General features: G+C 38.0%; 3 protein-coding genes and 1 long non-coding RNA gene across 4 annotated transcripts; all 4 read right to left on the reverse strand.

Moving 5' to 3' along the window:
* Positions 1–4,299: 4,299 nt before the first annotated feature.
* On the reverse strand, positions 4,300–8,373 carry LOC126698244 (uncharacterized). Its single transcript, XR_007646417.1, has 3 exons — positions 8,110–8,373; positions 4,973–5,022; positions 4,300–4,888 (listed from the first exon to the last, which is right to left on the reverse strand). It is a non-coding gene; the product is annotated as an uncharacterized LOC126698244 (long non-coding RNA).
* A 1,064-nt stretch (positions 8,374–9,437) lies between these two features.
* Positions 9,438–17,375, reverse strand: LOC126698245 (uncharacterized). The gene is made up of 6 exons (XM_050395348.1): positions 17,006–17,375; positions 16,857–16,893; positions 11,610–12,026; positions 11,413–11,499; positions 11,155–11,247; positions 9,438–9,862 (listed from the first exon to the last, which is right to left on the reverse strand). The coding sequence occupies exons 1-6, from the start codon at positions 17,209–17,211 to the stop codon at positions 9,839–9,841; spliced, it is 864 nt and encodes a 287-aa protein (XP_050251305.1). The 5' UTR covers positions 17,212–17,375; the 3' UTR covers positions 9,438–9,838.
* A 6,128-nt stretch (positions 17,376–23,503) lies between these two features.
* Positions 23,504–24,513, reverse strand: LOC126701012 (uncharacterized). Its single transcript, XM_050399160.1, has 2 exons — positions 24,099–24,513; positions 23,504–24,057 (listed from the first exon to the last, which is right to left on the reverse strand). The coding sequence occupies exons 1-2, from the start codon at positions 24,511–24,513 to the stop codon at positions 23,504–23,506; spliced, it is 969 nt and encodes a 322-aa protein (XP_050255117.1).
* A 3,002-nt stretch (positions 24,514–27,515) lies between these two features.
* On the reverse strand, positions 27,516–34,767 carry LOC126698247 (transmembrane emp24 domain-containing protein p24delta5-like). Its single transcript, XM_050395349.1, has 4 exons — positions 34,398–34,767; positions 28,749–28,961; positions 28,559–28,635; positions 27,516–27,962 (listed from the first exon to the last, which is right to left on the reverse strand). The coding sequence occupies exons 1-4, from the start codon at positions 34,632–34,634 to the stop codon at positions 27,818–27,820; spliced, it is 672 nt and encodes a 223-aa protein (XP_050251306.1). The 5' UTR covers positions 34,635–34,767; the 3' UTR covers positions 27,516–27,817.
* Between the last annotated feature and the right edge of the window lie 37,322 nt (positions 34,768–72,089).

Consider the following 72,089-nt stretch of genomic DNA (forward strand, 5'->3'; position numbering starts at 1 on the left):
AAGAACTATCAAATGTGATATTGGAATTGCATAATGTGAGGTTGGAACCATCAAATGTGAGAAAAAAGTAACTTGATGCAGTAGGTTACATACTAGTGGGTATCGTACCCCCCTTTTTTTGGGGGGGTACCATAGAATTACTTTGGCTTAAATATACTACTCTTAGACCTAGTTGGCATAGCATGAATGTTAGTGGCTGAAGGAATCTGAGAAAGAATAGAAGGGAAGGATTTGGTGTAGGGGAGTGTTGTGGCTAAGTTTGAGGTATTGGAGTAAGGATTGATTAAGTAGTAGAAGGAGAAGTTGAAATGAGCTGTGGATTAGAAGTAAAAAGTGAAGAGGGAGAAGAACTTTAGACTGAAGGTAAAGGGAAAGAATAAAGGTATTGGAGTAAGGATTGATTGAGTAGTACGGCTTAATGTGACGATGGTTCCCTTATTTTTTTACTCACATTTGACAATTCCATCATCATATTGGGCAATATCAACAACACTTGTGATTGTACTTTTGTCACATTCAATAGTTCCCTTATTTTTTTCTCACACTAAATGGGTCCTTTATCACATTAAGTAATATCAACATCACACATGACAGTACTTTTGCCACGTTCGGTTGTACTCGTATTTCTTTTTTTTGATATTTGATGGTACAATCTTCAAATTGTGCAGTACCAAAATCACATGTGACTGTACTTTTGTCATGTTTGGTAGTTCAATTTTTCTTTTCTCGAAAATGATGGTTCTATTATTACATTAGACAGTACCAACATCACATTTGATCGAACTTTTCTCACATTTGGTTGTATTTTATTTTTTTCCTTAACATTTGACGGTGCCGTACTCACATTGTGCAGTACTAAAATAACCACGAAACCTTAAATATGACCAAAATACCCTTAGAAAAGAAAATGACCGTAATGGGCCATATACGTAGAGAATATCTATAAATACCCTTAGAAACTTGATAAATACCGAGATACCCTTAGTTAGGGGTGTGCATAGGTTGAGTTGAGAAGTTTTTTCAACCCAACCAATCCCATCATGGTGGGTTAAAAAAAATCCAACCCAACCCAACTCAACCCATCATAAGGGTTCAACCCAACCCAACCCACGTGGATCCGGTTGGGTCGGTTTGACCCATGGGTTGGACAATTTTTTTTTCATTATTATTAAATTGAGCATTAGAACAACACCACTACAAATAAGAGCAAATTTATAACCAAATAACCATGAGCATAACACAAAACAAACACAAACTATATAAGAGAAACTTAAGGTTTGGGTTTTTTATTTTGGAAGAGGGGCAAAAAAATAAATATCAAAATTATATAATATATATCTTTTAAATTTAAAATATATTAAATATAGGTGAGCCGGGTTGAGTGAAGCGAGTTTGTAAATCTTATGACCCAAACCTAACCTAACTCATTGTTAAAAAATAATAAAAATAAATAAAATCATGACCCAATCCAACCCACCATCTCCTAAAAATTGACCCAACTCAGTGGGTTGGGTTGTGTCAAGTCGGTTTTAGCGGGTTCACTACACATCCCTATCCTTAATACCTAAAAAATGACCGAAACAACCTCAAAAACCTTAGAAAGGACCGAAATTCCCTCAAAACCTAAAAAATGACCACCCCCCCCCCCCCCCCCAATTCCCTCTAAATTTTTTTTTTTTTGAAAAAAAAACCATTAGAACCTATAAAATGACCAAAGTACCATTAGAACAAAGAAAATGACTGTAATGCCCTTGAAAGCTAAGAATGACTAAAATAGTCCTGAAAAGCTAATTGCATCAATCGTGCCATACACAGGTTGAGCCAATTGCATCAACCATGCCATACATGATTGCAAGGTTTCATCTTAATATATCACTCATAATATTTGAGCTTATACTTGTCTTGTGCCTTGTCTTATGTGCCACTTGGTGAACAATCCTTACAGTAGTAACCATGAGCGTGACTGTCCAGGGACTGGATCATTCTATGGGAATATGGACCCTCGGGGGGAATGTGGCGTGTTGGCGGAGACTATGTTTTATGTCCCTGCTGAGAACAGAGCCAAATTCTAGTACAGGAATATCATTTCAAACTTGTTGTGCTTTCCATTCACCTATATGTCTGTGTTTTTATATGAAAAAGTAGATTGCTAAGTGATTGACATTCACCTATAGTTGTGTATTTATATGTTTTATTAATATTGAACTAGTACAATCTCCCCATCTGTGGCCTACAATAGGACTTAATTTATAGATGTGTAAGAAACTGGTGTAAACAATATTATTTTCATTTTCCTGGTACTCTACTGATTATGGCATGTTCCACTTCTGCATAGCTGACACTCAACATGACTGGAGGGAAGGAACCGAGCAATACAAGTTCATTAAGCATTGCTTGGCATCACTCAATAGGCAAAAGCAACCATGGCTAATTTTTCTTGCACATCGAGTACTTGGTTATTCATCTGGAATTAGCTATGCAGTTGAAGGATCATTCGAGGAAACAATGGGGAGGGAGAGCCTGCAAAACTATCAAAATTGGTGATTTTCTTGGAACTGAAGAAGAAGTACTTGTGGTGAGGACTTTTGCTTCAGAATACAGCAGTCTTAGAAAGGATGGTTATATCTTGGTTTAAATAATCTCAGGGCAAGGTCAAAAGAAAAAGGTAGTTAATGATCATTTACTAACACTTCCGAAAGGGTCACTGAATGATCACTGGGTATCAGTGACTTCTGGAAGTGAGGACTATTGTCTTAAACAAATGCGTAGAAATCAGTATGAAGAAAGTCTATTCAGATGTGAAGATGATAGGTAAAAGACTTGATAGAAGCCTTCATCAGATGTGAATTTTCTTGCTAATGTTAATATTTAATTTAATAAGGTTTTTTGTGTGTTTCTTTATATCTTCATTTGACTTTTATGGCGCTTACATGTTTTTCTAGTTGATTAGGAGTTTAAAGATAGGTTTTGAGATCTAATGTAGTTCTTTTATGGCGCTTACTGATTATTCCATTTTCTTTTTAATACATTATCAGCTATTGGCAATTATGAGATTGTTTTTTACCTCTCTAGAGTGGAGCCTGATAATTCTTTTTTTTTTTTTTTTTTTGTTCCAACTTTGGCATATAACAATTTACAGCTAGAATACAAACACAAACAAAGATTGTTCATGAAAAGAACTTCCTGGACACAAACATAAGTCCAAACTTCATTATGATTGGTACGTAAGAACCTTTAGACAACGGTAGCTTTGACATGGAGAAGCTTCATTGTTTCTTTAGGACATAACTCTTGCATATAATATTCAAGCTTTACAACTGAGGCTTTATATATATGCTTATATTGCAGTATAAATATTAAGTATAATAATTCCTCTAGTGTTATATACAAAATGGATTGAATTTAATAATGTGACTATATTCGCTTAATAATGTGATTATACAAAGTTTCACCATTGATTGAGTAATACAGTTTTACTGTCTTGAGTAACACAATTTCAAGGGAACAAATGAAATGCGACCACTATCATACATTGCAGAGTACAAGGTATTAACCATGCTATGGACCGAACTCAGTAAACCAACCAACTCCAAGGAATCACAGTGTTGGTAAAAGCGCAAAGCGCCAAAGCTCCAACGCTTGTAGTCTCTAAAGCTAGGTGTATTTAAAGAAGCACACTTTAGGCATGCTTTTTTTGTACTTCTTTATTTTTCAAAAAAATAAACCAAAACTTAATTGTAGCCGTAGTATCTTAACACCATTGATATAAATCATTAATTTGGTATATAAAATTCAATGCTAAGGTGTGCTACTATATAAGACCAATTTGGGACCACAATCACTCCATTCCACCATTCATCTTATATTAGCTAATTCTTATAGATTTATACTTATTAAGTGATTAAATTATTAACTAAGATATGTAATTAGTCATTGCTCATTATAGTTACCTAAGATTTAAGAAAGGATATTGACAAAAGTACTCATTTAGCTTATCCAAAAAACAAAAATGACTTAACTTGCATTATTTGTGGTAAAATTGCAAAATGATGGGCTTCTATAACTTTCATATGAATTAAAAAATTTATTTTATATCCATTTACATGATTATTTGATCTCTTAATTGTTGTATTTTCCATTAATAATTATTTTCAAATTCATCAAACTATTTTTTTTTTTAAACGTGTGCTTCACATCAATCTAGTGCACACTTGTACCGTGCCTAGGCTCCAATAGGTGTTTTCACTTAATTGTGCCCTGCACTTTACCAACACGAAGGAGTTAATAATAGATTTCAAGTTGTAAGAGTTCAAGCCATCGAATTTTACTTAAATATCAATTACATTTTTGCATTCACCCAAAAACAATATCGAGCATAAAAAATTACAACGTGTCTATCAATACAATAAACAAACAAATAGAAGGGAGCACATGTTAGCTTGTCTAAGTAGATTGCCCTATGTTACCACAGTTAATATCTTCAACTCATCGTGTCTCGATCCCAACATAAAACAAGGCTATTACTAAAATGTCTGCAATTCATCCATTTCATAACATATTAGACCAAAATCTTGACCGGCCCATCATGTTTAACTTCTCTCTCAATTCATCTCTAAAATCTTGAGCACAAATGCAAGTAGGTTTTATACTTGTATATATAGAACCAAAGTTGCATTTATAATTCAACATCCATACGTAGTAGAAGAAGTTAAGTCATCTAGTGGGTCCAAAAGAGTACATGTGAACAAAACGTGCCAGTTGCCTATGCAGCATCATTTGTAGCATTCTTCGTCCATAGAAATATTTTTTCCTACCTAGCTCTGACATTGACAACTGCTCCACAAATTACATCTCCATGATCAAATTGTTATCCAATCATAGCTAGCAACTAATTCCAGCACATTCAGAAAATTAGATACCACATAAAAGTGTTAATTCAAAGTTTAAATCACTAGGGTGGTCTAAAACATACTGTATATAGCCAACAGGTATCAGATTTCCCACCAAGATCCAAACACTAATCTGCAGAAAATACAACCAAATCACTTACACTTATTACTCAAGACACAATCTTTAATAAAATATACCTGAAATTCCAAGACTCACTAATATAAGGACCAGTACCAAGAAAGTGAGCATAACTGGGAAATTAATATGGGGAACATGAAGAGAAAAGGTCTAATTAATAGCAATACTGTATTCGAAATTTTACTTGGGGACCTAAACAGTTGGAAGAATACTCATTTGTTCACTTTTGTTTGATAGCTATTGTCATTCAGCATTCTTTCTTTCTTTTTTTCCTTTTTTAAGTCATAAGCATTTTATTAGAAAGAAAATAGAGAAACCCTCTAATTTCTAAAGATTTTTTTGGTAGAAATTACACACACATCTAGAAGGGAAGTGGCAATAATCTAAAGAATTGCAAGCTAAAATGTAAACAAGTTTCCATGTAAATAATTTTCCAAGTCTACAAAAGAGAAGGGACTGTAACTTTGCCAATACCAGTAGTCCACTCATAAAAAGACAACAATCATAAATACTTTAGTTGAAGAGTAAACATTAAACAACTCAAAGCAATTAAATATGTGATTATTTAGCATTCAATTTAAATTCTTTTAACAACTAATGAGTTTCTGTAATTGAGACTGAAAGGTGCTGGACTCACGTAATGTCGTAGTTTTCATATATGATATATCTAATAAGAGAGGATACTAACAATATGCCAACCATATAGAAAAAATAATTTCAAAAAGGTATACAATAGAAGTTTGAACACTTTCATTTCATTTTTTTATTATTATAAAAAATCAAAATCCTCATTGCAAGTAAGAATTCAATGAAATTTTTATATTCTCTACCAAAAAAATATTTCTCTCTTTCTTCCTCCTCCCAACTATCTCTCCAACAAAAGATAGACAAAAAACCTGGTTGCCCCTCCCCCTCAATAGGTAAAGCTAAATTGTAAGGGAGAAGTATCTTTGGATATTTGAAAAGGAAAAAAAAAAAAGAAATATATAAGGCTTAGAAAAATATATGAATCCAAGAAGTTTAAGTTGCAAATAACATAGATGCCAATGAGCTTTAGCTCCAACTCAAATTTAACAACTCAACAAAGGAAAAAAAAATTATAGAATAAAAAAAATGTGAAGGACTGAACTGTTGACATAGAAGTAATATTCAGAATTGTTTGACAAACTCCATAAATTAGCAAAGCAACTATCAACTAAGGCTTCCTAAGTCATATTCAGTTGCCATGGGAGTAAACCCAAGCAACAAAACCAACAAACTAACTAAAAACTGTAGATCGAAAAAAAATTGTGATGAAAATATAAAATATATATATATATATATATATATAGAATATCTAATTTGCAGTTGTTACAAAACATTGCAATGACTAGCATTTGGAAGTGCCACAGAAAAATCATTTTTTGAAAGAAATGAACAAGATAAAAATAAAAGATAACATCATTGCTAACATAGAGAAGACAATCAAAAGGTTGGAAGAGGAGAACAATGCAGCAAAAAGATCTATAATTCCAAATACATATATATCAGCCCACTCATATATATAACATTATGTTATGCTTCCCTAACTATCTGTCAGCCCACTCATCCATCAAGATATTGAAATATAATAGGCTCATCAGTGAATCAACTTACTCTAATTCCCAATATTGGCAAACTTGACCAAACATGAGATTCCTAGAATGGATCGCCTATCTTTTGTGTACTCCAAGAATTAACAGAAGCATATTACTACAACTATGAGTGCTCCCCACTATATCTGTCATCCGCTCACCTAGGAAACCCCATTTTCAAACCAATAATATGCCTCCAAAGATCTTTCCTCCCCAAATACTACGATCATTTGCCAGAGAAGCTTGGTTATAGGTACTTAGCTTCCTTATTCTAAACACTTCAACTTAGAAGGACAACAAGCAAGTTCCCAATCCACCAACTGAAATTTGAACTTCTCATCTATAGCACCACGTAAGTCCACTGTAATTTTTCTAGCTATTTATCCACATGCAAAGGATTTGTAAAAAAACCAAAGAAAGGAAAAAAATAGATAAATTGGATGTCTGACAGGGGCATGACTTTCTATCTCTTTTTCTTCCTTCCATGTAAAGAACTGACTACAATCAGTCACTAAATTTCAATTTAGCTATTTTTGAGTAGCTACAGTACCAATTGACAATATTTTGAAAATTCAAGCTACAGTACCATGTTAAAAAATGCCATGGATAGAAAGAACTTAGCTGAGAAAGGACTTACGGGGACATAATGCTATAACAATCTCTTAACCTTTTTATTTTAATTTAATTAAAATAGCAGTATTTGTATTAAGGAACAAGACTAGTAGTTCTTGTTGTGCAAATGTTTGAAGAAGTTAGCGCCTTCCCCTAGCCAGACATGAAACTCATTTACTCTACCAGCCCAGTCTACCAACTGAGTTGCCACTCTATTACATTTTGTTACAAGCATAGTTGACAGACCCTCCCATTACAGCAAATTTTATTTTTTATTATTATGCTTTTTTATATTATTTATTTAGTGGTGGTGGTGGTCCTGGTGGGGGAGAATTATGGTAAAGCAATCATGGGTATTGAAATTTTGTTTCTCACACACACACATGCAAAGCTAATAAACTCAACGTAGTTACAATCCTTATCCCCATGACCAATGCACCCGCAATAATAACAAAATAATGGCAATCTCTCATATTTCATTCTCACCCATACTAATGGTAAATCTTTGATACATACTAACTCAACACACTAGCGTTAATGGCTTTATCAGATCTAATAAGACTCGAATGTGTAGGCATTTGCCTTACCCAATACTATCTTTTTCTATATCAACCTTGATTTGCGTCTCTAAGGAGGAAATTCAAAATCAACTTTCGAAACAAAGTTAACAAACAACACCCAAATCTCCTATCAAAATAATAAAAATAAAAACCCAAATCAATTAATAGCATTAGGGATTACTAACAATGAATAAAACTAAAGACAAATCATGCATTGATAGTCAAAGAAACTTTAATAATCTGTATATTAGTAGTAAAATCGACTTTGTTTGAGAGAGAGAAAGAGAAAGACAAACCTATTTCAAATATCATCACCAGGCAAAGAACGGCCGATACTGTTTCTTCTTTGGGTTTTGTTTAGTTGCCCTGGGTTCTTGTGGTTGATTAGTAAGAGAAGAAGCTAATACAGAAGAAGCCGAATTCTAGGTTCTTTAGATAAACCGAATCGGAAGCGTGATATAGAGTCCGAAGCATGATAAAGAGAAAGAAGCGTGACATAGAGAATTTTGTTTTTGAGAAGGAGAAGCGCATAGTGAATACTGGGTTCTTTTTGTTTATTTACTTATAATAAAACTTGTTTGACTGGTAACCAATATTCACTCTAAATTACTCCAAATTAAATGAACGGTCTGGATCAATTTTTTATTCAATTAATTGTTTAGATTTAGGTGGATACCATACCATTAAAAAACGAGGGGAGTATGGTAGCATGACCCATTTAAGCCAAAGCAATGCCTTATATCTCACATTGATTACACTTTAATGGAACTACTTTCATTTAAGATTTCCTTTTCAGTATCCACAGTGGTGCCAAGCCATGTCAGATGATTACTCAGCTGTACAAAGACAACATACATGAACTCTTGTACTTTCACTAGTCAATAGAAAATATTGTGGTATAAAAATGGGTCTATAAGCTTAAACATAATAGTGATGGTAATAGTGATGGATCCATAGCTAGGTACAAAGCCAGTTTGATAGCGAAGGGATTCTATGAACAAGAAGGCATAGACTTTGAAGACAATCAATCCAATTGTTAAACCCCCAACAATTCGACAAATTCTACCTTGGCAGTTTAATTCATTGGCCTATCAAACAATTGTATGTTATTAATGCTGTCCTAAATGGATTGGTTTGAGAAGATGTTTACATTGCATAACGTCCAACTTATGTTGATCCTTAATTCCCTCACCATGTCTACAAGTTACAAAATTAATCTATGACCTTAAACAGGCCCACGGCAGAGCCTAGTTTGAAAGGCTTACGCTTGTTAAGCTAGCTCTCATGCAAAACAGCATGCAGCTCAACTCAAATGTTGTTTTCTATCAGGATCACACATGGCACGTTGTATTGTCAAAAGCCTCTGTACAACAAGTCATGGCCCTAGCACTGCAATATACAATTAGTGAAACAGTGTGTTTTGAAGATAAGTTGGTGGATTCAATTAGAGCAGTTTATTAGTAGAATTACTTATGCAATGGCTAGCAGTTGCAATAGCCTATTACTCTTCTGAGTCTGCTCTGCTATAAAAGAAACATAGCTTGTTTTATTATATAATATATGATATAATATTGATTAATATATCAAAGCAAGCCAAATCTAGGGGCAGAAAGCACCACCATCATACAACAAAAGGGCAGCGTTGTTTTTGTGAGCTTTGATTTCGATAGTCCCTGAACAGTCGGTGGATCCAAGCAGAAGAATCTTACAAACAAACTTTTTATCTGCATCATTTTCTCTGTGAAGCAGTCAAATTAATAAAAAAATAAAAAGGAATTCTTTCTACACTAATAAACAGTGACCCTACAACTGCAAAAACAATTGGTAGCCACTATTGACCAAAAAGTTTGCTGCTGATAGTCATAATGCTAAACGATGCTTCCCTTGTTACTACCAAAAAAGTGATTCTCCATTGAACTATACATGGCCATAGCTTGGAGGACCCTAAAGCTTTCTAACATCAATCAACTACTGGCACCTAATTCCTGGGAAGAGTTGTTTTCTGCAGTTTCATCCTCACTGAAGCTAGAAGGCATCTCCATGACAGATCTGGACGATATAAAATGCAGTCAAAATAATAATTAGCTGTGTAGAGCCCCAAAGAAGAAAAGAAAAAAAAAGAAGTAAATGTGACAAAAAATGGTGATGATAAGTTAACATATATACAGGAACAGGATTTTTTTTTTTTTTTTTTTTTGGTTTTGGGGTGGTGGAGATAGGTATACAGCATAGAAAGGTGATACAGTGAGCCCTTCGTCCTCCAAAAGGACAATGGAAAAATTCAACCAAAACAAATAGAAAGAAAGCAATTGAAGAAAAAATGCGAATAATTTATGATTGGAAGGTCAGTTTACTAGAATTTCCATAGCTGTTCATTTCTAAATTCTCAGTCATTTTGTAATGGGAAAACTCCCATTAAATGGCAAGTCATAATCCTAATCATAGTTACACCCTTCCCCTTAAGACGCCAAGCCACCAACATACATTTTCATCATTCCACTCTCACTGAAACAAATAAGCATGATATGCAATAATACCAGGAGATGCCTCTTAAAATGCAAGAAAATGTCAGAGCCAGTGAGGAATGAGTAGAGTGTTTAGAGTAATGTTACAGTCACAAACTATTGATGTGGCCAACTTCTTATTGGTTTTCATCTAGACCCGTCATTAACATCACTTTTTCATTTACCAATACTCACTTACCACATCAGCAGCTTGTAAAATTTGTTGTAAAAAAATTGTATCTCTAGCATTACTCGAGTGTTTATGTCAAATGTTACAATAGCTGTCATATTGGATTTTTATACTCCTACTGCCCAGTGTTGAAATTTATTAATTGAAGGACTAGAGTTTGGACATTTAGAGCTTCACTAAAATCAAGTTAATTATTATACTTTTTTGAGATACTTCAACAGTAGATTTAGATTCCACAATCAACCTCTCCCCATTGAGGGATAGAAACAACATGGCACCCACACTTCCAAAAATTTCAATTTTTACTATTATATTTCAGTTAAATTTTCCAGAATGCAGTCCCTCCCCCCCCCCCCCCCCCCCTTTTAAATAAGTGTGCTTATTCCCTTTATGCCCCCCTTAAGTTTGGTTACTTTTCATTCTAATTATCACTTTGTCCACCCAATCTTGAATTCAGTCCACTCCTGCATATGCCACTTGGGCTTTGGCTCAGAAAGAAAGGGATTGGTTTGGAATAGGTCTTGTTCAAGTCATATCAGGGAAAATGAAAGGGGCATTGATGCACAAGCAAACACATATACAGGTGAAGACACATGCATGCTGGTGAAATGGAAGAGATAACAACCACAAGAAGATTTAATACCGACCCTTTGCTCAAATTTCCGTGTTTGCATTTCAGTGAATGGTGCTTTTGTCACATAGTCTTGCTGCAGAAGATCATGTCTGACTCGTTTTGGAATCTTCAATATAAAACTGGAGCATCAACAGAAATGCAAAAATTGCACGTACACATGCATGCATATACTTATGTGCGCGCGTGTGTATATATATATATTTTTCTATTATGTGTGTTTATATATAAGTATCACAATGTCATATAAAAATTGGTCAAAGCTCAAACTCACTTTAATTTCATTTGTTGAATGCATCTTTAATTTAACTTGGTTGCCATGTTCTTTTATACCCTTCCATTTTCGATTAACTTTCTCCTCCTGCACACATGCACATAAATACCAGAATCTCAAGCAAAGCACTTTCAATTAAAATGAGAGGTGTTTAATAATATAGCAAATCATAGAAAGGTTTAAACCAAAAATTTAACCTTTTTCATCCTTGTAGATAGCCCTCTCTCTTCTGTGTCAAGCGACTCAAAGCGGTTATGTATCAAATTTGGAGACTTAAATTTGAAGTATTCACTCCTTTGGATGACATTGGGGCTGACATTAGCATAATCATGCATCTCACTTTCAATTTTCCCATCATGGTGTCCACGATGGTTAGTGACAGAATCAATCCTCATCCCTTCAACACCATGCTTAGAGCTCATTCTTTGATTCCTCTTGCTATTATAAACAGAGGTTTCTCCAGCAGAATCTTCATAGAGATCCAAGGAAGAGTTCTGCTTAGGGAAAGGTTTGACATGGTTGAGAACAGTTGACTTCTGTTTTAACTGAGATATCATATCCTGGTAATGAGACCCATGCATCCTGCTATTGTTTGCCTCTTCCATATTTAAATCCTGTGAAATCAACTTGGAATTATACGGCTCGTATCCTTGAAAAGGCATGGTGAAGGGGAAATTACACAAGTCACCAAAAGTATTATTCCCTCCGTCTCAATTTATTTGTCCTATTTCAAAAATCCAACTTTTTAAAGAAACATCATTTATTGTATTGTCTGCTATATAAAAATGTATAAGTTTTCAAAACTATCCCTAAATAAATTTATCAAAAATGGTTTTGGAAATAACGTAGGGACATAATAAGAACATTAAGAAATTAATGGTTTTTAATTTTAGAAACAGGACAATATTTTGGGACATCCCAAAATGAAAGAGAATAAATGAATTGGAACGGAGAGAGTATAAAGGAAGACACTTATGCAAACGGCACCAAGAATGCAATTCCTACTAGAATTGATGCAAAGGCTTTACGGATAAGTTTATCGGGCTTCTAGGAATGCTATAGAAATATTATTTGCTGCAGTAAAGCAAAAGTGCAGGAGTGAGCTCTGTTGTTCAGAGCTTTCAGAACTCCACAGTTTAAATAAATATAGATTGCACTTTCACTAGTAATTGCAGGTCAGTTCAAAACCAAAGAATTGAAAAAGACTTGCTCAGCCTAGATTTTATTTATTTATTTAACACCAGGTGGAATCTCTTAAAAGTTGGGGTTCAACTTGGGGAAATATATGTGTTAAGAATATGAAGGTGATGCTGTTGGAAGCACACATGCTGCTGGTACAGCAGTGGTCTGCAGAGGCAGTAGTGGAGGACCAATGGGTGGTAGTAATATGGTAGCAATTGCATTTTTCCCTTTCAGTATTTCTTTAAAGGGTAGGAGAAAATGGTGGTTAGCAAAAAATTATGGTGATACTGCAACAAAAGTAATGGCAGACGTGAAGTAAGGGCAGTGACCACAGTAGTCGTGACAGTGTCAGAAAAGATGGAGGTTGTGATGGTGCTAAAGCAGCAAATGAGCCTTAATTAGTAAATGAATTTCTCCCATTAGATAATTAATTTGGATCTCTAGAAAGCAAGAGTTGAATAGTTCAGAATCCAATCAAAATAACCACAATTTTTACTCAGTTGTGGCATCCATATCCAGTACTGAAAGTACCACTTGAATTCTAGGGGAAACATTACAGCTACACTATGTAACTGCTAACAAGCACTAAAAGTTTAAGAACTTAATTTGTGCCAGCCAAGTACATTGAATCATGACATATGACGAATTTTTTCCTTCTCAAAAAGATGGATTTTGCAGTATTTCATAAACTAAATCAAATTAGCAATTTTAGGTTGGCTCCTTATATACGTGGATCTGACTGGAAACCCCAAATACATAAAAACTGTCAAGTGCCGCAGCAGAGTCGAGTTTGATGTAAGTCATAATATAAGTTTGTGTATATATATATAAATAAAATAAAATAAAACTCAGATGTTCATAATACAGTAAAATGCAGAATGATTTGTAAATATATATTTTGTACAAAGAAGAGTTGCAATAAAGGCATCCCACCCAAAATAACTATGATCTATCTTCTCCCCCTAATCCTTAACATAACATCACAAAATCCTCCAGCACTTACCAAAGATGACAAAATTGCACAATTTTATACATCAAGATATATCACATGGACTTTCAGTCTTGACATAAATTGATCTAGTTCAGCCCTCGTCATGACAATTATATACAGTTAGATTAACATATTTATAAGTTTTTCCCTGTCTTTTTTCAAACTCCATCACAGTCATCCTACATATGTAGTAAAATATAGCTTCTCTTACTAAATTGTCAGTGCTTGATAAAAAAGGATCAGAAACTCCACTTACATTGCTGAGACTAGGTTTCCTTTCCGCTCTAGAGATGTCTGGAGAATTGGGAATAGAAAGATCCTCATCATAGTATGGTTATGCAAAAGCACATATATATGAAACACAAGACTCCAACTTGCTCCAGAAAGAAGTTTTGCCAGGAAATTAAGAAAAAGAGTTGTTTGCTCTATAAAACAAAGGAACCACATACTAAGTAACGCTTATAGATATATACATGTACTAATGTACATATCAATCACTGATAAAAAGAATTCTCAAATAATTTTGAGTGAAAAGTATTTCCACTTATGATAGCATAAACTACTACAGTTTTAGATTGCAAAATAATTTGTAATTTAAATAATAATACTCCCAACCACTCTCTCTCTCTAAACAACTGCCCATTTCAAACTCCTTTCCAGCGTCCATCTCTAAAATCAGATACTTAGAATGCACATTTAGAGCTTCTACACATGTAGCTTTTTCTTCAATCTCCCTCCACTATCCAACTTTTCAAACTTACCATCCAAAGTTTCATTCATGAATGTTACTCTACACAATTCAAACCACTTCAGTGGGTTTGGGATTTCTTCTCCATGTTTTAATAATTCCACTTCTTGCAGTTTGTGCTTGTGATTTTTCCCTTGAAAATGCTGCCTCAGCAAAGTTTCATTCATGCATGTTACTTTACACAATTCATGGTTTGGGATTTCTTCTCCGTGTTTTAATGACTCCACTTCTTGCAGTTTGTACTTGTGCTTTTTTCCTTGAAAATGCTGCTTCAGCAAAGTTTCATTCATGCATACTGCTTTACACAATTCACACCACTTTGGTTGGTTTGGGATTTCTCCTCCATGTTTTAATGATTCCACTTCTTGCAGTTTGTCCTTGTGCTTTTTTCCTTGAAAATGCTGCTTCAGCAAAGTTTCATTCATGCATGTTACTTTACACAATTCACAACACTTCAGTTGGTTTGGGATTTCTTCTCCATGTTGTAACAATTCCCGTTGTTGTTTCTCCTTGTGCTGTTTTCCTTGTAAATGCAGCTTCAATAAAGTTTCAATCATGCATGTTACTTTACACAATTCACAACATTGAAGCTGGTTTGCTTTCTCTCCTCCATATTTCCTATTAAGTTCCAACTCTTCTACCTTCACCTTGTGTGTTCTTCCTTTAAAGTGTTGCTTGAAATTAAAGGCACCTGAGCACTGCACTTGGCAAATCTTGCAAAATAAGTTATCTATCTAATCTTTAAGCATGACACTACCATGAGATAGCCCGGGTCGTTCAAATTGCAGATATTGAAGGCAATTGGTCAGCTCTTTTCGCTTTATCCTTGAAAGATTTGTGCTTGGAACCGGACTTGGCCCTTCCAATGGTCTTGGGCTATGTCTGGGACTTGAAAGTGTAGATAGCACCTGAAAGGGGGGGGGGGGGGGGGGTGGTTGTTGAGTTCCCAATATCACAAACAACTTAGCTGAAGTAGCTGAAGTACCATACCCTAGCAATGCATCTACTGAAGAAACCTATCGTATAAAAATCAAAACTTTGAAGAGACTAGACATCTTCGAGTAATTTACACCATTATATCATAGCAAAATGTGTTTGAAAACGAAATTACTGATAACCAAATCAATTGTATGCACATGAAATTTTCACTAAGCATATTGTATAGCTAGGTTCCAAAACTCAATTTTGACTCTACCACAAAAATTTTATATGCATTTCATAATTTATATTTTCATTGTGAAATATCTCTGCTTCTTATGTGATGGGTGCCATTTTAAAATAGAACAATTACACATTTGGTCATTCTTCAATGATGACTAATAAACATATGACATCTAATAATCCGGGCCATAAGAAACATTATAATTAACAGAGATATTAATTTTTAGTGCCTAATAAACCTTCCTTCGAATTCTCATGCATTCTCTAACAAAGCAGACTAAGAGTCTGTTTGGATATCGATTATTGCTAAAAACTGAAAACACTGTAGCAAAATAATTTTTAAATGTGTGAATAGTACCGTGAGATCTAGTTTTAAAGTTGTTTTCTAAAAAAAATAAATAAATACTTGCGGGTTCTGTAAACAGTGCACAGAACCCACTAAAAAACGCTAGATGTGCAAAACATATCGTACACTAATTAAAATTTCCATGTGGGAGAGAAGGAAAAAGAAAATGTAAGTTGGGTTCTACATCAACTAGATATGGTCAGTATCTTCAAATCCAACTACAGGCCTTGATTTATATGCAAGTCATTTATGCTTTTGAACAAAAGCTGCACTTGAATAAGGAAAAAATATATATTCACAGCAGAGCTTGAAAAGTTTTTATGTATAGCTTTTTAAAACTTCACTTTTTCTTTCATTTTCTCACTTTTTAAAATTTTTTTAAAGTACAAATATAGAACATTTTCAGCCAAAAATTTAAAGTTATATTTAGAACATCTTCAGCCAAAATAAAAAAAACAAAATAAACTGTTCCCAAAAAGTTTTTTCCTTTGGTATATTTTCTATTGACTAGAATATTAATAGTAATGAAAACTATTTTTACCTCACTATTTCCATATTACTCATATTCTCAGCTTTTTACTCTGAATATTTAAGAAAACAGAAAAAATACAAGGAAAAAAAAGTCAAAGAAAAAAACGCATAGTACAAATAGTATGCATAGTTTTTGATTGATACCAGTAGCATGAAACAAAGAACAACAACATATTGCACCTAAAAAAATAAAAAGAACTGCAGCATAGACCACTCGAATAGAGAATTTGGTTCATATTGGTTCAGTGTGTCATAATGGTTGAATAAAAAAAAAAAAAATTTAAAGTGTGCATGTAATGTACACTATTTTTTTTTTTTTTAATGAACGCAAACAATATACACTGTGTCATCTGCATCAAACAAGTAGCTGAAAAAAAGCAATGCAACTAGCAAGATAGAGCATAGAGAGAAGAAAAAAATGCATTGTCATTTTAATTCTTTCACAAATATATATTTTTTTTACTGAATAAAAAAAGACAACTTACTTTGCTAAATCTTTCGAAAACCTTCTGTTCCAAATTCCTGCAAGAGATCTCACTTATTAGAGAATACAAAGAAAGAGGAAGTAGAAGATATGGTTTTAAATAAGAACTTGAAGGCAGAAATAAATATCAATGGCATGAAAAATAAGTACCATTTTGGTGATATAAGCAGTCCAGCCACAGCACGTGGCAGAAGTGCTTGAATACCGCAAGCAAAGCCACAACCAGAATGGTGTCGTTTTCTACGTCTTCTTCTCATGTATTGCCGGTACATATTCACAAATCTAAGTTCATGAAATTGGCAGAGACGAGCAAGCAAGAGAATGGGCGAGATTGATGGAGAAAGAGTCTCAGCCATGGAGCACAGAGATCAAGACTGGCTTGGGAGATGGAAAGGAGAAGATGAGGATTAGGGGAAAGACAGCAAAGGAAAAGGAAAACGAAGGAGAAGGTAAGAGGGGATATAAGAGTTTAGAGGAAAAATACTAAACTATAGTAACTTGGAAAGAGAATAGACAACAGTGCATCTAAATCCATAAGAAATAAAGGCGTGAAAACAGAGGTGAACTCAGTATGTTTCTTTTTTTTTGAGAATTCAGTATGTTTCTTTTTAACCAAAAAAATAAAGAAAAAAGAACTTTGTATTGTTTTAACTTTGGCTAAATTAGAGCATTCAAAGCAGTGGTGCTATATAGCTATATTGCTATATTTTAGCTCCTCAACCTCTAAAATCAGCACCCAACAGTGAAGTTATATCTATTTTTTTTTAGCTCCATTGCTACAATGCACATCTATAAATAGATGTGCAGTGTTCATGAAAGCTAAAAAAAATATATATTATTTTATTAAATTTCTCTCTCCTCTTCCATTCAAAAAACATTTTTTCTTTTTTTCTTTTTCTCTCTCTCTCTCCGACTTCTCTTCTTTCTTCCTCTTTCCTTCTCATTTTTTTTTTCTCTCCCTCATCTTCTCTCTGGTTCGCCGATCTTCATTGAGCTTCTCTCTCTCGTGCCTCTCTGATTAAATCATTGCCGTCTTGCCGCTGATGGGTCACCGTCACACCAAGGATCGCCATTGTGTCACCGCTGGATGGATCCCCGTCACACCGAGGATCACCATTGTGCCGCTGGATGGATCGCCGTCTCGCCGCTGATGGGTCACCGTCATGCCACGATGGATAGAGTCGTGCCGCTGGGTAGATCGCCACCGTGCCGCTAGGTAGATCGCTGCCGTGCCTCCCCTCTTTGGGTGGGTCGTGGTCGTGGGTTGCTAGATTTTGTGGTGGGTTCGGGTGTGGATGAGTTTGTAGTTGGCTTTGTTGGCTTTTGACAGTTTGGATTGGTAATTAGTGGCGGTGTGCTAATTGGTGAAGAACATGGGTTTTGTGGGTTTGTGGTGGTGGATCGTGGCTGGTGGCAGATCGATGGTGGGTTTTGCCATGGATTGGTTGTGAGTTGGTGGCTGGGTTGGCTTGTCACAGCAGTGAGTGGTGGTGGTGCCGTGAGGGTTTGTGGGTTGAAGAGAGGGAAGAGAGGGAGAAGACAGAGATAAAGATGAATAGTGTGGGTTTGTGGGTTTTTGTTTTGTTCTTCTTCATTGGTTTGGCTGTGTTGATCTTTCCTGTGTTTTTGTTTTGTTCTTCACTGGTTTTGATGGGCACGGTGGAGATGTGATTGTACAGTGATTTTTATGGGTTTAGTGGTGGTTGTGATGGTGTGTTTGTGGTTGAATGAAATATTATTTTATTGTAGTGTTTATATTATTTTATTGTGTTAAAATGTAAAATAGCTCCACTGCTGTAGGGTGTGAAAAGGTAAAATAGATAAAGTGACTTTTTGTATAACTAAAAAGCTAAAAATTTAGATTCACTGCTGTGGATGCTCTTATAGTTGGCAACAATAAAGTTTAAGCTAAAACTAAGTTTAAAATATTTCAAAAACAATTAATTTGGTCTCTAAATCATATGTTCTTAGAAATGAATTGCTGTACTTTTAAAATGTCTTAAACTTAATTAGTATTATCTCAAATCTAGGAGTGCTAATTAACTGTATTTTATCCTTAACTTTTTATGTACCAAATACGCTCTCATAGAGTAAATGAAAGTTAACAAGGGTAGGTGTTAAAAAAGTTGAAAAAATAAACATTGGTATTATGTAAATATATAATAGTGTGTTTAAATTCAAATCAATAACTACCTACTGTTTTGAATTTGTTGTGAAAATATTGTACAAATAGTAGCACTATTAAAATATTACATAATTTTTTTATCACCGTTAAAATATTCTTTTTTGAAACACTCAATATATGTCTCAAAATTTATGAATCCGCAAATATTTAATTTTATTTTACATACTTAGTTAGAATTTGTTGTAAATGTGTTACGAAAATATTGTGAATATAATATTTTTCTTGCTTAAAATGTTGTCATTTTAGTATAATAATATAACTTACTTTAAATCTAAATTTCAATAAGAGCATTAGCATCGGGATGCAAAAAGGAAAAAAAAAATTTGTATCCTCAAATACTATTTTATTTATTTTACCAACTTATTTTACAACTCACCCTATATCTCGATTTTTATTTTTACATACAATCCAATAAAATAATATATACTACCTAATAAAATAATAAAAAGTATTATTCTCTCTCTTCACACAACCACTGGATTAAATTTTTTTTTTTACAACCTATGAATAATAAGGTTGTATATATGCAACCTTACCATTCATAGGTTACAAATTTTTTTAAGTTACAAAATTTTTGAAGTATACAAACTTGGATGGAGTGGGTTTTTGCTGTCATAGTTTGTAAAATAGCAACGGGAGAATGTTTACACCACCAATATTAGTGCTCTTACAAGGATGAATGCAAATTTGCAACTTTTTATTAAAGTAATCTCTTACGATCGGTACATAACATAACCACTATTAATGATAAGACAATATGAAAATCATATAATGCCAATCAGAATTTTATCACATTTACAAATTAAATTGTGAAAAATGTTGTGATTAATAGATGATTAAATGTGAAAATTGAACAATGCACACACTATATCATAAATGTGGCTGACATGGGGATTTGAATTGGGTACAATTGCTAGGGTATTGCACCCGCCTAATTACCCATCTTACTCAGAAATATTTTTATTTACAGAACTTTTACTTTTTTTTACTTATTTTCATTTTATTTATTCATTGGTTTTGAATTTTTTTTTTCTAATTTAATTTTAAACTATCGAGAGCTATTTTATATAATTTAAGTTACGATACTCTAAATATTGCACCATATCTGAATCTATTGACAAGCCAAATAAGGTGAAGAAACAAGAATAAAGACCATGGTGGGTTAGTGCTCTAATAGTCGAACCTATGGGGTCTGCTAATGGTCACTCCAGCTCACTTATTTTGTTCATAAAAAAAATAAATAAATAAACAAGAGTAAAAACCAAGGCCCCCACCATACCTCTATTAACACACTCTACAATACTTTCACTTAGGCGCACAACAAAAAAAGGGGGGTTTAATTTAATAAAGCAACCACAAGAAAATCGCCAAAGAATCTTTCCATAGCAGATTGATCGATCAGAGCAGCTTTGCTGACACAACTGAGTAGTCACCACCATGCTCTAGTCACTCTATAATTAAAGTTTTCATTCAAAGTTCAACTCTCAGCTTTGTTGACAAGATTGAGTAGTCACCATCACTCTGTAGTTTGTACTATAAGTCTTTATTTAAGTGTTAATTTTTGGTTATGTTAAGTTATTTTATAATATTTTTAAAAAATATTAATATAACTAATTTCTTGTTGATTTTTATTTAGATTTATTATTAATATTACATTTTCATTTATTAATTATTACCTATCTCATTAACTGTTTGTAGATTTTTTTTTTTATAAAATAGTTTATAATTTAACATTATTTTAATGTTATTTCATAAAAATATTTTTGAAATAGTTTAACATTAGTAAAACTCTTTTTATAATGCTTAAAATGTCATCTTAAATGCTATTAAAAAAATTAAAATAATCACATGAGTACACTCCAATAGAAACAATAATCTAGCCATTCACATAAGTACACTCCAATGGAAACAATAATCAAAAGTATAATAAAGAAAAAAATAACAAAGAGCTCTTATTGGGGAACCTAGCCACCCAAGACAAAAATAATAACGAAAAAAGGTATAAGGCACAACAAAGATGAGCCATCCTAGAAAATATAGTATGCCCCTTACAATCGGTCACATAAATAGTTCCCAAATTTATTTTATTTTTTTTTTTATTTTTTTTTTTTGCAGGAAGGAATGGGGCCACAAATGGTAACTAACATGCACAAACAAATCAAATTAGAGGCAATATTTAAGGCATGTTAACAAGCCAAGCAGAAACATAAAGCCAGTTCTAGTTGAACTTGGTTCCAATTTGACTAGTCCCAACTTCATGAGCAAAGCAATTTCTTTATTAGTCACAACAATTCAAGAAATCAGAGAAAACATTACAACATTATGAGGTACCACGGCTCTAATAACTGGCTTCTCTTCATCATAAGCAATCGGACATCAACATTCTGATTTACCTCCAACTTCTCCCACTCTAAGGCAGTATGTCAAACTAATTGATCTTACCAGGTTTCCTTACACTTATGAATGGAAATATATATGATAATGAGTATGAACTTGGAAGCAACCATGAAGAAGAAAACTTCTGAATGGGCACAAGAATGAGTTCTAATGAATGTTCAGAAAACATAGGAACTATTATTGAGAGTTTTACATTGTCACAAGATACCATCTAGCTTGCTCGTTTTCTTCTCTTGGGATTTGGAAGAATTTGGCTTGCAGTTTATTAACACGTCTCTGCACTTGATCCAAATACTTCTTCATCCTTTCTCTTTTGCACTCATAGTCACCATTTACTTGACTAGTAACTACCTGGGAGTCACAGTATACGAACACACTTGTCACTCCTGTAGCTTTGGCGATGTCTAGTCCTACCACTAAAACTTCATACTTTGCCTTATTGTTTGTTGTGGGGAAGTCGAGTCGAACCATGCATTCAATCTCATCTCCCTTTGGGGAGTGGAGCACTACACCAATTCCGCCAGCATGCTTGTTGGATGACCCATCCATGTGTATGCTCCAGTGAGGAGGCTCTTCTACCCCCTGGCCTTCTATATTGGTGAACTCCGCAATGAAGTCGGCGACCACTTGTCCCTTTATAGCTGTACGTGGGCAATATTGTACGTCAAACTCACTCAGTTCTATTGCCCATAGCGCCATTTGTCCAGCAGCTTTGGGACTACTTATTGCTCGTCGTAGAGGTTTGTCAGTTCGGACAACAATAGTGTGGGCCTGGAAATATGGCTTTAGCTTGCGGGCTGCTATAACCAAAGCGAAGGCAAGCTTCTCTATTGGTGGGTATCTTTCCTCTGTGCCTCTGAGCACTCGACTTGTGTAGTACACGGGCTTCTATACCCTGTCTTCTTCCCTGATTAAGGCTGCGTTGACGGCCGCTTAGGATACTGTTAAGTAGAGGAACAGTTCTTCTCTAGGTTGGGAAGGACTCAACAACTGAAGGGACATAAGGTAGGTCTTCAGGTCCTCGAATGCTTGCTAACACTCGGTCGTCCATTCAAAATATTTCTTCAGCGTGCGGAAGAAAGGTAAACACTTATCCATTTCCCTTGATACGAACTTGTTCAACGCTGCTACTTTGCCATTGAAGTTTTGTACTTCTTTCATGTTCCTTGGGGGTGCCATTTCTATTATGGCCCGAATCTTGTTAGGGTTGGCCGTGATGTCCCTTTGAGACACCATGAATTCTAGGAACTTTCCTTCCGTCACCCCAAAGGCACACTTGCCCGGATTGAGCTTCATATTATAGGAACGAAGGGTGTCAAATGTTTCTCTAAGATCCTCCAAGTGATCTTCCTCTCTTCGACTTTTTACCAGCATGTCGTCTACATAGACCTGGACATTTCTCCCAATCTGCTGTGCGAACATCTTGTTCATGAGCCTCTGATATGTCGCGCCCGCGTTTTTTAGGCCAAATGGCATTACTTTATAGTAGAAGAGGTGTTGGCTAGTGACGAATGAAGTCTTCTCCTGATCTGCTTCGTCCATTCTGATTTGGTTGTAGCCCGAAAAAGCATCTATGAAGCTTAATAACTGGTGCTGAGTCGTAGAGTCAACTAGGATGTTGACTCACAGGAGGGGATAGCTGTCTTTAGGGCATGCCTTGTTCAGGTTGGTGAAGTCTACGCATATACTCCACTTCTCGTTGGCTTTCTTAACCATTACCACATTTGCTAGCCAGTCGAGGTAGTGGACCTCCCTAATGAAGTTCGCTTCCTATAGCTTGTGAACTTCTTCCGCTATAGCTTGGTTCGTTCTAGGGCGAATACCCATTTCTTCTGATGGAAAGGTGGAAAAGAGGGCGACAAGTTCAGTCTGTGCACCATGACTGAAGTGTTTATTCCTAGCATGTTTTCATGGCTCCAGGCAAATACATCCTGGTTATCTTTAAGAAAAGCTGTAAGTGCTTGGTGGATCATCGGGTTGGCGAGGGTACCAATCCTGGTAGTTCGATCAGGCTTGGAGTCGTCAAGAAGTATCTCTTTAAGCCTTTCAACAGGCTTTGCCATCATTCAGTGTTCTTCTATGTTCATGGCTTGGAGGTGGTCGTCCATCTCCATCATAGCTATGTAGCATTGTTGCGTAACCACCTGATTTCCACGTAACTCCCCTACTCCATAATCTGTAGGGAACTTGATCATTAAATGGTAGGTTAAGGTTACGGCCTTCCATGAATTGAAGGTGGGTCGTCTGAGAATGGCATTGTAAGCGGACGAGTAGTCGACCATAAGGAATGTTACGTCCTTAGTGATTTGCTGGGGGTAGTTGCCAATCGTCACAGACAATGTGATTGTGCCCAAAGGGAATACCCTTGTTCCTCCAAAACCAACGAGCGGAGCGTTCATCGGAACCAGTCGCTCTCTGTCAATCCTCATCTGCTGGAATGTTGGGTAGTATAGGATATCAGTTGAGCTACCATTGTCAACTAGAACTCGGTGCGTATTGTAGTCCCCTACTCGTATACTAACGACAAGTGCATCGTTATGCGGGTGATGAAGACGTCGAGCATCATCTTCCGAGAATTCGATAATGGGGTTGTCGATTCGTGCCACCTTTGGCACCAAACCTGTCAACGGACGTTCTAAACCATTTTGAGGTAAGTCTTACGAGCCTTTTTGGATGATCCAATAGATGTTGTGCCCCCTACAATCATTCTTATATCTCCTATGGGCGGCCTAGGACACTCGTTCTTTAGTCGAAGAGCCTGCTCTTGAGGTGGATCCGCTTTCTCCTTACTAACGAACCTTTGCAGCTTTCCTTGCCTGATAAGAGTTTCAATTTGTTGCTTCAAGTTGTAGCAGTTGACTATGTTATGACCATGGTCACGGTAGAAGCAGTAGTACTTGTCTATAGACATCTTATTGGGATCTCCCTTCAGCTTGCCAGGAAATGTCAAAGCTTCTTTGTCTTTGATTTGCATCAAGACTTGGTTGATTGGGGCAGTAAGCGGGGTGAAACTCATGAATTTCCCTGCGGAGGGCTTGGAACGCCTGTCCTCCTGCCGTTCTCCAGTCCTCGCCATCTTTCGCCCCTCTATCCTGCCATACGTCTTCCTATCTTTCCCTCTTCTTAGGCTTCTCTTATTGGGCTAGCAACGCATTTTCCGCGTTCATGTACTTGGTTGCCCTGTACAGCACATCTAACATCGTTTTTGGGTTGTTCTTGTATAGGGAAAACAGGAACTTACCCTTCCGTAGTCTGTTCGTGAAGGCAGCCATAAGTATCTTATCGTTTGCTTCATGGATTGAGAGAGCCTCTTTGTTAAAGCGGGTGATGTAGGACCTTAGCGTCTCGTCCTCCCGCTTCTTAATGTTCATTAGGCATGCAGTGGACTTCTTATACCTGTGTCCCTCCGATGAAGTGTGAGGTGAACTAGGCACTTAACTCCTTAAAGGTACTAATGGAGTTAGGCGTCATCCTGCTGAACCAGATCCTTACGAATCCCTTCAGCGTGGTGGGGAAGGCTCTGCACATGATCTTGTCTGGCACCTTTTGAAGGTGCATTAGGGTCTTGAAAGACTCCAAGTGATCTAAGGGGTCCTTGGATTCGTCGTAATTTTCCACCTACGACATACGAAACTTCAGTGGAACGATGAAGTAACGGACGCTGTGAATGGTGAATCAGTTCAATGGACCAAGTCATCAAGGTCACTAGACACCCGTCCTTTAAGGATATTCATTATAAAGTCCATCCGTTCTTTCATCATCTACATCTCGGTGACTATGTGAGGTGGAACCGTATTGGTGGCAGATGGCCGGCTTGTGTCTTGTCGTTCTAGTCTGCTTGGGGCGTTGCTTCCTTCCGACCCTTCTTGGTTCCTCCTCTCAATGCTGGTGCCTTCTTGATCCTCATCTTGAGTATTAAGGTCTGCATTCTTTTGGCGCAACTGTTCTTCTAGGGCGTGGTTTTGTTTGATGAGGTGCTCCACGGCAGCGGCGAGAGTTTAAACCTGTCTCTCGAGGGCGGTCACACATGGTTCGTCTCCTTGAGTGTCGCTAGTGGTTGCCATCGAGCGAGTGAGCACCATGCAACTATTTGTTCAGGAGGCGATAGTATGGCTTACAAGTCACAGTTTCCCACAGACGGCGCCAACTGATGATGCCAAAAATCGTTAGTAAGCCACATGATACTCACGTGCTCGAGATGATACCTGTTAGACAAAAACAAGGAAAAACCCTAAGAGAGTACCGGTGTGTTATCGGCCAAAGACCTTTCAAAGGTTAAGTCAGAAAACCTTTCACAACTCTAGAGTGTCAGAGTTGGGATAAATTATGCGTACCTTGTTTTTTGAGAGCCTTTGGGTTTTTATAGTGGTATAGAACCAACCTCCGTTTTTTGCGTAGAAAGGTGTTTCCTTATGAAGAAGATCATCATTAATGGGCGCATATTATGGGATCTTTCTTACGTTAGGATTCTATTCATATTGGGACTCTATCGATTAGGGTTCCTTGGAGGTTACTTAAACCATGTGGATGTCACGTGGCCTTGAGATCCGTCCACCTTGCGCCCGTGCATCTTGCATCCGTCCACTGTTAGCCAACTAGTAGCATCGTCAGGTTCATTTAAATGGACCCGTTGTCCCTAATTTTACCCTTTTCAATATATATATATATATATATACACACATTAAATAGTATATACGTTTCAATTTACTGATATCAAAATATTCAGTTCTAATAAAAATAAAAATAAACAGAATTGGCACAAAAAAGGAATTGAAAACAATGGTAAATTGCAAACTAAAATGCTTTTCTTAATTGGTAGTCATAGGCTTGTTACCAAGTAGGGCAATAAAAATGATTTGATTTATATTGGGTTTATCAAGGTGGAGCCTTCAACATTGGCTGAAGACCCTTGCCCATGAATTAATGAACCAAATCTCATCCACCATAGTTGGGTAGCAAAAAAAATTGTTGTCACAAAATTTCAGTTTTTATTATTATTATTGTTTTTTGAAGGGATTGACTTATCTTATGGAAAGAGTTTTTTGGAAAGAGGTGATTGCTGAAGCAACAGAATACCCACATGCACAAGTTATGCTTACTTTCATGTCTAAAATAGTACAAACAAAAAATTTACCATCGAGACACTTTATGTAACTATCACGGCAGTATTATCAGTGTCACCTCCAATGCAGCAAGAAACTTATTTTTATTGACTGTCTCCATCATAAGAATTTCCTCTTCAAGGAAGAAGATAGTTCCTACCAAACAAACTAATTGAAATAATAATAGGATTTAAGAATGGGTGCTATATTGACTGTTTACTATCGAAGTTCAACACTATATTTTTTAAAATCTTTTTTGGGTAAGGGGTTGGCTGTCAAGCTAGCAAGTAACCTCAAGAAGAGGAAATGTAAAGAAGCATAGGGAGGAATTAGAATGAAGAAAAACTTTACATATTTTTTACAGTGAATTTAAAAGCGAGAATATTTAAGGGCATTTGCATCAGCAAATATATAATAAAAAAATATGTAAAATTTACGTAACTTAAGATAAAAATAATCCACATCAATTAATATATAATTTTGTAAATTGAATAATGTTACGGACACAAACTATTTTACAACATTTTTACAAACTACTGTTGTAGCAAGTTCTTACTAGTTCTATTATGGATCACATTTTTATTTGAAATAACTATTTGAAAAATATTAAAGTTACATTTGCAGTTTGTAAAAATGTTGTAAAATAATTTATATCTATAACATTACTCTTGTAAATTTATAAGTTTTCTACAATAATTGTGTAAATTCACTCTATTTATTTTACATTTATTTTTTATATTTTTATATTTTTTTTTACATATCTCAAGGATGAAAGAAATAAGTAAATTGCCATTGTGTGTAAAGAGAGTTAAAAAATTATTAAAAAAATTAATATTTTAATGAAGTGTATAGGTATTTTAAAAATTGAGGATGTAAAATAATATAAATAGATTCTTATGCTAAAATAGACCGAAATTTTTGCAAGAGCTAAAATAAAATGCTCCAACACATCCTTAACCTCCCCTCTATATGGATCTGGAACGAAACATTTATCTGCTTTTGTGTATTGAAACAATCTTACAGTTACAACTGATACTACTACAATTATAAATTCATTTTTCTCCCTAAATCCATATATCGTACTGACTGACAATTCCAATTGCCCGTTACGATATAAGAATCAAACCCCCACCCCCTCTCTGTAACAAAGAAAAATGTGGGAAAAAAAAAAAGCAGATTAAAAAAAAAAAACTAAAAATTAAAACAAGTATATTACAACGAGAACAGATGACTCAAAAGAGCAGTATTTTTGCATCAGAAAATTAATAAAAGATTGATCTATATAAGCTTCTTCTTTCGAAAGTAGGTTTTCAAGTGCCACAACTGCAAAGCTGAAACCACAATGCAGACTCCAAGGGACATTATACTGAGCCATGCAACTTTAGAGTTGGTTGATTCACTGACTTGCCTCATCTCTGCTTCCCTGTGTGATTCCCCAAAAGAAAATGTTAAATGTTTGCATTAAGATCAATAGTTCAAGACCTAAAGTAATTAATTATTTATCATCTCTACAAGCTTCCTAATCTTTTACATTATCTTTTGTTTGACACGGGGAAAACAAAAGAAGAGAAAAATCCAAAATTTTCATCCTTTCAAAAAAAGGTGAGGAATATGCCAGCATTTTCCTCTATAGTAGTCCATCAATAACTTTGTTTTGGAGATAAAGTTAGGTTTTAGGAGGAAAAGATACTAATACTTCATCTTCTTTTGTTTATTTTCTCACCAATCTTTACTAACAAATTGCAAAATGAAAAATTGAGGCTAAAACAATGAAATGAGAAGAACGTCAAAACAAGGGATCTTGAAGCAGAACGTCAATAAATTCAACAGACAAAAAATATTGCCAGTAGCTAAAATATCACTTTGTCCTCTCATAAGCATGGGGTGGCAGGTGAGATTATGGGTTCAAGACCCAATATATAGGTGTGTTAACTTACTAATAAATAAATAAAACCCAAAAGAGAGAGAAAGAGAGAGAGAGAGAGAGAGAGAGAGAGAGAGAGAGAGGGAGGGAGGTACCTGTCCTTCAGGTAGTTGAGATTATCATGGATGGCTTGCACTGCTCCTTCTAGTTTTATCAGCTCAAGTTCAACACCCTGAATTTGACATGTGTCATAAGAAGAATAAGGGAAAGAAAATTGTATAGAGTCTATAGACATCTAAATATATCATTTAAAAATCCAGCAAATACAGCTTCCAAATAAGTTACCTCTACTTTCTGTTTCTTTGCAACTGAATCCCAATCCCGAGCCGCTATTCCAGATCTCCAATCAAGGTTAAGGGTTGCACCTACGCCTTCTTGATGTTCTCCATCAAGCCAGAAACAAGCCAAGTAGCTGCCAGACTCGGTAGTTGTAAATGCAAACTGACCATGGGTAACATTTTCAACGTGGTGAAGATTGTTACCATAAGGAGATGTCACCTGAAGAGAGTGCCAATGTGAGGTGAAAAACTTATGCTTGGCACTACCCGAACTTGTCAAAAATGGAGAAGAGAGTATAATAAATAAACTTCTAGTATTATTGATGTGTATAAGATACATAACTAAGCACTCTTGACTCTTATATATACAAGAGGTAGCCTAAGAAAATATGACAAACAACCAAGAAAACATCACTAACAAACTAACTAATTCCAACTAATTACAAAATCACATGTGAAAATACAAGAGCATATGTGGAAAATATGGAAAATGTGTGAAGAAATTACAATCTACAAAATACAATTGCTAATCTAAAATACAATTTCTAATAGAACTTCAAGGTATGTATTTAAAATACATATTTGGACTTTGGACATTCACATAGGATGAGAGACAGCTAAGTGTTATTCCTCAAACATCAAGCATCAATAATCCTGGGGAAAGTTTGACTTGTTTTCTGTTTGTTTCCACAGCAGTGTTCAAAGGTCTAATAGCTTTAGAAGGAAAACTGATTATTCTCTTATATTAAGCACGAAGATCAATGCCTGGCTCTGTTCCGTCTCCTTGAGCAAGATTGTGTTGATGTTGTTAGTGTTGGGTCTTCTAAAGGTATTGTGAACTCCAAGCAGAAAGGGCTTAGGGAACTCAAAGGTTTGATTTCTTCTATTAATTATGATGGGGTAGCTTCTAAGGGGAGGAACAGAGACTTCTCAATAGGTGCGGGGGCGATTACCAGTTTTAAATGAGTTTGCGACTGCTATCTTGGAATGTTAGGGGATTAAATAATCCTTAGAAGCGAGAGGTATGTAAAAATCTTCTCAAGGAGTGGAAGTGTGATATAGTTTTCTTTCAAGAAACTAATCTGTCTTCTTTAAACTCTTTTGTTGTTCGAAGCCTTTAGGGGTAGTCCATTCCTAGATTGGGTTGTTCTAGATGCAGTCAATACAGCAGGGGGGGTGTTACTGGTTTGGGATAAGAGAGTTTTTGAAAAAGTGGATTGTGTTGTTGGTCTGTTTTCTGTTAATGTGTTACTGAAGGGGGGTTGCAGATGATTTTGTATGGGCTTGTTTAGGAGTGTATGGGCCTAATGAGGATAGTTAGCGGGGTGCTCTGTGGGAAGAACTTTCAAGAATGCACTCTAGGTGGAATACACCTTGGTGTGTTTTTGGGGATTTCAATACCATCCGATATCCGAGGGAGAGATTTGGTTGTGAGGCTTTTAGTCCAGCTATGTTTGCTATTTCAGACTTCATTGAGGCTAATTACCTTGTGGACTTACCCCTTGAAGGGTCTTCATTTACTTGGTTTAGAGATTCGGGGTCAGTTTGTATGTCAAGAATTGATAGAACCTTGACATTGGTGGATTTGGTAGATCACTTTGGAAACGTGTTGCAAAGGGTACTCCCTCGTGCAGTTTCTGATCATTGCCCTCTTTTGGTGGTGGCGGGTAGTGTTAATAAAGGTCGGAGTGCCTTTAAGTTTGAGAATATGTGGCTGAAAGAAAAGGGCTTTGTAGAGAGGGTTTGGCAATGGTGGAATGGGTATTGCTTTTCGGGTTCTCCTAGCTTTATTTTGGCTCGTAAATTAAAAGCTCTTAAAAAGGACTTGAAAAAGTGGAATAAGGAGGAGTTTGGGGATCTGGCCTTTAGGAAGAAATATCTTTTATCTGAATTGTTGGGTTTGGATGCTAGGGAGGATTTGCTTGGTCTTTCTCAGGAGGATCAAACTCGTTGTATTCAGATTAAAGGTGAAATTGCTAATCTTGCCTCTTTGGAGGAGATTTCTTGGAGACAAAAGTCCCGGATTTTATTTGTGAAGGAGGGGAACAATAGTACTCGCTTCTTTCATCGAGTTGCAAACTCTTGTAGAAGAACTAATCATATTTGGGGTATAGAGGTAGATGGTGTCTTCTATGAGGATGAGGATGAGGTGCGGTCTAAGGTGGTCAATTTCTATCAGAAGTTGTACACTGAGTTAGATACTTGGCGCCCTTTGATGGATGGATTAGAGTTTGCTAGAATTGAGGAGGATGAGTGGCTTGATTTAGAGAGGGATTTTTCTAAGGAGGAAGTGGTAAAGGTTCTACATGAGATGGAGAGTGATAAAGCCCTAGGTCCAAATGGTTTCACTATGGTTTTTTTTCAAAAATGCTGGAGTGTAGTGGATTTGGATTTTGTGCTTATTGTTAATGAATGTTTAAACAGTAGACTGAAGTGTTGTACTCCGAGGGTGGTGTGTAAGTTAGACATTGAGAAAGCTTATGATCATGTAAATTGGGATGCTTTGTTTTATCTGTTGGAGAGGATGGGCTTTGGGGATAGATGGAGGAGATGGCTTAAGACTTGTGTCTCTACCGTTCACTTCTCAGTTCTGGTTAATGGATCTCCTGCTAGTTTCTTTGGTAGCTCTAGAGGTCTTAGACAAGGTGATCCTTTGTCTCCCCTTCTCTTTCTTTTGATCATGGAGGTTTTAAGTCATTTCCTGAAGAAAATTGAGGATGGGGGTTTCGTTCAAGGTTTTCATGTGGGTCCCATTAATTCTACTGGTATCCATGTTTCTCACCTTCTATTTGCTGATGATACCATTCTTTTCTGTGATGCCTCTAGAGAGCAGATTCTTTCTATTAGGCTGGTTTTGACTTGTTTTCAAGCTTTTACTGGTTTGAAGGTGAATGTGGGGAAAAGTGAAATTGTCCCTACTAGGGAGGTGCGTAACATTCAGTCTTTGGCTAATATCCTTCAGTGTAGGGTGGGAAGTTTGCCTATGATTTACTTAGGTATGCCTTTGGGTACTTTGTACAAAACACCCTCTATTTGGAATCCGATCCTTGAGAGGATGGATAAGAAACTTTCAGGTTGGAAGCGACTTTATTTGTCAAACGGTGGTAGACTCACCTTGCTGAAGAGTACCCTTTCAAGCCTTCCGACTTATTACCTTTCCCTTTTTACTATCCCTAAAGCTGTGGTGACTAGATTGGAACGCATTCAAAGGAACTTCTTGTGGGGTTCAATAGTTGAGTGTTTCAAATTTCCATTGGTGGCTTGGGAAAAGGTTTGCTTACCGCATGAGTTGGGTGGTTTGGGAGTTCGGAAGTTGGTGCCTTTTAATCAGGCCCTATTAGGGAAATGGCTTTGGAGGTATGGCCATGAAACCTCGTGTCTGTGGCGTAGGGTCATTGCCATGAAATATGGGGAAAGAAAAAGGGCTTGGTGCACTAGAGCTTGTAGTAGGGCTCCTGGTTGTGGGTTATGGCAGAGTATTAGTGAAGGGTGGGAAACTTTTGCTAAGCATTTTTCTTTTGTGGTGGGGGATGGTTCTTGTATTCTTTTTTGGCATGATAAGTGGATTGGGGATGTTCCTCTCAAAATTCTATATCCTCAGTTATTTTTCTGCTCAGCTAATAAGGAGGCTTGTATTTTTGAGGTGTTAAGCCCTCTAGTGGGTGATAATGAAAGAGTGTGGAGTTTAAGATTTCATAGGGAATTCAATGATTGGGAGTTGGCAGCTTCCTACTCCTTTCTTCATTTCATCCAAACCCGAATTCCTAGGGGTGGAGGGTATGATAGACATTGTTGAGATCTTAATTGCAGTGGGAAGTTTGATACTCGGTCTTTTTATCATAAGATTCGAAATGCAGCTCCTTACACTTTACCTTGGAAGGGAATTTGGAAAGTTAAGGTTCCTAAAAGGGTGGATTTTTTTATGTGGACAGCAGCCCATGGTCAGATTCTAACTTTAGATAATCTTATGTTTCGTGGTCGCCCTTTGGCGAATTGTTGTTGTTTGTGCTGTAACAATGCGGAATCTGTGGATCACTTGTTACTTTTCTATCCGATAACTCATTTTTTGTGGATGTATATGATTCGGTTGTTTGGGATGGAATGGTTCATGCCAGGTTCAGTTGTGGACTTATTATTTTGTTGGTATCATTGGCTTGGGAAGCATTGCTCTGATATTTGGGATTTGGTTCAAGGTTGTTTAATGTGGACTATTTGGACTGAACGGAATAGGCAGTCTTTTGAGGATGAGGGAAAAACTGTGGTTCAATTATTAGAGTATTGCCAGCGGACCCTCTTTGATTGGTCTCAATGTTGGGGTTATTCGGATAGTTCTACCCTTTTGCATTTTCTTTCATCTATTAGAATAGATTAGGGGATGCTTCTGTCTTTCTGTTTCTTCTTTTCCTTTGTTCACTACTATGAACTCCTTGTGTTTCTCTTGCTATTCTTTTATCAATAATATTCTCTTTTTACTTATCAAAAAAAAAAAAAATGTTCCTCAGTAAACACAGAAATCATGCACTATTTGCAAGAAGGTATCGTACCAGTTTGAAGAGAACTCAATGCATTCAGATTTCAACAAGCAACAAATTAGAAGTGGGAAATAATATCCTTCCTTTGAATTGTATCAAGAGTACCTAACAGAGGAGCTTAAAATGGTATCCTTGAAGAGATGAGTTTGAAGAGACAAATTTCATGATTTCAGTAAACAAGCTCAGTGCTGGAACTTGTCTCTCCCAGATCCAAATAGTATATAGCTCTAAATACTTTTAAAATGATCCTAATTAACAAAATAGTTTATAAAATAGCATTATTAAGATGAAAAAAGAAAAAGGGGGCCATGTTAGATGAATCTTGAGGTGTTTCAAATTCCAACAGGAACTGAAGGTTGTTATCTGATAAAATCCGGGAATTCATGATGTTTTGGTGCTTGCTAAACATCATTCAGATGGCTTTTATTATTATTATTATTTATTTTTTTAATAATTCAACGGTTATAACGAGGGAAAGGGGATTTGAACACTGGATGTCTCCATTGGAAACATCAAGAGGTGCCAACCTGTTAAGCTACAAGGCTCTTGGCCATTCAATCGGCTTATATTTATAAGTAAAAATTAGGGTTTCACAAATAAAAGGCTACATTGTATCCCTGTTATGCCATAATCCCATAACTCAATTAACTTAAAACACAATCTAATATCAGATCAGATTATAGTCTTGCCCTGAAATTTCAAAACCAAACACTAAAATCTAATTACGATGTACAACCCAAAAAAAAATTATGCCAAAAGACCCAAAACTAAGACAACAAATTGTCATGTCAAATTACAGCCAATTAGTGGTTCATTCATCTAAGGCTATCCATACACTCATTGTGGATACCACTTTGTTCTTGTATCTTCAATCATCAATGATAAGGCAATATCATTCATAACTGATCAAAACCCAATTATTTATTAGACCAATTTCGTTTGCAAATTCAATCACTACTTAAATTGATGGATTTCTCGGTTGTGAATTGTGAATTATGGTCTTAATATTTTACTAAGTCAAAAATTGAAGGCTTTTTTTTTTTTTTTTTTTTTTTTTTGGTTTTTAACACACAGAAAACTAAGATTATTTTCACAACACCAAATCTATAAACACTGACACATACCTTGACAGAAATAGTGGGAGTACGGTATTGTTGAGGCGCTTCGTCTACAACGACATAGTAATCGGCCAAAACGACAACGTGGTTCTGGATTTCCTCGGATACACACTTGGTACCGGAGGTCGGAATTGTTAACCATATCGCTTCTGTTACAGGTACGAGATTTGTCGTTAAGAACAACACCACCACCACCAACACCGAACACACAGCTCGGGCGCGTGAGGTCAAATTCTGGGCCATCAGGGAGAGAAGAGTACGACGTAGAAGCAGAGAGAGAACCGAGGAGGCTTTGGACGCAAAACAAAAATGGGTTTTGAATTCTATTTCTCCGTTGCGTTTTTTTTTTTTTTTTTTTTTTGGGGGAAGAGGTTTTCTTTTTTTGAGTGAGTTGTAATGAAACGAGGTATGATATTACACGCGCGGAGGGGATTGCTGGGGTAACTGTGGGAGCGCGTGGATTGGTACGGTGCGAGTTGGTGTGAAGTGGAGATGATGTTTTTTCATTGCCTTTGACGTGAGTAGAGTTTTACTTCTCCAATCGTAGTTGAGCCTGGTTGTCCACGAAGGACAAAGCAGGAATGAGCTAAGCGCTTAGGTCACGCGCCTTCCTCTCTTTGCAATCTCACTTTCCCAATGCATAAATATTGTTGGTTACGGGTCCAAAAAGACCAGAGACTAGAGACGCGTACTTTTCACAAGTGTCCGTACCGATCCATGTGGGTAAGTAATGTAATTCAGTGTTCTAGTAATGTAGTTTGAATTTTTTGGAAATATGTACGGGTAAAAAGGTGTGAAAATACGTATAATGTTGTTTAAACACTGAAAAATAAAAGAAGCTCGACCATGAAAAGGAGTTGAAACTCGAGACCAAAGGAGTGTACGTTACTTAAGGAAGTGTACTTAACGAGGGGCTGTTGAGTAAAGGAGGGGTCGGTATACTAATAGTTTTCTTTGTCTAAATAATAGTAACAAACAGACCCTCAATTACACTATAACAAATGATGAAGCCAAAGGTTGACCTCGTCAGTATGCTCCTCATCAATGTCGATGGACAATCTTCACGACCTGTTGTCAAGACAAGAAAAGACAAAGGAGTGTTTAGCCAGCATGAGGCTAGTTGAGAATGCTCCGATGCTGAAGTCAGATTACAAGTTCTCAGAATAAACTTCTCACAATTCTTTCTCTCTGGTAATTTTTTTATGCCCTTTACCTAAATTACCTTTACCTTTTTATAGTTTGCTTTGAGTCAGTGTAGTTATGTCTGTTAATGCTGTTCTGAGCATTTTTCTCCTGAGAATAATGGTGCATTGATTGCTAATGATGATTTTGTTAGGACATATGTGATTCACGTGTTAAAAACATATGTCACTATTTTATGTAATTGGATTATCCTTTGACAAAACGCATTTTACTTGTATTTGGGTAGATTTAGGATGTGTTTAAATACTTCAAGAAACCATGTTTCAAGATCAAGTGTTAAAGCCTTCAATTCTGTCCAAGAAAACAAGCTGAAAGTGCAGAGTTACTAAAGCTCGACAGCTAGCATGTGTTGAGGTTTAAGAAGTTGTTTCAGCCTCATGGCTCGACAGCTAGCTTGACAGATGCTCGACAGCTAGCTTGACAGCTTCTATCTGTCGAGGTTTACAAAAACAGAATTTCTGATATGTTTTTCTTGGAATTCGTGAATGTATCCCTGGGCCTTCTTTTCTCCTAACCCTAGATATATAAAAGGATTGTTTTAAGCGCTGTCAAATAGTTCACAAGTTGCACAAGCATTGAACAAACTCTGTTCAAGCAAATTGTGACTGGAGACGAAGTTCTTGCCCTAGTTCATCTCTTTCTCTTGAAGAAGTTGCTGTGTATGTGCACCGTAGGGTTTTATAACCAAGCATCCTCTTGATCTTCATTGTGTGGATGAACTGAAGAACTTTGCAGCCAACAACCTTCTTAGTTGGTGATTGAAGTCGCGTATTGGGATCCGTGCAATTGGTTAGTCACGTACTTGGGAGCCGTGCATCAAAAGGGGAAACTGTCACTACAAAACAAGTCCAATTGGATATTGGGGTAAAGGTTCAACTATAGGTTGGTAAGGTACTTGGGATTCCTTTACTTGTAACTGCTTGTTGTGATAATAGTGGAGTTTCAGGAGTGGTAACCGAAAAATCACCCGGTGGGGTTTTTGCCGTTAGGTTTTCCCCATTCGTAAATAAATTACCGTTTTATTTATTTTCCGTTGCATAATTAGTTTATTGGTAATTTGTTTATACTACCACGCATTTGCATGTTAATTAACTTAATTAATTCACTTAGTTAATTAACTGATTAATTTATCACAAGGGGTCAATTTGTTTTTGGCCTATCAGATTTCGTTTTAAGGTGTAACGGATGACCGTTAAGCTATTACTGCTCTTGTAACCGGTTTGGCACAGTTATTGCATATATGCTAACTTGCTAACATTTATGTGTGCCTTCAATGGGTGCTGATTCGGCTAGCTTCAGAGGCACGACGAATGACGTCGTGCTTTCTCGCTCATTCTTGTCCTCGACTCGAGTGTGGACGAGATAGTCCTTTACCTGGACGATGTTTCTTTGTACTCGTTAGTGATCTTAATTTCATACTCGTCAGTTGCCCCCCCATTCTTGGGTCGTTAGGAAGTTGGACGATCCCAAGGATGTGATCAGTCATGACGTTTCGTTTCTTCTTGATTCTTGGAACTCAACCCTTGTTTTAAATGCGAAACGACTATTTTTCAGGAAGTGAGCATGTGTCGTTTTCCAACATGTAGTTCGTGTGAAAACTTCCTTGATTTTGGCGCTCTTTAATTCCTCATTTTTCCCTCTCCCTCTGTTTTATTTGGTTTGAACTTCTGCGCGCCTGAGAAATCTCCATACTTCCCTGGTAAGGCTTCTTTCTTTCATACTTTAATGGTTGGTTTTGATTTTCTTAGCCAAGAGTGCCCCTGGTCTCTTTTTTCTTTGCTCAATTAAGGGTTTTCTTAGAGTATTCCTTAAGTTGACGTCCCAAAGTAGGTCTATTTGTTCCTCGTTCTTTTGCCTTTAAGCCGGTTTTATTGTTTCTTCACCCTTTAATTCGCGAATCTCTGATAAGGCATCATTCAAAGATGGATACCGTTCAATATAGAGTAGATGATGTTCGGTCCAGTGAATTGGAGACTGGGTTGTCTTCCAACGTCGAGTCTTTGAGTAGGGTGGTAGACACCGCCGTTTCAAAATTGCCCTTGTCTTCTTCTTCTCGCCCATTACATGCGCTTTCTGAATCCCGTTCCTTGAAAGAGAGTCATTTAAAGGGTTTTAGGAAAAGATTTCAGTTTCCCAAAAACACCTTCGTTAGGTTGCCTCTCCTGGGTGAGAAAGCCTGCAACTTTTCTCACGGAGAAGTCTGTTTCTATGAGGCTCACTTTTTGTGTGGCCTTCGATTTCCTGTTCATCCGTTTATCTTGCATCTCCTGAACGAACTTCAAATCGCCCTTGGACAGCTCGTCCCAACACTTGGAGGACAATAATAAGCTGTATGTCAATTTGGGTGTCTGCTTGTGATGGAAAGATGATCACTCTAAACGAATTTTTGTTTTTATATCGTCTAAAGGCTTCTACCCATTATGGGTATTTTGAGCTCTTGCCCTGGGATAGGAAATCCAGGATTGTGAGGGGTTTTCCCTCGTCCTTCTCTCATTGGAAATCACGGTACTTTTTCATTTTTGGATTGGGTTAGGAAACCTTGTCTAACGATTTTTGGGGGGAAATCCCTAGATTGCTACAAAAATGGGAAGTTCCAGCGCTTGGTGCATGTTTCTGTGATCCCCTTTTGTTCTTTTTCCATGCCTTGGTTTCTCATCTAATGAAGTTCTTACTTTGACTCTTTGTAGCTCTTGATTATCCTGACCTCGAGGATCAACATCGCCACCGGGTTCGAGCAGCTCTTGCTTATGCCCGTGAAATTAATGATTTTGACGACTTAGTTGACCCGCGTCGCCTATACGATTGTTGCTTAGGCCCCGAGCCCTCCAAGTACGTTTTGGAAAAAATCCGACGTGAAGAGAAGAGTAAGTCCATCTATCCCTTGCTTCGTCTTTCTTAACTTTGTCCTTTGTCTAAATGGGATTTTTTTTTTTTTTTTTTTTTTAAAGAAATGACTACCAGGTATAGCAAAGATAAGTATGCTCGTATCAGAGACTTGAAAAACGAACCTTTGGCCAAGCTGACGTCCGACTCGAAGAAAAGAAAACTAAGTGAGGAAAAAGTTGATGACGCCGTCCTTCCTCCTATTAACGTAGCCCCTTCTTCTCTAACCCCATCTTTGGAGGTGACTGCTATTACCCCTCCGCTTACTCGCTTAAAGGGAAAAAGCAAAATTGGGATGAGTGTATGGGATGACCTTGCTACTACCTTGGGCCGTGCACACAATGTTATTACCAACAATGAACTAAAGGGTTTATCGTCTATTCCTTCTCATGAACTCGTCAATCGACACATCCATAAATTAGTGCAGGTAAGTAACTCTGTTCTTTCAGCGTCACTTTTAGAATTTGTCTTGTATATGTGTGTAATTTCCCCCTATTTGTTGAAATTAGGTCCTTGGGGAGTCGTTGCGCCTCACCACTGACTATCTGAACGTGGAGGAAAAGGTTGTAGTGGCTACATCAAAAGTGGAATCCGTGGAGGCTGAATGTTCTCAATTGAAGGACTTAATCGCTGTCATGAACGAGAAGAATGACGCGAACCAGAAGATCAAGGAGCTTACAGAAGCCCTATGTGTGGAGAAGGCTTTGGTCATCCAGAAAGATGAAGAAATTTAGGTTGCTTTTCTGAAGACTGACGAAGAAAGGGATAAGGTCGTCCAGAAGTTCAAGTAGTCAAAAGAATTTTTGGACCTTCAATTCATGCAGTACTTCAAGGGATTTGAACTTTTGTGTCGCTGGACTATGAAGCACCATAGCTTAGCTGTAGACTTTTCCAGCTTGGATTTTGAGAAAATTGACACCGAGATTCTTGAAGACGAGGCAAAGGAATTGGAAGCAGCCTAGCTTGGTGCCCCGAAGAAAGATAAGGCAGTTGAAGACAAAGATGTTGACGAATCTCCTGCCCTTCCTTCATAACCTCTCTATCTTCTTTTTGCTCTTTTATTTATTTATTTATATATATATATATATATATATATTATTTGGAGAACAATGGTTGCCCCCTTGTTTTGGGGCTTTTATTTGGACGAACAATGGTTGCTTCCTTGTTTTGAGGCTATTATGCTTGAACAATTCCTTGCTAGAACTTAGTTTCTTTATGCTATGATTTTGTGTTTAAACCTTTTGCCTTTATGATTTTGTCTCCGTTAGCTTTTGTTGATGGGGTTTTAAGGCCCTTTTTTTTCTTAGGTTTTTGGCCTCGTCACTTACACTGTCAAGGTTTTTAACCTCACAATTTAGACTTAGCACTTTTTTCGTGTACTTTGGGCCTTGATCTCGACATTCAATCTTTTTATCCGTGTGATTCAAACTTGTAGTTTTTATCATTTACTTTGGATCTTAATCTCGTCATTAGCGAGATTTTTATCCTTGTGATTTAAACTTATAGTTTCTATCACCTATTTTGGATTTTAATCTCGTCATTTGTTTTAACGAGATTTTTATCCTTGTGATTTAAACTTATAGTTTTTATCACTTATTTTGGATTTTAACCTCGTCATTTGTTTTAACGAGATTTTTATCCTTGTGATTTAAACTTAGAGTTTTTATCACTTTTCTTGGATTTTGATATCATCATTCATCTTAACGAGATTTTTATCCTTGTGATTTAAACTTATAGTTTTTATCACTTATCTTGGATTTTGATCTCGTCATTCATCTTAACGAGATTTTATCTTTGTGATTTCAACTTATAGTTTTTATCACTAGGTGTGGACTTTTAACTTTGTCGTTTGTATCGACAGAGTTTTTAGTTCAAAGATACTCTTTCACCATTTGTTGTTTTACTCATTTGAAAAAGAGTGGCTTTGAAAAAGAATGGCTTTGCAGACGCTTGGCCTGTTTTATTCATCCTTGCTTATAAAGAGTGATTAAAAGGATATAAACTTATGGAAACACAAGAGGTGCTAAAACAAAGTACTGAAAGGGAAATGAAACAATGCATAATGAAATTTGATATCTCGCTTATCTGTGGATGAATCAACGAGATGTTCCAAACCCTGGAACTTATTAAAGGCTTTGCTTCCTTACTGATAATACTTCTTGAGATGTTCTGCATTCCATGGACGAGGCAAAGGTTTCCCCTTTGCGTCTTCTAGGTAGTAGCTTCCCCTTCTTGAATAACGGACGACCTTATATGGGCCTTACCAATTGGGGCCCAGTTTCCCTTCGTTTGGATCTTTGGTGGCTTGTGAGACCTTCTGTAGAACCAAATCTCCAGGATTAAAATGCTTCAGCTTGACCCTTTGGTTGTAATACCTCGTCATCCTTTCCTAGTATAGGGCCATTCTCTAGGCTACATCATCCCTGGCTTCAGGCAAACAATCAAAGGCTAGCTTGAGGCCCTTGTCATTACTTTTCTCGTCATACCATGTCCTCCAAATGCTTGACACGCCAATTTCCACAAGAATCACTACTTCTATCCCAAACGCCATCTTGAAGGATGTTTCACCTGTTGGGGTTCTCACTGTCGTTCGGTAAGCCCATAGCACCCCTGGGAGCTCGTCAGGCCATCCCCCTTTTGCCCCTTCAAGTCGGGTTTTGATCAACTTGAGCAAAGTCTGATTTGTGACTTCTGTTTGGCCATTGGCCTGTGGATGACCTGGTGAAGAATAGTGGTTCCATATCCCCAGCTCCTTGTAGAAATCCTTAAACTTATAACTGTCAAATTGTCATCCATTGTCTGAGATGATGATTAGTGGAATCCTAAATCGGCAAACGAGATTCTTCCACATAAAATGCTGTATCTTGGCCTCCGTTATGACTGCCAAAGGTTCTGCTTCTACCCGCTTCGTAAAATAATCAATAGCGACGACTAAGAATTTTATTTGCTTCTTACCAAAGGGTAGGGGGCCTATTATGTCAATTCCCCATGTGGAGAATGGCCAAGGTGAAGTTATGCTCGTCAAATGCTCCACTAGGACATGTTGCACATTCCCAAATTGCTGGCACTTGTCGCACTTCTGGACGCCCTGAGTTGCATCCTTTTGCATTGTTGGCCAGAAATATCCTGCACGACGACCTGTCCGACGAGTGAACGTGGTCCAGAATGATTTCCATATACCCTTTCGTGGATCTCCTTTAGAACATATTCAGTGTCTTCTAGATCGAGGCATTTCAAGTAGGGTTGAGAGAATCCCCTCTTGCAAAGCTCGTAGTTCAAGATCGTAAACCTGGACAACCTAATCTTGACTTTCCTTGCTTTTGTTGGATCTAACGAGAGATTACCAATTTTGATGTAAGTGACGATTAGGTCCATCCAGCTTTCTCCTGACCGCACATAATTCACGTCAACCCTTTCAATGCTTGGAAGATACTACACTTCCATGAGCAATCCAGGTCATCTTTCACTTGTCTTTAATGATGCCAGTCTAGCAACCTCGTTTGCTTTAGAATTTTCTTCTCGAGGTACTTGGGTAATCTTGACATCATCAAAGTTAGAAATTAATTGTTTACTCAATGCTAAGTACCTCTTCATTCTATCCTCCTTAGCCCCGTACTCATTGTTCATCTGCCCAATCATGAGTTTTGAATCAGAGTTCAACTTCAAGTTTCTCACACCCAGGGCCTTTGCAACTCTCAAGCTTGTCAATACTACTTCATACTCAACTTCATTATTCATTGCTGGGGATTGAAGCTGGACCTCATACTTCAAGACGTCCTTCTCAAGGGAGAAGAGAATCACCCCTACTCCGCCCATGCCTAATGCCATTGAACCGTTTGTATGCATCGTCCAGTAACCTAATTCTGGATCTTGATCTTGATTAACTATGGTGAATTCAACAACAAAGTCTGCCAGCGCCTGGGCTTTGATTGCTGTTCTAGGCTTATAGTCAACGTCGAACTGGCTTAATTTGACTGCCCATTGGACTATTCTCCCTGTTACATCTGGCCTACCCACAGCCTTTCGCAATGGTTGGTCCATCATGACTAGTATCGTGTGTGCTTTGAAGTAGGGACGGAGCTTCTTTGCTGCAACGATCAAAGCAAAAACCAACTTCTCTATCCTTGGGTACCTTGCTTCCACACCCTGGAAAGCCTGGCTTGTGTAGAAAACTGGTCTTTGAATTTGAAGTTCTTCTCAGATCAATGTCAAACTTACAGCTGTTTGAGAGATGACTAAGTACAGAAACAAATCTTCTCCTTCGACAGACGGACTTAGCAATGGGGGTTTGGAAAAGTAATCTTTAAGTGCTTGGAAAGCTGCTTCACACTCATTCGTCCATTGGAAAGCCTGCTTCAGTGTTTTAAAGAATGAAAGGCATTTATCTGTGGCCCTAGACACAAACCTATTCAAGGCTACTATGTGCCCTGTCAGTCTCTGAACTTCCTTCACGCTCCTTGGGGATGTCATGTCCAGTGTTGGTTTAACTTTCTCAAGGTTAGCCTCTATACCTCGCTGTGAGACCATGAACCCTGAAAACTTGCCTGTCGAAACTCTGAACACACACTTCGCTGGATTTAGCCTCATTTGATACTTCCTTAACGTATCGAAAGTCTCTTTGAGATCGTCCAAGTGCAGCTCTACTTTCCTGCTCTTCACGAGCATGTCGTCTACATAAACCTCCATATTCCGTCTGATTTGCCTGCTGAACATCTGGTTTACTAATCTCTGATAAGTGGCTCCTGCATTCTTCAGGCCAAATGGCATGACCCTATAGCAATATAACCCTTGGCTAGTAAAAAACGCAGTCTTTTCCTGGTCCTCTTCGTTCATGCGAATCTGGTTATAACCTGAGAATGCGTCCATAAATGTTAACAGCTCATGGCCGGCCATTGAGTCCACCAACTAGTCAATCTTGGGAAGTGGAAAGCTGTCCTTAGGGCAGGCACGGTTGAGATCTGTAAAGTCTACACACATGTGCCATTTCTCGTTGGACTTCTTGACCATGACGACGTTGGCCAACCACTCAGGGTAATAGACTTCTCTGATAAATCTAGCAACTAAAAGCTTTTCGACCTCTTCCGTAACAGCTTTGTTTCTCTCAAGAGCAAAAACTCGTCGTTTTTGCTAGACGGGCTTCCTGGTGGGGTTGACATTCAACTTATGCTCTATCACTTTATTGTCTATCCCCGGCATGTCTTCATGAGTCCAGGCGAAGACATCCAGATTTTGCTTCAGGAACTCCATGATCTTGCCCTTCAGGATGTGGTCAAGTCCTGTCCCCACTTTTGTCACTTTGGTAATATCCCCTTCTACTAGGTTCACCTCTTCCAGTTCTTGGGACGACTGTTTTGGTTCTTCCTCAACCACCCATGTGTGGTTTTCTTTTGAAGCCAGCACCACTTGATAACATTCCCTGGCCAAAAGCTAATCTCCACATACTTGGCCTACCTCGTTTGGAGTTGGAAACTTCATCTTCAAACAATAAGTCGAAGTTACAGCCTTGAGTCTGTTTAGAGTTGGTCGTCCCAAGATGACGTTGTAAGACGATGGGCAATCAACGATCAAGAAATCGACTCGGATTATTACTTGTGTTGAGTGTGCCCCAGCTGTGACAGACAATGTGATGATCCCTTTTGGGTAAATCTTATCTCCACTAAAACTGACCAGTGGAGAATTGAAGGGTCTAAGTTTCTTAGGATCTACCTTCAACTACTGGTAGGTCGTCATGTACATTATGTCCGTTGAACTTCCATTATCAACTAACACTCTCCTTGTGTTGAATCCTTCTATCCCCAATGTAATGACAAGTGGATCATCATGGGGTTGCTTAATCCCACTTGCATTGCGTTCAGAAAATGTGATGTCGTCATTCTCTGATCGTCGATACTTTGGGGATGGATGCTTGATGTGGACATTATTGATCTACCAGTAATACGTCTTCTTCAAAGACTTGTACGACCCTCCTGATACAGGCCCCCCTGCTATCGTCCGTATTTCTCCTACGGCTTGCTTTGGATGGTCTCGTCCGTCATCCTTGGCGTCATCATGAGTTTTATCCTCAGCCCTTGATCGAGGTTGGTGATCCTTCTTGATAAGCTTTTGAAGTTTTCCTCATTGAATCAACTCTTCTATCTGCTCTTTCAAATCGCGGCATTCATCTGTGTAATGGCCATGTTGCTTATGAAAACGACAGTACTTCTTTAGGTCATGCTTCCTTGAGGATGTGCTTAACGGCTTAGGCCATTTCAACCCCAGTTCATCCTTTATCTGAATCAGGATTTTGTCTACAGGCATAACTAACGGAGTGAAGTTCATCTTTTTCTTTGGGGCGTAAGGACTACTCTTACCGGCCTTAACCTCCAAGTATGATTCCTTACGATCTTTCTTCCTACCATGAGACTCCCCGGTCTCCTCCTTCTTCCGTTTTCCTATTAGTCCCTTAGCTGTAAGGGTGTCCTCCCCATTCATATACTTCTGGGCTTTGAATAGCCGGTCCATCATAGAAGTTGGCGACGTCTTCCCTAACGAAAAGATGAGGTCGGGGTTATTAAGCCCTACCTGGAAGGTCGTCATGATAACCTGATCATTAGCTTCGTCAATCTCCAATACTGCCTTATTGAATCGCTTCACATAATCCATCAAGCTCTCCCCCTTCCTACTGCCTTACTATCAACAAGTAAGAGGTTGGCCTTTTGTGGTGTTGCCCTTCAATGAAATGATGAATGAACGAGTCACTGAATTGTTCGAAATCTGCTATGAAAGATGCTAGCAACTTACTAAACCAAACCCTTGCAGCCCCTCTGAGGGTGGTAGGGAAAGATCTGCAAATAACTTTGTTTGGGGTCTGCTGCAGGTTCAAAATAGTCTTGAAGGCCCCTATATGGTTGAGGGGGTCCTTCGTACTATCATAGAACCCTAGTTGTGGCAGATGAAATTTTGGAGGCATGGGGTACTCCAAAACACTAGATGTGAAATGGAATATGTGAAGTAGGGTCCTTCATTTGAGCATGCCATCCAGGTTCATTGCTGTCTTTCCCTTTATGGCATTTTTCACTTCGTCGAGCTCCTTTCGCAGATTTTTCATTAAATGGTCGTTATCAGGTGCAGACTGTCCAATGTATTCTGTTGTATCCTTTCCCTTGCTATTCCCAAGGCTGCTAGCTTCCTCATCATGTCTGCTATGACTTCGCTGATGATACGAAGTGTTACTGTCCTCTGGACGAGCTCGTCGCTTCAGTTCTTCGTTTTTTCTCATTAGCTCTTGCACATTTGCTGTCAGGGCCTGGATCTGTTGAGCCATCACCAGAAGATCTGGAGGCGTTGTTGGTGCGTCGTCCATCTAGAGACAGGAACTTTATCGATAGGAGCACAATGATTTGAGTAAGAATCAACTTGTTACACGTTCCCCACAGACAACGCCAAATTGATGAAGCCGAAGGTTGACCTCGTCAGTATGCTCCTTGTCAATGTCGAGGGATGATCTTCACGACTTGTTGTCAAGACAAGAATAGACAAAGAAATTTTTAGCCGGCGTGAGGCTAGCTAAGAATGCTCCGATGCTGAAGTCAGATTACAAGTTCTCCGAATAAACTTCTCATAGTTCTTTCTCTTTGGTAATTTTTTTATGCCCTTTACCTGAATTCCCTTTACCTTTTTATAGTTTGCTTTGAGTTGGTGTAGTAATGTCTGTTAATGCTGTTTTGAGCATTTTCCTCCTGAGAATAATGGTGCATTGATTGCTAATGATGATTCCGTTGAGCTATTACTGCTCTTGTAACCGGTTCGGCGCAGTTATTGCATATATGCTAACCTGCTAACATTTATGTATGCCTTCAATAGGTGCTGATTCAGCTAGCTTCAGAGGCACGACAAATGACGTCGTGCTTTCTCGCTCATTCTCATCCCCGACTCGGGTGTGGACGAGATAGTCCTTTACCTGGATGATGTTTCTTCTTACTCGTTAGTGATCTTAATTTCATACTCGTCAACAAATATGCAAATTGTATTGAAATGTGTGACAAAATATGTGTCTATAGGAGAATTTGGCTGAGTCTTGCAAACCACATTCCTTTTGTACAAAATATGGAATATATTTTATTTAAAAAAAAAAAATTGATATTAGAGTTGGAAGTTTTGAGTCATGGATATCTCCATTGAAAACATCTATAAGTGTTGATTGAGTTACAAAGTTCTTGACATAAGAAATGTGAAACTTTGGAAAACCTAAAAGATTACTAATAATTTTACTATGATAAATTAGGTTGTAAATGCCACATTGGTCCTTAACAACCTTTCAAATGTTTTAGTGTCGTTTTTAACTTTTTGTCTGTATGTCAAAAGATTCTTAACAATAAGTGTTGGATGGAAAAATCTGATATAGCAAATGGAAAAAGTAAAATAATGCATTTATGTTGACTAGATGCCAAGTGGCATTTATTAAAAAAATTAAAAATTAAAAGCCCAATTTGAGATCCTTAAGCCCATTAATAGAAATTTAAGAGAGATTGAGCTCCTACCATTGATGAACCCATTACAACCATTGTCATTGGTGGCCTTGCCCACTAATGCCACCGCTAACAGTGGCTCACACCTCCTTCACTATCTCTACCCACGGCACTCCTACCTTTCTCTCTAACTCCCTTTGATTTCTCTCTAGCTACTTGCTATTAAGCAAAACAAGTTGAATTATAGTGATTCTCTCCCGTTCCTTTATATATTTGCTTCATGAGAACACTACAGCACTGTATGGTAGCATCACCTCCCAATCCCAATTGCTATCTAATAGTAACAATTAGGCGAAAAACACATTTTAATCCCTACATTTTCAGGCTATTCCCATTTTAGTCCCTACATTTTATTTTTACCGCTTTTAGTCCCTATTCTGAAAAGCGCTTCTCGTTTTGGTCCCTACCGTTACATCATAAACGGAAAAAGCTGACGTGGCAAACGGCAGGAATAAATAATATTAAATTAATGTCCACGTGGCATAATTTAATAATAAAAAATATTTTTTGGCATTAAAAAATGCCACGTCAGCATTTAAATTAAAAAATTAATTTATTAATTTTAACTAAGTAAAAAAAAAATTAAAAACAGAATTAAAAATTAAAAATCTTATGAATTGAGATCTAAATGTGTCTTAAACAAGAACACAATCCGAGATCCAAGATGACAAACCTAGAAAAGAACAAAACTTTCCCTTTCAAATTATTTTCCTGCGTTTTCTTGGCAACCAAACAGAGAATGCTTTCATTTCTACTCTCTTTTTCCAAATTTCTCGGCTAACCCAGAAAGCTTCCTTTCCCGTTTCCGCTTGAGAAATCGACGAGCTGCTAGGACTCCCTTCCAGATGTGCCATTGAAGACCCAACAAACAAACAATGTTGTACAAAGGAAAACAGTGAAGAAGAAGAAAATAAAACCCAGCAAACGAAAGCAAGCTGGTATCAGCAAGATCGGCGGCATTGAGGACGATGAAGGTGGTATCGGCGACGATGTGGAGGTGGATGGCAACGGAGTCGGCGAAATTGCAAGCGGTGAGGTCATTTGAGGCGTATGTCATCGTGTTTCGAAACAGCGAATTTTGGATGAGGACACAAAACCCAGATTAGAAATCTTTCATCAGACCCACATGCACAAAATAAAAAAATTTTACCAAAAAAAAAAAAAAATCAAAAAAGATTGTACCTTGGATCATTTTGGGTTAGGTGGAGGAGGAGATGAGAGGCCACGCTTGGAAGTAGAGGAGCTGCGCCTTGTTTCAACCATGGTGTTGTTGGATTGTAGTTGGCGTTCTTGGTCTCTGAAAGTTTGTTTGGTTTTTAAAAATTCTTTTTTTTTTTTTTTAATTTCTGGGTTTGTGATCTTGGATCTGGGTTTGTGTTCTTGTTGTTCTTGTTTAAGATACACTTAGATCTCAATTCATAAGATTTTTAATTTTTAATTCTGTTTTTAATTTTTTTTATTTAGTTAAAATTAATAAATTAATTTTTTAATTTAAATGCTGACGTGGCATTTTTTAATGTAAAAAAAAAATATTATTAAATTATGCCACGTGGACATTAATTTAATATTATTTATTCCAGCTGTTTGCCACGTTAGCTTTTTCCGTTTTTGATGTAACGGTAAAGACCAAAACGAGAAGCGTTTTTCAGAATAAGGACTAAAAACGGTAAAAATAAAATGTAGGGACTAAAATGGGAATAGCCTGAAAATGTAGGGACTAAAATGTGCTTTTCGCCTAACAATTAACAACAAATTCTAAGTTCACACAAACCAATCCTCAATATTCAGTGAGCTCCATAGTAGAACAAGGACTCTTGTTCGTAATTGTAGTAAGTAGGTAGATCGTGGTGGAAATTGTGGGACTACATGAACTAATTTGAGACAAAATTACACAAAAAATAATAATAATAATAATAATTTAGAGTGTGAACCACCAGTGTTTGTTGAATCAATTGTGGTTCTTCTGGAGTTAAATTAAAGATTATAAAGAGAAAGAGAGAGGCAGACAAGGCCACTAATGGCAATAGCAATAATGGATTCATGTGGACTGTGAGTGCCAATTGAGTTGTTTATCTACCCATATACAAATCTATTGATGATACCATATGATTGTGTAATTTTTTTTTTTTTTTTTTTTTTTATGAAGAAGATGCGGGTTGCTATTAAGACTGTTGTGGCAAAACACAACCTCCTGATTATGCCGTCAACTTCAAAGCACATAAGAGAATTTTTTTTTTTTGGAAGAAGGAATGATAAAAAATTAGAAACCTTTCTCCTTTCTCCTTATTTTTTGAGGTAATTGTTAAACTAACTATATATTCATTGTAAATTTACCAGTAATAGGATTGTAACCCAGTTAACATGAAGGTAAATTGTAACTTTAGACTTTCTTATAACATTTTTTTAAAGCTAACTTTCTTATAAAAATTTATATTTTAAACAAATACTCCAAAGTTGGGGGAGCTAGAAGCATAAATGCTGAAGAAAAAATTTAATATTTTGGGATAACTCATATATGAGTTCATGCACTTAATTTAAAAATAAAAATAAAAATTTTTTTTGGGAGCATGCATGGCTCCTCTTGACGTAGCATGACTTTGCCACCAAAGGAATAGATCCAAATTTTGAAACTTTAGGAGGCAAGATTAAAATGATTTGGTCTCAATTGAAATTTAGTCTATATTTACATGCCCCCCTCCTCTGACACACAAATATACATAAACATATTGTATATTTATGTTATGTTCATTCATAGGTGAGTTGAATTTAATTTTGTTTCTTTAATCCATTAACACTTCAAAAATTTGTTTGGGTGGGCTGTAGCATTTTTTATATGAAATCTCTCTCTCTCTCTCTCTCTCTCTCTCTCTCTCTCTCTCTCTCTCTCTCTCTCTCTCTCTCTCTCTCTCTCTCTCTCTCTCTCTCTCTCTCTCTCTCTCTCTCTCTCTCTCTCTCACTCAGAATCCACAAATATAGAGGTATAACCAAGTGAGCTTTGATAAGTCGTGAAACAATCTAAATTATTATTCATCCGCTAACCTCACAAATGTATCACTCAATTATAGAGCTATCCAATAAGTCTTGAAAAAAAATACTTCCTACATTATCATTGTCTTACTTAGCGATTTCAATAGTTCAAGTTGGTAGATGACATTCTTTCAAAAAACAATCTATGCTTTTGTCATCTTCCCCTAAAGCAAAAATGTTCCCAGAGAAGAAGGATTCTCGGGGAGGAGGATACCAGGGTAGTTGCCTTTAGGGATGGCAATTTTTGCCCGACCTGCAGGTACTCGGCCTGGCTCGACCCTACTGGGCCGGATTTTACCCGGTCCGATTAGGAATAGGGTGGGGTATGGGTTTAAAAAAAAAACCCGAAGCGAGTCCGGGTCAAAAAATCTGAAACCCGACCCGAAACCTGGCCCGGATATAACCCGGTTACAGCAAAATTACAAAAAACCCCTATATATATATATATATATATATATAGCTATTACTAACCCTAACTAAGTCCCTCATTTTTTTCAGCAGCAGCAGCTCACGCCTCCTCAATCCCTCCCTCACCCTCACACACTTACCCTTTGTCACTCTCACACTCACTCTCATCCCTGCATCACTGTCGCCGACCACAGCCCCATTCGTTCCCACACCTCACTGCCTCAGCCCAGCTGCCTCGCTCCCTCCGCGTGTCTCCACCGGACCACCTTGTTCTCTCTCTTTTCTTTTTCTTTTTCTTTTTTTTGGGGGTTCATTTTGTCTCAATCATGTGAGTTGTTTTCTCTGATTTTTGGAGGCTTGATTCGGTGGTGGAGGAATGGGTCTCGGCTAGGGTTGGTGGTAATTTGCAACGCTGCTGTTCTGTGATTCATATGTGGGTGATGTCTTCGGGTATTGATGATGAGAGCAAGGTATTACAATTGTTTTGATTATGCTATTACAGTGATACTAAGATTTTTCTATGGGTTTTTTAGTGGGTACAATAAGAACACAACGCAAGGAAGAATTTTTTTTTTTTTTTTGAATATGGGTTTTCTTGTGGGGACTGGGGATGGGTTACTGATTTCGTTACTCATTTCCTAATTTTGATGGTAAAAGTTCACAAAATGAGTTGAATTTATATACAAGTTTCTAGCTGTGATTATTACACCAGTTTCGGTTTTTGAAAGTATTATATTTGCATTCATGTAATATAAAAAAAAATGATCTTTTTATTGATTCCTTTGAAGAGCTCAGGTAGTTTGAAACAATGACGAATTTGTTAAAAACTCTTTGAATTTCTGTGTTGTGTTACTTTGCATACCAAATTCATTGGCAATGGGTCGGCACATAGGTGATTTTGCAGAGGGAAGAGAGAGGGGGCAAAGAATAAAAGTCCTTTATTCTTCAATTCTTTTTTTGGGCTTCAAAAATTTTTTTTTTTTGGTTGGGCCACAATTTGGGCCGCGGATTGGGCCTAAATTTGGTAGGACTTAACGGGGCCCGGCTGGGGCGGGTTCGGGCCCTGGAAAAAAATCCGTTTAGTAAATGGGCCAGGTCCGGGTCGTAGGTCTTGGCCCGCGGGTTGGGTCCGGGTATGTAAAAACCCGGCCCGAAACCAACCCGTTGCCATTCCTAGTTGCCCCCAAAGGGAGTTTTCTAATCAAACATCACCTTTGGGAACTCAGTTGGTCAACTCATTGTTTAAAGAGCCAGTGTGTCAGATACTAGAGAAAATTAAGAATGAACCTTATTTTAAGTGGCCCAATAAGATGGGCGGAGACTTATCTGGGAGAAACCAAAACCTCTATTGCCACTACCATCAAGATAGAGGACGTACTACGGAGGACTGTAGAACCCTGCGGGATCACCTGAGCCAATAGGTGAAGGTAGGGAAGCTTAACCAGTTTCTACATTAGCCTTCTAGACAGTTTGGTCACTCGGCAATTGAGTTTCACAAGGATAGCGCTCCTTGGCTAGCATTGGGTACTATCAACGTGATCTTTGCCAAGCCAGGGAATAGAGGGGCCTTAGGTGCTAAGGTTATATCCGTGAGTGGAGGTTGTGAATTGGAGACTGGTGATTGGGCTTCTAAAAGAGCTAGGCTGATGGTCACCCCTACCCTAGGTTTCTCGGAGGAGGATAAGGAGGAAACTCTCCAACCACATGATGATGCTTTGGTGGTTACAATTAAGATTGGGGGCTATGATGTAAAGAGGGTGCTAGTCGACCAGGAAAGCGGAGCAGAGATTATGTATCTTGATTTGTACAAAGGACTAAACCTGAAGCCTGAGGATCTAGAAAGGTATGACTCACCATTGATGGGCTTTTATGGTAGGATGGTGGTTCCCTGAAGAATGATCAAGTTACCTATGCAAGCTAGGGAAGAGGAAGTGTAGGTTGACTTCATTGTGGTAGAAGCCTTTTCCCCTATACAGCTATCTTGGCCAGGCCCTGGCTTTATGCTATGGGCGTCGTGTCCTTGACCCTACATCTAAAGGTTAAATATCCTACTCAGGGGAGAGTGGGAGAGTTGGTGGGTAGCCAGGTCACGACTAGGCAGTGCTTGGTGTTGGCAATTATGTGGCAGCCTTTAGATCCTACTGCGATGACGAAAGATCTTGCCCCATAGCAACTAAAGGGCCTTATAGGGGGGCAACAAACTAGGGCATTAGGGGAGTTGTCTGAGGGGCTAGAGAGAGTTATAATAGGATAGGATCAGGAACAATATTTCCAGGTGAGATCCTAGTTGCCACCCTTGGAAAAATCAGAGTTGGTGAAGTTTCTGGAGGCTAACATCGATGTCTTTGCTTGGAGCACTTATGATGTTCCAGGGATTGACCCAGGGTTTATGTCTCACCAACTGAATGTTAATCACGGGGCTTTGCCACGTAAACAACCTCCTCGGCGTTCATCCAAAGATCACGCCAAGGCAGTAAGGATAGAGGTAAACTAGTTGAAGTAGGCTAGAGCCATCAAGGAGATCTTCTATCTCGAATGGTTGGCCAACAATGTAGTGGTCAAGAAGAAGAATGGAAAGTGGTGGGTCTGTGTGGACTTCACAGATTTAAATAAAGTTTTCCCAAAAGACCCCTTTCCCATTCCTAGAATTGACCAGCTGATGGATGCCATGGTGGGACACCTTTGGATGAGTTTCTTGGACACCTTTCAGGGTTACCATCAGATACCCCTATCATTCCCTGATCAGGAAAAGACGGCCTTTCGTGCTCCTAATGGGAACTACCATTATTGGGTCATGCCCTTTGGCTTAAAAAATGCAGGATCCACATATCAGCGAATGGTAACACGAATGTTTGAGTCACAGATTGGGGGGAATATGGAGGCCTACATTGATGACATGGTAATAAAGAGCAGGCAGGTAGAAGAGCATTTGACTGACTTAAGGGAGACTTTCTTAGTTTTGAGAGAGCACAAGCTACGCCTTAATGCTGCCAAGTGTTCCTTTGGTGTGAGCTCGGGAAAATTTCTGGGTTACATGATTACTCACCGTAGGATTGAGGTCAACCCCGAGCAGATTAAGGCTATTAATAGCTTGCATCTTCCTCAGGACCCCACAGAAGTGTAGAAATTGATTGGAATGGCCCCAGCTTTGAATAGGTTCATCTCTCGGTTTGCAGACAAGTGTTGTCCCTTCTTCCAACTCCTCCACAAGTGGAAGGATTTTCAGTGGACCTAGGAGTGTGTAACAGCTTTCGAGGACCTCAAACAGTATTTGTCCCATCCTCCCATACTTTCCAGACTTGAGGAGAAGGAAGTGTTGTATGCATACATAGCAATCACAAACTATGCTGTTAGCCTCGTCCTGGTCAGAAACGAGGATGGAATTCAAAGGCCCGTCTACTACATTAGTAAATCTTTACAAGAGGCTGAGACACGCTATCTGCCTTTGGAGAAGGCTGTGTTGGCTATAGTGCATGCCACTAGGAAGCTTCCTCATTACTTTCAAGCCCACACTGTTATGGTGCTCACCCAACTCCCTTTACAAGCTCTTCTGAGGAAATTGGATTATACTGGCGGGATTGCTAAATGGGGAACTAGGCTGGGAGCCTATGATGTCAAGTACATGCCTCGAACCACTATAAAGGGACAAATCTTGGCAAACTTTGTAGCGGAGTTCACCAAGAGTACCCCCATGAAGGAGGAAGCAGTTATGGGGGCATTGGTTATGTCGGCCGTTGTTGCTCCCCTGTAGGAGGTTTACATGGATGGAGCATCTAACCGAAAGGGAGCAGGAATAGAGGTTGTGTTGATTACTCCTGAGAAACTGATAATGGAGAAATCGCTATGATTGGGTTTCCTAGCCACCAATAATGAGGCCAAGTACAAGGCCATGTTAGCAGGAGTAGCTATGGTCAAACAGTTAGGTGGAGAAGTGGTGGAGTTATACTCTGACTCTAGACTGGTTGTGGGCCAAGTAAATGGAAACTTTGAGGCTCAGGATGAGAGGATGCATGGGTATCTTGCTAAGGTGTAGAGTGCTTGGGTTCAATTTAAGGGTTTTGTATTGAAGCAAATCCCTAGGGGATAGAACTCTTATGCGGATTCTCTGGCAATCCTAGCCACCTCTTTGGGATCAAGTCTTCCTTGGGTTTTTATTGTTGAGGATATGGATAGCACTAGTCTTACAAGGGTATCAAGGGTAGGGGTGTACAGCCTCCATGTGGGGCTGAGCTAGATTGACTCCCATAGTAACCTTTTTGAAGTAGGGATTGTTGCCCGATGACAAGTGTGAGGCAGAGAAGGTATGTAGAAGTGCCCCTCGCTACTGGCTATCCAAAGAACAGAAGTTGTACATGCGCTCTTACTCAGGACTGTATTTATTGTGCATGCTTCTAGAAGTAGTGGAGCCCTTGTTGGAAGAGGTATATGAGGGCATATGTGGGAGTCATACAGGGGGTATGTCTTTGGTGCATAAGGCCCTCACCCAAGGGTACTAGTGGCCTAGCATGCGAAGAACCTCTCCGGATTATGCGAAGAAGTGTGACCAATGTCAGAGGTATGCCATAAATATTCATCAGCTAGAGGGTAGTCTTGAATTCGTTATCTAGCCCTTGGCCGTTTGCTTAGTGGGGCTTGGATATAGTGGGGCCATTTCCTCGAGTTGCAGGAAACTGAAGATGGCTCCTCGTCGACATGGACTACTTTACCAAGTGGGTGAAAGCTAAGCCCCTTGCTAATATCAGGGACATGGATGCTAAGAGGTTCATCTGGAGGAATATTATCACCAGGTTTGAAGTTCCTCACACTCTGATCTTGGATAATGGTCTTCAATTTGACAGTAAAGCCTTCTAAAGATATTGTGGGGAGTTCAAGGTTAGGAATAGGTATTCTACGCCTACTTATCCTTAGGGGAATGGGTAGGTCGAGGCCACCAATAAGGTTATATTGGCTGGGTTGAAGAAAAGGTTGGATGACGCTAAAGGAAGCTGAGTGGATGAATTGCCCCACGTGTTGTGGACCTATTGTACCACACCCCGAAGATCAATGGGAGAGACTCCTTTTTCAATGACTTATGGGGCAGAGGCAGTAATCCCTCCTAAGTCTGGATTCCCAAATTTGAGAATTGATCAGTTTAATGTTAAAGAGAATAACTGTTTACTCCTAGACAGCCTGGATGTGGCCAAGGAAAGAAGAGAGGTGGCTGCGGTAAAGATGGCATTTTACCAATAGAAACTTAAGCAAGGATATGATAAGGGGGCGAAGTCTAGGCCACTGTCTCCAGAAGACCTGGTCTTGAGGAAAGTGGTGGGGACAGCAAAGAACCCTGCCTGGGGAAAACTAAGCCCTAACTGGGAAGGGTCATATAGGATCACTTCCATTGTTGGCATTGGGGCTTTTTACTTGGAAAATTTGGATAAAATTGTAATTCCTTACCCTTAGAATGTGAACAATCTACGACGTTGTTATTATTATTAATAATTTCTTTTACCACTTATATCTTGATTGGTTGTGCCTTATTGTGGATGTATTTTCTGAAATAATCAGTCTATGAGATATCCTAAGAGTTAAACAGAACCTAGGCCTTGTTCGGCTCCTCAGGTCACAAGCCTAGGGTAAATTAACATTGCAAGAAATATCCTAAGTGTTAAACAGAACCTAGGCCTTGTTCAGCTCCTCGGGTCACAAGCCTAGGGTAAATTAACATTGTAGGAAATATTTTAAGTGTTAAATAGAACTTAGGCCTTATTCAGCTCCGCGGGTCACAAGCCTAGGATAAATTAACATTGCCGGAAATATTCTAAGTGTTAAACAGAACCTAGGCCTTGTTCAATTTTCAAGATCACAAGCCTAGGGTAAGTTAACGTTGTGTGAGGAATCCTAAGTATTGGCTGGGACGTAGACCTGACGTGCCTCCTCGGATCACAAGAGGGGAATAGAGTGATCCTTACAATGGATTGCTTAAATATATAATAAAGTAAATCACCTTAGTTATCTCCTCGGGTTTTAGGGTCATTGCTAAAGGCTTTGCTATGAGATTCTAAGTCCAAATTAAGGTAAGTGTTGATTGAAATTTTTCCTAAGTTTTGTGGGTCAATCTATTAATTGTAGTTCAAGTCATTCCAAATTAGATGGAGGGATAGGGAAATTCCATGAATAAGTTATAGGTTAGTATGATGAAATTGTCATAAAGAAAAGACAGAAGTGTAAGATATAAATTGACAAGTACGAGTTGAATAATTAAAGAAGTAGTAAATAAATTCTAAGTCCTTTTCATTAATTTGTAACAAAATTAAGTACAAAACGAAAGGCATCAGATACACTTGGGCCTAGCTACAAAATGGCTATTTCCTCTTAAGTCCTAGAAGGAGTTAGACTGAGGTCTCCTTTCCTTTCCCTCCCTTATTCTCCGGCTCTTTCTCCTTCTTCTTCCTCTTTAACTGAGCCGCCTCTGTTATTTTCTCCGTCTATACGTCCACCACGTCTGCTGGAAAGGCCTGCTCTTGCTGCTTGTCCTTGGTGAAGGCAGCAAAGGGAGTAGGGGCAGGCTGGTTCGAAGAAGAAGGAGGAGCGGAGCTGGGATTTGATGGAGGCTGGGGTAGGGTGGGCGCTAGACACAATGCAGGGGGATAATACACCTTATCAGGAGCTTGGAGCTCTGATTTGATGCTAACCCTAGTAGTGCTCAGGGCTTGGCCCCATACCTCTAAGCAGAAGGCCCGAGCAACGTCCCTGAGTTCAGCAGTAAGGCTTTCAGCTACCTTAGTCATACCCGCATCATAGGCCGCCTGCTCAGCCTGGGATTTCTCAACCTTTTTAGCCTCTAGCTACTTCTTTGTTTGTTTTAGCTCCACCACAGTTAAAGCCATTTTGTTCTTGGCCTTCTTCTGGGCTTCCAAGGCGTCCACTGCCTGTTTCTCGTAGCCCTTGAGGGCGGACTCAACATTCCTGTGAGACTTCTTCACTTCAATTAACTGGGCAAGGAGTCTCCTTGAGCTTCTTGTCTGCGTCTGCATGGGCTTTTTCAGTAGCTTCTAACTTATTCTTAGCTTCCCTAGCCACGTTTAGGGAATGGTCCACCAAAGCTGAGGGTGAATAGGGGCTTTCAGATTGTGGGCTTCTTAGGTTGGTCCCCTCCATCCTTGGCAGTCCCAGCTGAGGAGGTCTTCTTTTGTTGCCCCCTCCCTATCCAAGCTTCTTTGGCAGGGGGTTGGTGGGAGGATTGGGTGACCTTTCCCTCCTCGGCACCTTTAGTGCCTTTGCCTCCTTGCGCCCTTTTCCGCTTCTTGTTTGCTGCCTCCACGAAAGAGGTGTGTGTTGGGGCAAGAGTGGGTGGCCGAGTCACTACTGGCACAGCTAGGGAGGAACCCCTAGCGTGGGCAGTAAGCAAGGCCAGGAGATCAAGCATTTTCTCTTCAAATCCCATGCCTTCTAGGATGTTGGTGGCCTCTTGGTTGGCGTTGACTTTTGCGGGTTTTAGATGTGGGCTTGAAGTGCTAGGAGCGTCTGTGGGGTCTTCTTATTGATAGAAGACCTCGAAGTTCTTGTCAGTGACTTCCTGGAGGACAGGCTCAGGTGTGGACTCCTTGGCTTTATCATCCCATGGAGGAGGTGGTTCTTGGGAGTAGAGGAGCCTAGCAGCTAAGGGGGCTGGAATTTGGGCATCCTCTCGAATAGCAAGAATCCTGGGATGGCTATGTCAATTAAAGCCAAGCGAAGGTCCCTGACTCTAATGATGTTTTTCAAACTTTGAAAGCATTTGGTGGAGGGCTTGTATCCAAGGATGACGTGAGTTGCTCGAAGTTGGCCATCCCGGTGCAAAAAGATCTCTAAACTGAGAATCTGATTCAAGTCTTTGAAATTTACCAAGTGCATGGTTGGGGCAGTGTGGTATTCGTTTGCCAAGTAAAACAAGAGAGGTTGTGAGTAAAAAAAAGGGGGAGGGGGACTTTCATACTAATAAAGCCAAGTAAGATCCTATGTATGACTCCGACCATTAGGAACCCTACCTGGTTCCCCTTCCTGGGTGGGACAATGCATTCCATCGTACTAGTCTCACAAAACGACCAGGAAGTCCTCATCCATACCTTTGCTTGACTTAGGTGGGCAGGAGATTAATCTAACAGCAGGGACTTTGCACTTGATGTAGAATTTGGTCTTTTCCCCTTTTTGGCAATTATACACCCAATTTACGTCATGCCATTTGAGGTTGGTCCCTATTTTCCTATTTAGCATATCTACATACCTGAGGACCCCAAAGACGTTTGGGGAGCATTGGGTGGGGGTTAGCCTATAGTTTATTTGGAAATCTCTAGTAACCCTTCCCATTGGAAGTTCCATACCGCCTTCAATGAAAGCAATCATAGGTAGAGAATGGGTAGGAAAACTAGGCTTTAATGAATCAGACAAACATTAAAGTAGATCTAGATGACAAGTGAATGAAATTAGACAAGTTTATACTGAAGAAAATCGTTCTCGGTACAGTTTGAGGAGATCAGTTCTTATATATTTCTCTCAGGTTTGATTACAAAGTTGGTTCTTGGTGTTATAGTGTTTTTCTCTCTCTTTTTTCGATCCCCTATTCTGTTTGCTCCCCCTTCTTTTATACCCTTTTCCCCTTTCATCTCTACCCTCCACGTGTAGGCTAGATTGGTTGATCTTGATACTTGTCTCATTAGCTCCTTTCCAAAGTCTTTAGGTAGTAGCTATAAGGTTGAAGGTTACTGTTCAGGTATCATGTTCACATTAATGCGGCCAGAGAGTTAGTTGTAGAGCATCTAATGTGGTGGTATCAGCTTTCTCCTTAGATATTTTAGGACTCCTCCTTGTTTGATGTCTCTGCAATGCTTATCCGCCTTAACAGAATTTCCTGGAACGTTACGTTGGTCAACAGACTACCTCTTCGAATCTTGGCTTTGTCTACCCTCCATGTGTAGGCCAGATTGGTTGATCTTGATACTTGTCCTATCAGCCCCTTCCCAAAATCTTTAGGTAGTAGCTGTAAGGCTGAAAACTACTGTTCAGGTATCACCTCCACATTAATGCGGCTAGAGAGTTAGCTGTAGAACATTTAATGCAATGATAGCAGCTTTCTCCTTAGATATTTTAGGACTCCTCCTTGTCTGATGTCTCTATAATGCTTATCTGCCCCAATAGAATTTCTTGGAACGTTACCCTGACCAATAGATTACCTCTTCGAACCTTAGCTTTGTCTAGCCGAGGATGCATTTATTCTCGGTCCACCCTCTTGAGCCATTATGATTAAAATTAACCTCTTTATTCACTAACACAGTCTCTTCTGACAAAGATTTCTCCTCCTCGGACAAACCCTTGTCCTCGGCTTAGGCCACAGGACCAATACACAAGTAGATAATGAACTCCTGGGCCCAATATCCTTACATAACCTATCTAAACAAAAATCAGATCTGTATTTAATGAAAATACAGATCAGTTTTTGAGATTAAAAAAAGTCAGATCTATATTTAATGAAAATACATATCAATTTTGAGATTAGAAAAAAAAATTAGATCTGAAAATACATATCAGTTTTTGAGATTAGAAAAAATTAGATCTGTATTTAATAAAAATACAAATCAGTTTTGAGTTTTTATAATAATAAAAAATCAGATTTGAAAATACAGATCAATTTTGAGTTTTAGAAAAAACTAGATCTGAAAATACAAACCAGTTTTGAGTTTTAGAAAAAATCAGATTTGAAAATACAGATCAGTTTTGAGTTTTATAAAAAAATTTGTTAATCATTGCAAATTTTGAAGTCAAAAAGAAAGAATTGAAATAAATAATCATCCAAGGTATCCAAACATGTCAATTATATATTAAGAACAAGACATAATAAAACATACTAAACATATTCATGCATCAAACAAAAGCAAACTAATTAATGGAAGAAGAAAAGAAAGAAAAAGAACAGAATACCTCTTGCATGAGCATGCCTTTCTAATGAAAGAATATTTTAGAAATCAAAGAAGTTTGTTCACCTCTTTAAAGTCTGAAATACTTTACTTTCAAAAAAAGAAGTTCCTAAAGCAAAAGCCTCCAGAACGTCTTTAACATAAGGGGAATTGAAAACTTAGAGGAGAAGAGCCCTTAATTCTAATATGTTTCCTCTATTTATAGAGGTTGGGATGCTGAATGAGATCAGATATGAATTGGAACGCGTTCTTATCTCTAAAAAGGTTGAAAAAGATAGGCTTTATCTTAATCAGGAAGTCATCAGGCTGGGCCGCAAATTTGGGCCAATCGGCATTTCTCATGTGCCGATCGGCACTCCAAGAGTGCCGAATGCCCCTCTAGCCCTTTTTAAGGATTTTTTAGCCGAGAATCATACCTAGACGCATTTTTGATCCGTATTCTAAAAATTAATCCATTTTTCTTCATATTCGGGTCTTTAAAGTAATAATTATCTTGTAGATAAATATTCCAAAAAAGACTTGATTATCCACAACTTTTTTATTGTCTGATTATCCACTTTATTCCCATGCAAGTAGACTTATTTTTGACACCAACTAACAACCAATCACAAAATTATTTAATTAATTTTAATTGTCTAACCAATCAGAATTAAAATTATCCACCCAAATAAAATGCATACAGATTGTGAAAACTTAATCATGTGATATCTTTCAATCTGACAGTCCGATTTGGAAATCGGACATATTGTCACGACCGTTAGAATCTCAAGATCATTTTTATGATATGAAATGAATGAATTAATGCATGTAATGAAATTCTAAATTTTGGGGTATATGAATGGTCACTCTAGCCATCTTCCAAGATTAAATTATGGGTACAAAATCGAGTGATTACAGAGGAATGACATGAACATAGCATGAAAAAACATTATTTTGCATGAATTCATCAACAAACTAACATCTAGCAGATGAATATCCTATGCATTATAACTTTTAGATCCTAAATATCATGGTAATATCAAAACCAAACATGTTAATTTGAACTAACTCAAGCATGGTAACAACAAATAAAGCTAATCTATACTTGCATACAAATCAAACAAGAAAAAAAAGAGGGAAAGTTCTTTAGAATCCTAGAGGAGAGATAATGAATGCTTGGCCACAATCCTCTAGAGCTCTAGGGGAGAGTGGCGGGCTTTGGAATACGAATTCTCCCTCTCTTTACAAAGGGGATAAGACTCTGGAGAGGGAGTAGGTAGGTTGGCTAGGAATTAAAGAGATTTGAATTTTGAAATTTGAAATGAAAGTGAAAAATGTTAAAAATTTGAGTTAGAGGAATCCAAGTGAAGATTGACACTTGGATTCCCTCTCTTTCTATCAATTGGCAAATGGAGGGGGTAGTCCAAGTGCCGATCAACACTTGAACCTAGTGCTAGCTACGATTTTTATTTATTTTTTAGTTTTTTGCATGATTTATTTTTTATTTAAAATTCTTGCCATATTTCAGCTTGATTACCTCCATTATAACATTAACTAGTCGTTAACCCCTGTGATACACGGAAAAGCTATTAAATATGAGTTAGAAGATTATTCACTCACACAAACAATCTTCTATTTTTTCCTATTTGATTTGATTTATTCTTTCTATTTTTTCTCTCTCCTATCTTTATCTTTAATCTTCATTTAATTTTTATCTTTCTCTTTTATCCACTATAGAAGTTAATACCTAATTTAAAAAAAAAAAAAAAAAAAAAAAAAAAAACTCTACAATTTAAGTGTCTGTTTAGAAACAGTTTATTTAGTTGAAACTGAAAACTTTTTGCTGAAAGTATCATAGATAAAGTTAAAAGGTAACTAAAATAATACAGTGGGACCTATGAATAGTACCAAAAAGTATAATGAGACCCATAAATAGTAACAAAAATAAACTAAATAGTAACAAAAATAAGCTAAATAGTATAAAAAAAATAATGGCTTTTTAAACCAAGCCGCAAGCTAAATGTATATCTATATATTAACTGGCTTTTTTTTAAACTTATAAAAAAAATGATTTGGCTTACCTCCAGTACTTTTTTAACTGGAAACTCTTTTTTGTTTTAATGAGAAACTGTCATATCACCCATTAACTAAATAAAATGTAGAGATTAAAACTCACTTCCACTTACTATTGTGTATTTAAAACAAAAGAAGATTTCCAGTTAAAAAAATACAAGAGGTAAGCTAAACCCATAAAAAATACTATATTTATGATTTATCTACTCTTCTACACGTTAATATCTTTTATTTTTCCTTTTTACTTTCTTCCCTCTTTTTTCTTTGCATATTATTTTCTCTGCTCCACAATTGGCATCAGCCACTAACACATGTTACCTCTCCACACTATTTGACACACTGCTCCACGTCCACACAGGGTAAATTAAGATCTGATTTCAAATAAAAACATATATTTCACTCTCTTTTAGTTTTTCCCCATACAAGTTGTAGATCTCTCTCTGTTTCCTCATATAACTGGCAACCATTGCATCAAGTATTGGTCCACAAACGAAGGTCTCTCTTAGCAGCAATGGCCAAAGTTCTTTCTACTTGGTAAGGGACTACGTTTTTGTGTAAATTAGTACCAGTCAAAGTGTTGGTATGACATATATCGGTTGTACCAGTCAGTACGGTACCATATTCACTCCCTTGGTTGAAAGGCTGAGAAAAGAGGGAAAGGAGGGAGAAGAGAGATTTTTTTTTTTTTAAGAAGTATCTGGATTTGTAATTTGTATTCGATGGGAAAATATATATATATATATATATATATATTTTTAATAATGCTAATGTGTAAAAATGTGGGAGTTCTAAAGGCTTCGATTATATATATATATATATAGATTAGCTTTGATTATTGTTGAATTACCCCTTATATATGGTAGTTTCAAGTTTTCAACAACAATCTAAGGATTATTGTTTGCCAAAAAAGAACTCTCCTTGTTTGTAGGAGTCCTCTCTCTCGTGTACTGCGAGATCTCTCTCCCTTAGGGTTTCCTACGGGGTTGCTTTCTTTTTTATTTCACGTTGCGGACTCTTTAATCATGGCAGACAACGTCTCATAGATTTTAGAAAAGATGACTTTAACTTTGGAGGAAGAAGCGACTATTACTATTTCAAATGAAGGCCGAAGAGAGGAATTAGAGAGTTGTGCTTTAAGTCTTATTGGAAAATTTTTAACATACAAATCCTTTAATAAAAGAGCTGCTCTGATTACACTAAAAAAGGCGTAGGGATTGGAAGATGGAGTGCAAGTCATTGAGGTGGGGTCAAACTTGTTCCAGTTTAAGTTTAGATCTGAATTTAAGTTGGACAGAGTATATACAAGAGGCCTTTGGTGTTTTGATAATCAAGCTCTGTTGCTAACCAGATGGAAATTGGGGATGACGGTAATGAATGCCAAGTTTGACTCAGTTCCTTTATGGGTGCAAATCCGGGGGGCTCCTTTTGATATGAGATCTTTTTAGGTAGCAGAGGAGGTGGGGAACCAGTTGGGCAAGGTTTTGGAGGTGGAGAAGCGGCACATCAATGATAGGCAAAACTTCCTTATGAGGGTCAAGATTGTTATTCCTTTAGACAAAGAAATACGGTGAGGGGCTTTTTTGGCAGGTTCGGATGGGGAGAAACACTGGGTGAACTTTAAGTATGAACGGTTGCCGGTATTTTGCCATTACTGTGGATTCTTAGGGCATGACTTATGATACTTTGCGAAGTACTTTAGTATAACAAAAATTGGGATTGAAGTGGACTGTGGCTATGGGGATTGGTTGAAGGCAAGTGGAAGAGCACGTTCACCACTGAAACAGGGATTTATGAAGGAGGGTAGCAATGATGGAGACAATGGAATGATGAAGGGGCCGAGTGGTTCACAGAGCACATCGGAGGTGTATGAAAACAGTGGCGGCAAGGATAGTTTCCCTAACAAAACGGCTATGGAAAGTAGTGGAGGTGCAACCGGATTGATGGGAGCTGAATTCGTAGGTCACGAGGATCGGGCCGAGAATCATGGGCTTGGGGAAGTGGATAAGGAAAACAGAGTATCATGTTCCATTGATTTAGGTGTTCACAATTCAAGCTTAGATGTGGGGACCGATTTGGTGCCAGTTATTCACAAAAAGTACGTGTACTGTACTGAAGAAGGGGCTGGGCTGAGCAGTAATAAAAAGAAAAATACTTGGACTAGGCTTGCACGTATGGATGTTGGGCCTGTGGAAATATTAAAGGAAGGAGCTAAGTCCAGGCAAAAATGGCCCATTACCATCAATTTTCAAAATAATTTGCCTAGAAACACTGTTTCCAAACTATATAGCAATATACCACTTTTTTAGGTACTCGAGCTTGCCAAGCTCGAGTACCATGTTTTTTTAATCCACTATCGCCCCATATTCAAGGAGCCCTATAGTGGCGTTTTTAAGCCCTATAGTGACGTTGTCGGGCCAAAAAACGCTACTATAGGGCCCTTTGAACCTGTTATGGGGGCTTATAAAAAATTTTGCAGGAAAACGCCGCTATAGGGCCCAAAAACGTCACTATAGGGCTTAAAAACGCCACTATAAGGCCCCTTGAACCTGTTATGGGAACTTATAAAAAATTTTTGCAGGAAAACGCCGCTATAGGGCCCGAAAACGTCACTATAGGGCTTAAAAACGCCACTATAGGGCCCCTTGAACCTGTTATGGGGACTTATAAAAAAAATTTTGCAGGGAAACGCCGCTATAGGGCCCGAAAACGTCACTATAAGGCTTAAAAACGCCACTATAGGGCTCCTTGAATATGTGGCGATAGTGGATTAAAAAAACATGGTACTCGAGCTTGGCAAGCTCGAGTACCTAAAAAAGTGGTATATTGCTATATAGTTTGGAAACAGTGTTTCTGGGCAAATTATTTTAAAAATTGATGGTAATGGGCCATTTTTGCCGCTAAGTCCATCTTGGGTAAAAGAAATATGTTTGAGGTGTTTTCTATTGGGGAGACAGAGGATGAAAAGTGTAAAGGAAAAAGGGGGAAGGTTAATGATGAATCAAACATGAATGAAGCGGCAGGGGACTTGAATCACCCTTGCTGAGATCAATGAGGGTTTTAAGTTGGAACTACCAAGGGCTTGGGAACCTTTGGACAGTTCAAAGCCTTCACAAATTAGTAAGGGAACAAGCTCCCGATGTATGCTTCTTGATGGAAACAAGGTTGGGTAGAGGTGGGTTTGAGAAGCATTGTGGTGATTTACCATTTAAAAGTAAATTGATAGTAAAAAAGCCAAATTTAGGTGGCGGGTTGGCTTTACTTTGGAGGGAGGAGTTGACATTAGATGTTATTAATTTTATTGATAATCATATTTTAGCGAAGGTAGTGGAAGATGATGGTTTTGTATGGTATCTCATAGGATTCTATGGGTGGCCAGAGGCAAATGAAAAGCGGAAGTCTTGGGCTCTTTTATCTCATTTACAGTCTTTCATTGAGGATCCTTGGTGTTGTATAGGTGATTTTAATGCCATTCTTCATGCATCTAAGAAGCAAAGTGTCCATGCACCTTATTATAATCAGATGGAGGACTTTTGGGTTGCCTTGGAGGATTGCGGGTTGACTGACTTAGGGTTCATTGGGCATAAATTTACATGGACTAATAGGAGGCCAAGTTCGGCACACACAAAACAAAGGCTAGATAGAGCTATGGCTAATAGGATGTGGATTGACAAATTTCCTGCAAGTTCGGTCTCCTATTTGTTCAGCCATGCTTCTAATCACATTCCTATTCTTTTGAAAACCATGATTGATAGGCGGGTTTGGGGAAAGGGGGCTGGTGGTTACAAGTTTGAAGAGAATTGGTTGTTGTGGGCGGATTATGAGGAAGCCGTGACTGAAGCTTGGACAAAGGGAGGTTGTGGTAACTCGGGTTTGAGTGGTGTACGGGATCAAATCCAAGCTTGAGGGGCTGAACTACATGCATGGGGTTCCTCTAAGACCAAACTCAAAACAGAAGAGATTAAAAGGCTTCAAAAAAAAAATTGGAGGTGATGAATGAATGTGAGCTGACCGAAGAGAGTAGAAGTGAGTTTCTACATGTAAGCAAGCAACTTGATGACCTATTATTGAAGCAAGAGATATTTTGGCGTCAAAGATCCCGAGTGTCATGGCTAAAACATGGAGATAGGAATACTAAATTCTTTCATTCCAAAGCCTCTCAAAGAAGGCAGTGGAATTTTATTGAGGGAATTAAAAATGATAATGGGGTTTGGGTGAAGGAAGTTGAGGATGTGGCTGAGGTGGCGTTTGGTTATTTCATGAATATTTTTAATGTAGGCACTTGTGACAGAATGGAGGAATGTCTCAGTACAGTAAATTACAAAACTATAGATGATATGCTGGAGATGCTTTCCAGGCCGTTTAGTAGTGAAGAAGTTAAAGCAGCGTTGTTTCAGATGGGACCAACAGAGGCTCCTAGACCCGATGGTATGAATGCACTTTTCTATAAAAAATTTTGGCATATTGTGGGTAATGAGGTAATTGATGCCATGTTAGATTTTTTACATTTTGGTAATATGGAGCCTAATATTAATTATACTCATATAGTGTTGATTCCTAAAGTAAAGAAATCGGAAAAAATGGCAGACTTTTGACCGATTTGCCTCTATAATGTAATTTATAAAATTATTTCAAAAGTTTTGGTGAATAGATTGAAGCTAATCTTGCCACAGATTATTTCTCCTTCTCAAAGTGCATTTGTACCTGGCCGTCTTATTACTGATAATGTGCTAGTAGCCTATGAGACTTTGCATGCCATGCATATTAGAAAAAAGGGCAAAAAGGGGGCATTAGCTCTTAAATTGGATATGAGTAAGGCCTATGACAGGGTGGAATGGGGCTTCCTTAAGGGTATGATGATTAAATTGGGTTTTCCGAAGGTTTAGGTAGGTAGGGTTATGAAATGTGTTTCTACACCTTCCTTTTCTATTAGGATTAATGGAAAAGCCTATGGGAATATCATGCCTTCTAGAGGTATTCGTCAAGGAGATCCGTTGTCCCCTTATTTGTTTTTGATTTGTGCAAAAGGTATTACCTCGCTCCTTGCTAAGGCAGAATTAGATGGGAGGTTGCATGGAGTGGCAGTCTATAGGAATGCTCCTTGTATAACTAATTTGCTTTTTGCTGATGACTCTTTGATTTTTTATCAGGCTAATAATGATGAAGTGCAGGTTGTATCAAATACTCTACAGCTATATGCTGATGCTTCTGGCCAGTGCATCAATCTTGAGAAGTCTTCAGCCTATTTCAATAGCAATGTGAAGGTGGAATAGAAAGCATGGATTGTTGACAAACTGAAGGTGAAGGAGGTGGCGAAGTTTGATTCTTATCTGGGGTTGCCTACTTTGATTGGAAGAAGGAAATATGACACTTTTGCTTTCATTAAGGAAAGGGTTTGGAAAAAGATTGTCAAAACAGCTCATATGTTTGGAAGAGTTTATTAGTTGCTCAACCGATATCGAGGAAAGGGTGTTATTGGAGAGTGGGGAATGGTGCTTCTATCCATGTTTTAAAGGATTGTTGGTTACCTAATCAGCCAACAAAGAGTGTTCTTTTCCAACCTGAGGAGGAAATTTAGGAGTGGAGAGTTTCGGATTTGATTGATTAGCAGAACCACTAGTGGGATAGAGATCGAATCCTTGCTTTGTTCCACTCGTATGATGCTGAAGCTATTCTCCAAGTTCCCTTGAGCAGGCGTGTGGTGCAGGATGTCTTGGCTTGATCCTTTACAAAGAATGGTAGGTACAATGTCAAGTCTGGGTACCAGTGGCTAAGCAATTGAGGTTGGCAAAGAGTAATTGTGGGGATGCTTCGGTGCAAAGATCAAATTCTTCCTTGTGGTCATGAATTTGGAAGGCTAAGGTTCCAAATAAGGTTAGAATTTTTTCATGGAGAGCATGCCATAATATATTGCCTACGAAGGACAACTTGGTGCGAAGGAGGGTGTTGAAGGATGCTCGGTGCTGTTTCTGTCATAGAGCTGATGAATCGGTGTTGCATGTGCTTTAGGAGTGTGGGGCAACACAGGATGTTTGGGCTGGTAGTGCAATCAGGTTTCAAAAATTCGGTACTATGCAAGTGGATTTTGGGCAGCTGGTTGCTAGTCTCATGCCAAGGTTGTCACTTGAGGAGTTGGATTTATTTTGGGTGATATGTTGACAAATCTGGCTTCAGCAGAACACGGTCTTGCATGGGGGTGTTTTTCAACATCCATCACGGTCATACCAACGGGCTTTGGATTATTTGAGTAAGTTTCATGAAGCGCAAGAGCATCTGAGTGTACCTGTGATAGTTCATGTTTTAGCAAGTCAAGCATGGCAGCCACTGCAAGGAAACTTATTCTAGCTGAACTTTGATGGAGAATGTTTTAATAATGGAGCTGCTTCGGGTTATGGGGCTGTGGTTCGCAATGGGAATGACAAAGTGATGGCTGCTATTTTGGCCAAGGGTGGGGCTGTGAGCGATAGTGAAGAGGTGGAGGTGCTGGCTTGTCGCAAAGCTCTTACATTTGCTATAGATAGTAGTTTTATGGAGGTGATTCTGGAAGGTGACAATGCAAGGGTGATGAAGATAGTAGCATAGGCTAAACCAGATTTAGCTCGGCTTGGGTTTATTTATGAAGGTATTTGGTGTTTGATTGCAGGTTTTAGATCCTTTTTAGTTAATTGTGTTAGGCGTAATGTCAATGGTGTTGCTCATGCGTTGGCAAGATTTGCTAGATTATTTGATAATGAAACTGTATGGTTGAAGGAGGATCCTCCACCAGCAGTTGATGCTCCATATTTGGATTCTAGTATTCTGCATTAATGAAATTCATTTGGTTCCAGTTTCCAAAAAAAAAGGATTATTGTTTGCCAACCTGATTGATCAAATGTGTGTGCACCGTCACGATTATTTTCAATTCAAAACCATTAGTAGATTAACTTGCTTGTTACATTTTGTCATGGATTTTAAATTATTACTATACTGTTTGTTGTCCAACACAACAATATCTCAGTCTTGGTGTTTTATAAGGATACACGTTTTTAGGATGGTGACATCTTTTGGATATATGAATGCTTTTGCAATGTTACTTAGCCTCCGTTTGGGAAGCACGTTTTGCGTGTTTCTTAGCAGAAGCCTTTTTTTTCTGTGGGTCCCATGCACTGTTCATGGGACCCACAAGTATCTTCATTTAGCAATTTTTTTCTTTTAAATTGGGTTCCATGGCACTATTCACACATTTAAAAATTATTTTGCTACAGTGTTTTCAGTTTTCAGCAATAAGCGGTATCCAAAGAGACCCTTAATCTCATAGTTTCAATGCCTTGCTATGATACTAATTGATTGATTCTCTACCAAGCTTACTTTTGGTAGCCATTTTCTTATTCAATATGGGAAATTACACTTTGTCTCCCTAAATTACACTTTCTTATTCAATAGTTTCAATGCCTTGCTATGATACTAATTGATTGATTCTCTACCAGGCTTACTTTTGGTAGCCATTTTCTTATTCAATAAGGGAAATTACACTTTGTCTCCCTAAATTATATGTTTATACCCCCTTTTACACTTGCCCCCATAAAATATCAGAATGTATACTTAACCCCAAACTATACTCCATTCTATACTTGCCACTATAAACTATGAGAATGTTCATTTTACCCCCTTAAACTATACCCCATTTTACACTTACCCTCTTAATCTATGAGAATACACACTTACTTTCATAAATTATTATTCATGGGACGGGGTGTAAAGTATTTCACAGATAATAGTTTTGGGGAGAAAGTGTTACGTGGGTAATAGTTTAAAAGAGTAAGTGTAAAAAGTGGTATAGTTAAAAGGGTAAAGTGTAATTTCTCCTGTTCAACATAATCAAAGGTAGGCATTTGTTTATCATCATCTTCTTGAATTTCTACTCGTATAATCTTTTTTCATGCATTGTATCTTTTTAATTATTTATTTATATATTTTGTAATATTCCTCCATTTGTTATCTTCCTATATCTTGGAAAACACTATTGTAACCTAACACACACACACCATATGCGTTATGGCAATGTTAAAATACTATGTAGATATTATTCATTAATTCACTACAAATCATAATTTTTAATAAAAATACAAAAGAAATTAAAAGAATCACCTTGTGTACGGCTGATTGAAGAAAAATAATAGTGAATGTTGAGAAAAATGGGCTGAATATATAAGGTTAATATTGGATTATAACAAAATACCAAGGACATTATAGGGCTTTTGGTGAAAATTTCATTAAACCTAATTTCATTCCCTCTTGTTCACTCTAATTTTGGAGGGAATGAAAATTTGAGATTTTGAGCAAATATGGTAAAATGAGTTCCCCCTACCATTTCCATTCTTTCTTAATCTTTTAAAGAGAGGAAATGAAATAATATTCTTAAAATATCCATTCTATTCCCCATCTCAAGCGAAGCATAAGCTTTTTATATGGCACAATCAATCTATCTACCATCAATATTTTCATTTAGCCTTTTAACTTATTTGCTTATATTTAATTTTTTAAAACCTTATTTTTCCTAAGTACAACCACACTTTAACTAATTTTGAGTAAAATACAATCAGCAAAAAGTCAAATGAGCTAATACTAAATGACACTTGTGATGGTCTTTTGTGGAGGCAAGTGTTTTAATAGTGATCCTTTCAAATTCTCCAATTACCTCTAATTTTTAGTTAGTTGTGTGCCATGACCTTAGGTGGCTCAAGTTTGACCCACATGAATGGGTGAAATCATGTTAAGTGTCTCTCAAAATGCGAATGCCAACAGATGATATTTGTCCTCCTAAATCAAGGGTTTTATATGGAGTTGCCAATTATTTTATACAATTTGGAAAAATAAAGAAAACCATTAATGAGAAATATATATTATTTAATTGATTGAGTTGAAATTTACACTCGATTAAAAAAAAAAAAAAAAACTTTTCAAAGCTTGGATTCCTAAATACAATCTAAACTTTACATGGCTTTAGTCCTAATTACATTCTAAAAAAGAAGAAGAATATTGCATGATTAAGCCTAATCCAAGAACCAATGATTTAAGTTATGGAGTGAGAATGTGTTGAATACCCACCCAACCAAGTGAACAAGTCTTTTAGAATATGGTGGTTATGGTAATGTCATGCAAATGACATCTGTGAGGGGTCAGAAGACCGAAGAGGAATGGATTAGGGATTAGATTTTTCAACCCACGCCCGAGGAGACAAACGCGTTCCGAAGATTCCACCCACCCGAGGATGGAAGCATAGTCAAGACAATGGGCATCTTGTGATGTTCTAGGGTAAGGAAAAGGGGTAGCGACAAAGGCAGAGAAGAGGGGAGGAAGTTTCCTAGAAGGAACAATTTCCTCCTCCACATTGAATGCCTTGCACAACCTTATCAGCTGCATTAATGAGGAAATGACCCTTGATCAGTAACTTCACAGCTAGCCGTCCTTTCCACCACCTTCAGCACAGTGTTGATGGGACAAGTATCCTTAGGAACGCCTGGAGGCATACAAATGGATGGCTAGGATACAAAGAAGGGGGATATAAAAGGAAGGGAGTCTCACAGAAAAATGGAGGACATATTTGTTGATGAAATAGGAAAAAGAGAAAGTGAACAGTGATCTATCTGGTGTAGAACTCCAACATTATACATAAGAACTTATTCCTTGGACACACCCGAGGAAAGCTACAT

Source organism: Quercus robur, chromosome 9, assembly GCF_932294415.1.
Source record: "Quercus robur chromosome 9, dhQueRobu3.1, whole genome shotgun sequence".
Classification (NCBI taxonomy): domain Eukaryota; kingdom Viridiplantae; phylum Streptophyta; class Magnoliopsida; order Fagales; family Fagaceae; genus Quercus; species Quercus robur.

Excerpts from the sequence above, each read along its gene's own strand:
- LOC126698245 (XM_050395348.1), bottom strand. The coding sequence starts at position 17,211 with ATGGCTGAGACTCTTTCTCCATCAATCTCGCCCATTCTCTTGCTTGCT. Across the intron at positions 11,248-11,412 it reads ATTCAACAAATGAAATTAAA|ATTCCAAAACGAGTCAGACA; the intron begins GTGAGTTTGAGC and ends TTTATATTGAAG. Across the intron at positions 9,863-11,154 it reads CACGGAAATTTGAGCAAAGG|ATCTGTCATGGAGATGCCTT; the intron begins GTCGGTATTAAA and ends TATATCGTCCAG.
- LOC126701012 (XM_050399160.1), bottom strand. The coding sequence starts at position 24,513 with ATGGCGAGGACTGGAGAACGGCAGGAGGACAGGCGTTCCAAGCCCTCC. Across the intron at positions 24,058-24,098 it reads TGGATCATCCAAAAAGGCTC|GTTTGGTGCCAAAGGTGGCA; the intron begins GTAAGACTTACC and ends GTCCGTTGACAG.
- LOC126698247 (XM_050395349.1), bottom strand. The coding sequence starts at position 34,634 with ATGGCCCAGAATTTGACCTCACGCGCCCGAGCTGTGTGTTCGGTGTTG. Across the intron at positions 28,962-34,397 it reads CTCCCACTATTTCTGTCAAG|GTGACATCTCCTTATGGTAA; the intron begins GTATGTGTCAGT and ends CACTCTCTTCAG. Across the intron at positions 27,963-28,558 it reads CTCAACTACCTGAAGGACAG|GGAAGCAGAGATGAGGCAAG; the intron begins GTACCTCCCTCC and ends GGAATCACACAG.